Source organism: Mixophyes fleayi, chromosome 3, assembly GCF_038048845.1.
Source record: "Mixophyes fleayi isolate aMixFle1 chromosome 3, aMixFle1.hap1, whole genome shotgun sequence".
Lineage (NCBI taxonomy): Eukaryota > Metazoa > Chordata > Amphibia > Anura > Limnodynastidae > Mixophyes > Mixophyes fleayi.
Window position 1 is genome coordinate 238,612,379 of NC_134404.1, and position 72,089 is coordinate 238,684,467.

The following is a 72,089-nucleotide window of genomic DNA, read 5'->3' on the forward strand; positions in this document are numbered from 1 at the left end:
ACACTAAAATTTCAAACACCAACACTTTACTCTTACATATTATTCCAAACACTATAGATACTTCCATTGGTCCACTGCATCCCCCATGGGCACATCCTCCCAAACGTAGTGACATCTGGTGTTACATATTAAACTATAACATTTGTACACAAATTAATTCTTGTCAGACCTCAATAGTGTGATATTGGAAGGGAGATTTTGCAACAGGTGCCTATAGTACAGAAGCAGTTAGATAGGTAGAAAGTGACCCAGAGGAGACCTGTGTCTAGATGGACAATGGATTGAAGGATGTGTAGGGTGTTATTCAGTGTCCAAAGCAGCAGAGAGTTACAGTTGAATGAGTATCTCAAAAACATTCTAAATAATATTTTTTGGAAACACAATTACAGTAAGCAAATGAAACAAATACAATATAACAACTCCTTTGTAAACTGAAAATTTCCAAAGACATGCATGTTGGTTTCCTCACATTGCTTAGAAGTGTTGCAAGGCAGCTCATGCAGAAACCCATAATGCCTGTCTTCTTTCTGTTTCAAATATCACTTAAAAAACAACCTTTGGCCAATTTAAAGTTACAAATTATTGGCCTGTGTTTTGTACACACCTGTACTTTCAAGCATTCAAATCTACAATATGTTATCTTAACTGTAACACAAGTCAACAAATGACATAAGAGGACCATAACTATATACTTACAAGCTGGAAATGGCTAAAGGTCCATCTGTGTTTCCTTCTGGATGCAATGGACATTTGCTATGCACCTTTATTAATGATTCATTTCAGCTTTGCCAGACATGTTGTCCCAGCTAAGGACTGTTAGTACATAAAGGAAAGCCTTTAGTTAGGGCAAAATCAAAGCAATTTCTACCAAACAATCCTCATCATTATTGTTCAAACTGCTATGCTATAAAAGCCTCATCTGATAAGCTCCACCGCTCAAGACACAGCCCTTCTAGCAACATTTCTAGTTAGCAGAAATCAAAGGTACACTTTTGAATCCCTCCCAAGTATCTGTTCCCAACATTTGTATTTGTTTATAAAAATGAAAAAAGGCTTTACATTCATCACAATACAATAGTTTCTGTGGACTGACAGATATTACCCCGAGTGTGACAAACCATATGAGAGGTTTATTTTTACCTTGCAAATCAATGTTGAATGTGAGGTGTCCATGCTCCACATTTTCCTGCGGGCTGGTGATCTGTTGAATAAACATGCACCATGGCAATTTCGCAAACCCACATATGAGTTTAAATAACAGTTATAATATTGTGAATCTTCACAACACCACACCAAAAAAAAAGTTACATTTAAATAGTCAAATAGCACACATAAAAATGCATATGATATCTGAAAAAAATATATGCACTATTATTGTGTAACCTAAAACATCTTACAAACATTTAAAGTGCCTATAATACATTAACTTTAAAATATAACTCAATACAAATAAAAGGCCACTAATGAAATCACCAGCAGCAAAACACACAAACTTTAGCATTCTAACCAGCTTCAAGCCTGCATGAGGGTGTATTTTATAGTGGATTGTAATGAGATAAGTATATGCAGGTGTATAGGCCAGGCAGTGCCGTAAATAGACATTTTAGTGCCCTTGGTGAGACAGGGCACCGGCGCCCCCCATCTAAGTGGGAGTGTCAATAGTCGAGTGGGTGTGGCTAGCACTTTACAAGTTCTAGACCGCACTGAAACCCCCTCCCTCCCCATTCTTCACGGTCTGGCTTTGTAAGGATCTTTATGTAATTCCTGTGACCTCCATACTATACAGAGAGCATTCCTATGACCGCCATACTATACAGAGAGCATTCCTATGACCGCCATACTATACAGAGAGCATTCCTATGACCGCCATACTATACAGAGAGCATTTCTATGACCGCCATACTATACAGAGAGCATTCCTATGACCGCCATACTATACAGAGAGCATTCCTATGACCGCCATACTATACAGAGAGCATTCTTGTGACCTTCATACTATACAGAAAGCATTCCTATGACCGCCATACTATAAAGAAAGCATTCCTATGACCGCCATACTATACAGAGAGCATTCCTATAACATCATATCCTGATGACAGCATAAAAAGTATACAGAAGAGATATTCATCCACCTGCTTGGGATTTGGTGGCTGTTAGACAGGGAAGAGGTTAGGGCTCCCCTTACTGCAGGTCAGTGTGTGAAATATTCTGTGTTTATGGTGGAGGGAAAGGGGGCAGGTATCAGCTACATGGAATAAGGGGGTGGTCTATATAAGATATAAGGAAGACAAGGAAGACGAGGGATACCTGCAGTAGTGTTGGAGAGGGTGCAGAGGTTACAGCTGTATTTCGAGTGTCCAGCCAGGAGTCAGAATTGACAGGTGTCAGGGATCAGGAGGAAGGGAAACATATCTGGATAGAAACAGAGGGAACTGATATACAGGGCAAGGAAAGGTCAATGATGAGGGTTCTGTACGGTACAGTGCACCGAGAGTTGGGAGGGGCACTGGAGTGATAGTTATCAGGAGCAGAGGTAACAGGTCAGCACTTGAGAGTGGGCTTTGGCTTGCCGACGTGTCCTTCAGTTTCTCAAGCAGCTGCTGCTCGTAAAACATTGAATTTTCAAAAAAGAAGCAGGGAAGACGCAGATGGCAGACCAGAACAGTTTAACATCTGGGCTGGTTTGAAGGATTTTTCAAACCTTGCCCATAACTCCATCCAATATGAGTATTAACATGCAAAGGATGGTGGAGGATTATTTTCAAGAGGTAATTGATATGGAAATGTCAGACAGTCCTTTTCCTTACTGGGAAGAAAAGCAAGCAATTTGCAAACCCATGTGCAAACTTGCTTTGCAATACTTAAGCTGCCCACCCTCCAGTGTGTACTCTGAACGAGTGTTCAGCACAGCAGGGAACTTAGTCAGTGATTGCCGTAGAAGGTTACTTCCCAAAAATGTTGAGAAAATGATGTTTATAAAAATGAACTACATCTTCCATGAGGAAGGCCTTCACCATCCAAGACATCCAAGCACTGACTGTTCTCTAATGGCGGATTCAAGCGGCGAAGAATTGATAGTCTGTGATGATGACGTACACACTTAAACTTTCTATTTAAGTGTAGAGTGCAATCTACCCCCAAAGAGGAAAGGGACTTGGGGCATTTCCATATCACGTACCATCTTGAAAGGGTGCTGTTTGGCCAATTTCTCCTTAAGGGTAGGGTGTCATAGACAGAGTGACCCCAAACTGGCTTTGTCCATTTCTCTTAATATTGTACAGTCTATAACGGCTGAATTTTTTGATGTTTTATACAAGTGGAGGGGGGCCTAGAGAGACAGAAACCAAACTGGCTTTCTCCATTTCTATTAATATTGTACAGTCTATAACGGCTGAATTTTTTGGTATTTTCTACAAGTGGAGGGGAGCCTATAGAGACAGAAACTAAACTGCCTTTGTCCATTTCTTTACATATTTAACTATAAGTGTAGGGTGTAATATACATCCAAAGACGATGGCTGCATTGCCAATATGCATAGATGGAGAGGAAGACAATCTGGTTTGTGTGTAGAATTAATGAAGGCCTACCAGGAATTAAACAGTTTTTTTGATAATTTATTAACTTTACAACTACATTACTTATCCAAAAAACAGGTGGGAGTACTAAATTTGGTTCTTTTATGACCAAAAACATTGATTTTTGAACAAAATAGCAAAACAAAACTAAGGATGAGCGCTCTCGGATTCCTGGAATCCGAGCCCCCCCGAACATTGCGGATCCGAGTCAGATCCGAGCACTGTCCGGGTATTCCCGCCGATTCCGAAATTTAAAACGAGGCTCTGAGTCATAATCCCGCTGTCGGATCTCGCGATACTCGGAACCTGTAAATTCCCCGCTTGCCGCCGCCATCTTCACTCGGGCATTGATCAGGGAAGAGGGAGGGTGTGTTAGGTGGTCCTCTGTCCTGCTATTTCTCGTGCTGTGCTGTGCTCTGTCCTGCTGAGTCCAGTGGTGCTTTTGGCAGTGCTCTGTCCTGCTGAGTCCAGTGGTGCATCAGTCCAGTGCTCTGTCCTTGCTGAGTCCAGTGGTGCATCAGTCCAGTGCTCTGTCCTTGCTGAGTCCAGTGGTGCATCAGTCCAGTGCTTTGTCCTTGCTGAGTCCAGCGGTGCGTTTTGTCCTGTGCTTTGTTCTGCAAAGTGCATATTTCTTTCAAAAGTATTAAAAATTCTTCCATAAAAAGAAAAAAAAAAGAAATTCTACAAAAATCCTTTTAAAATATAAAAAAAAATAAAAATAAAAAAAGTCCTTGCTGAGTCCAGTGGTGCATCAGTCCAGTGCTCTCTCCTTGCTGAGTCCAGTGGTGCATCAGTCCAGTGCTCTGTCGTTGCTGAGCCCAGTGGTGCATCAGTCCAGAAACTGAGGGAAATAATCTCTCAGTGGCTTAACCCACTTAGACTCTCCTGGGGATTTGTGGTGTCAGACAACGCCAGTAACATTGTGCGGGCATTACATATGTGCAATTTCCTTTGTGGCTCCATTATCCCAATTAAAAGGATTTTACCTGTTGGTGTAATGAGGTTATAAACACTACACTTGAAAGCTTGAACCTTTAAATGAAAAAGTCACTCTTCATTGCATGAAGATTTGCAACAGGGACAGTTTTTTTGTTCACAAAGTCAACAAATAACACTTCGACGCTGTCTGTCTTTGACATACTTGATGGGATCTCAATGATGAATGCTCTGTACCATGGTCGTCAAAAACAAGAGGTAGTGACGCGCTCGAACTACACCCTCTATATGCTGTAGAGGATGTAGGAGCAGCCATATGTGCAGTGGAATTCAGACCAGTTGAGGGGGATATATTGTGGGCCCCGTACCAAATTGGGTACTGGGGCCACTCCAGTACACAGTCCACATAGATGCGTATCAGATATTAAACTACATTCACTGTTGCTGCTGTACCCAAAAAATAGGTACTGCAATTCCAAACTACGTTCACTGTTGCTGCTGTACCAAAAAATAGGTACTGCTATTTCAAAATACGTTCACTGTTGCCGCTGTACAAAAAAAAATCAAATATTGAACCTAAAATCAATATTGTGAGGTGTGAGGTGTTCCGAATACACTGGAAATTAGTGGAAATGATTGTTATTGAATGTTATTGAGGTTAATAATAGCGTAGGAGTGAAAAATAAACAAAAAACTTGATTTTAACCCTTTTTATGCTTTTTTAAAAATAAATCAGAACCCGAAACCCTAAATCAGAACCAAAACCTTTCGTCAGGTGTTTTGGCAAAACAAATCAGAGCCCAAAACCTCAAGCTAATCAGAACCCAAAACCCAAAACACTAAAAGTGGCCGGTGCACACCCTTAAACAAAACCAAACAAAACCAAAACCAAAACACGCAATGGTAATCCAGATCCAAAACCAAAACCAAAACCAAAACATGGGGGTCAGTGAGCATCTCTAGTTTGAATGGCTTCTAAGTCTGCAAAATGACAGGAGGAGGGATGGATGAATTGTCTAGCACCATGTTTATATGGAAAAGCCAAACAAGTTTACATACCTTTAGATTAAATTGAGGCACTGCACTATTGATACTTGTATTGAGTTACGGTGCAGAGAGAGCTCAACAAATTGATGATTTTCAGTTTGATAGAGAAAAACAAGTTAGGCTGCAGTTATGAGGTTTAACTAAACCCCTTAAGAAATAGTTCCAAACCAAAAGTAATTAGCCAGTGCAAATCTTTGAGTTTCTAGTGATAGATTGCTTCACTTGAAGTATTAACAGACCTCTTCTGAGGTGGGTTATGCAAAGCGACCCACAAATGTTTAATGAACAGATTCAGAGCTATGCAGCAGATGACAACAAGATTGGGACCCCTGGGGGTTGTAGGTGGCACAAATTGCCCTATGGCTGAGAGAGGGCTACAGTCAGGAAAATAAGTGGTCCAGTTTACCCGTGCTACTGCACTATAAACCCTGGCAAGAGGAAACACAAGTGGCAGAGATGGTTGGAAATATAGTTGGGGAACTTAATGTTCTTATATGGTCAAATTTGTTTCCAGTTCAAAGGGATCAAGCGGAAAAGATGACACACAGGAATGGAGATATCTTCTCTTCTGTTCAGGGTGTAATAGACCAGAAGCCATACCAGCTATCAGAGGCGAGACTAGAGGCCATAAAAGAGGAGATTGATAAAATGAGTCAATTAGTAGGAGTGGTCTAGCCCTATTGTGATGGTTCCAAAACCAAATAGAAACATTCGCTTTTGTAATGACTTCAGAAACTTATATAAAGTGTCATGTTTTGCCATGTCTAGGATGGATGATCTAGAAAAACTAACCATTAGCAGGGATTGACCAATTTAGACTGGACAAAATTGGCAAATTGGCTATATTGGCAAATTCCTCTTGCAGGAGAAGCAAAGAAGAAGACAGCCTTTGTGTCACGGGCACTAGGAGTGTTGCCCAGGATTTCACCAGATGACTGGGCTTACCAGAGTAGTAAAGTTCACACAACGGTCCTCTGGTAGCGGGGTGACTAGCGGAACAAATATCACAGCAGATGGAGAGAGAATGCCAATAAATAATAGGAAAGTCAGTGACTTGCAGCAATCTTTGGTCAATGAATCAGCGACTAGCTGATATAGTGGAAAGACAGATTTGAACACGGAGATCAGGATGGACGTGAGTAGATGCAGGGAGGTAGCAGGGAAGTCAGTGGTCTGCGTACAGCAAGTTGTACCACTGCTTATGGTGAAGAGACTTGTTCAGGTGCAGGTAGGTAGCGGGGAAGTCAGTGGTCTGCATATAGCAAGTTGTACCACTGCTTATGGTGAGAAGACTTGTGCAGGTAGGTAGCGGGGAAGTCAGTGGTCTGCGTATAGCAAGTTGTACCACTGCTTATGGTGAGAAGACTTGTCCAGGTGCAGGTAGGTAACGGGGAAGTCAGTGGTCTGCGTATAGCAAGTTGTACCACTGCTTAATAGGTGAGGATGTATACAAGTGTTGATGAGTGGAAGCATACAAAGATAATAGGATTCAGACACTGAGAGCACAGAGGAACTTGATCCCAATAGGTATGCAGCGTATCCAACAAAGTCTATATAACGGTATGTGTGGCGCTGCTTGGTAGAGACTTGCTCAGCACAGATATGCAGGCCAATAATGGATAGTCAATCACAGTTATGCATATAACGACTGAGTAGTACAGTTAATTCCAAACAGGTATGCAGCGTAACAATAACAGTCTATAGCGGGTATGGATACCGCTGCTGAGCGTGGAAACTTGTCCTAGCGGATATGCAGAGTAAACGTAGAAAGTCCATAACAGATAGGCATACCGCTATTCAGTAGAACAGTCTGTCCACAGGGAGATGCAGGAACTGCAGAGACGCTGGACGGCAGAGACGAGTGTAGGAACCACAGGTGAGTAGATCCAGTAATCAGAGTCCAGCTGAGGACACAAGCAGGAAACAGGAGACTGTAGCAGGTATGGAAACCAGCGATGAGTAGCACAGGGAATCCACAGGAACTGAAGACACTAGTAGTACACAGGAGGTAGTAGCGGGTATGGAAACCAGCGATGAGTAGATCAGGAATCAGCAGGAAACTGAAGACACTAGTAGAACATAGGGAACACCTTCAGAGACTCACAGGGAATGAGACTCCAAGATCAGGCAATGAGGTAATGCACACAGGTGCCTTAAATACGGAGTTGCCTGATCAACCAATTTGGATTAAAAGCAACAGTCACAAGAGTTCTTGAGAGCTGCGCATGCGCAGACCATCAGGATGGCGGATGGCCGCGGTTCAGGATAGGTGCCGGAAGGAAGGCTAGTGAGCCACGCACCAGCGCAGAGGCACTCACGGTCCGGTGAGTGACCCTTTGCTACTCCCATAGTTCTGCACCAGTACATGGTACTCCTATTTGAGTTACTTGGAGCCACTGCCACCTTTCAAAGAGACATGAATAATTGTTTAAACCTCACACAACCAATGCTACTGCATATCTGGACCACATTGTAATATACTCCCATGATTAGGAGTAATATCTGTCTAAAGTGGAGCCCGTCTTGAAGTCCTTGAGAACTGCAGGCTTTATGGCAAATCTAGCCAAATGTGCAGTAGCTATGATACAGATCAAATATTGGGGCTATGTTTTTGGACAAGTCATTGTGAAGCCTCGTGTAAATAAGGTATAGACAGTGAAACAATGTACAAAAACAGAAAAAAAATATCCCAGTTTAATACTTTTTGGACCTAGTTTGCTACTGTACAAGCTTTACAAAACATTTTGCCACAAGGGCAGCACAAATAACAGAGATGTTAAAAAAATCTGCCCAGACAGATTAAGTTGGTCAGATGCTGCAGATGCAACATTTTCATTTCTTCAATCCGCTCTCTGCTCATGTCCAGTCCTACATGCCCCAGACATATATCTGGAGGAAAATCCCCAGATATATGCCTCTGGTTTAGGAGTGGGGACAGTGCTGTCGCAAGTTAGAGATGGAATAGAAAACCGAGTGTTGTACCTGTAAAAGGACCTGTGGTAACGCCTCACATGCACATGCTATCCTCTTATTCTTTTCTCAGATACACTCAAAGTCGGATTTAGACCTCATGGGGCCCTAGGCAAGATACTGGTTTGGGGCCCCCTCCCTGAAAAAATCCATAGCACTATAGTTTTTTAGCATAACATATACCCGGGCTGGCTGGCAGACTTTAGCCTGGGGGGCAAGCATATAGCACTGGCCCATAAGTAGCGGCCCATTTTTAAAGGGTGGTCTCACCGCCGGCTCTGGGAGGGCCCTAGGCAATTGCCTAGGTTGCTTAGTGGTAAATTTGGCCCTGGATACACTCACTATCAAACTAGCACTTTTATGCACTTTTCCTTACACAATGTTGCCTTACTGACGCTAAATATCACTTAAGCTTTGCAGAATTATTTATCCAATAACCACTGTATCTCAGCAGTACTTTACAGTATATATTCGTTATAAATAACCAAAACTCACAACATATGTATGTATGTATGTATGTATGTATGTACGTATTTAAATCAAAGCATTTTACTGTTAACACAGAAAAGCTTGTATTCACAGTTCACACATATATCATAACGTTGTTCAACATAACATAGTATATCAATATAAAATTAACCCTAGGTTCACCACCATTATCTCTTTCACTTTCCTAGCTTTACATATGTATCCTTGATAAGAATTAGTATTTATAATATTGATTTAGCTATTACAGATATCAAACAACACATGTATATAAATACTTAAATCAACATTATAACCACATAGCTTTATATATATATATATATATATATATATATATATATATATATATATTATCAATGATACTTATCAAATCCTTGTATCCTGGATCCAATTCTTTATCTGAAATGTAGGGAACGTTCCTGTAGTATAGAATCCTTTTCTGTAGCGTAGTGTAGGTTTTCTGTAGTATAGTGCAGTAGTTCCCAAACTTTTTCAGTTCGCGGCACCCTTGGAGTCTCCATAATTTTTTCAAGGCACCCCTCCAAAATAATTACCGAGCAGTCCCGTTTTATAAGTAGTTGGGTCAAAAAAACGTAATAAGTATTTAGGTCAGGACAGAAATACTTATTAAGTTGTATGCAAAAATAATACACATAAATCCAAGGGAAAAGAAAAATTTTATATATTTTTTTCAATTTTCCAAGAATAATTTACAGCTAACTCACACTGTGCCCTCCTTCATCTACACACACACTCTGTGCCCTCCTTCATCTCCATACACTATGTGCCCTCCTTCATCTCCACACACTCTGTGCCCTCCTTCATCTCCACACACTCTGTGCCCTCCTTCATCATTCTCTCACTCTGCCCCCTCTGCATCCTCCTCTCATCCTGCCCCCTCTGAATCCTCCTTTCACTCTGCCCCCTCTGCATCCTCCTCTCACTCTGCCCCCTCTGCATCCTCCTCTCACCCTGCCCCCTTTGCATCCCTGGGGCCAGGTAGAGAAAAAAACAAAAAAAAAAAACTTACCAATCCGGCGGCGCCCAGGACCCAGCATCCTCCTCTCTCCTGCCGCTTGTCACTGAATGTTGGGTGTGATGACGTCGCGTCCGAAATTCAGTGAGAAACGAGGAGAAAAGATGCTGGGTACCGGCTCCACCGGATTGGTAAGTTTTTGTTTTCTTCTCTATTTGCCCGCTGCACCCCTTTGACAGTGCCGCGACACCCCTGGGAGCCATGGCGCACACTTTGGGAACCGCTGGTATAGTGTATTCCTATCCTTTGCTGTAGTGTAGTGTAGTGTAATATATATTTTCTGTAGTGTAGTGTATCCCTATAGAAAAGTATATTGCCTTTCCTATAGTGTAATATATATATTCTCTCTAGTGTAGTGTGTCCCTAGTAACCCTTTCCTGTATTGTAGTGTATGTTTTATGTAGTGTAGTGCTTGTTGTCCAGAGGCAGGCAGGCAGGTAGAGAGAGAAGGGGAGTCCCGGGTCTGGCTTTTATAGTCCAGACCCGGAAACTCCCAGCCTTCCCAGCGGCAATGTGTGTGTGGTGATTCACCATACACACGTGGACGTTGGGTGTGGGTCAGGAGTGATGATTTCATCACCCTGGTGTCTGCTCCCACTGTGTACGTGCCAACTTGAGTCAGCACACACAGTGGGGTTTCTTGGTGTGATTGCGCATGCGCCATCGACACATGCGCAGTAGTGGCACCCCCTTCACAGTACCTAAGCCACAAACTTCCTGTAGAAAAGAAATATGATACTGTGAGTAAATCGGGTTTTTAGAACCAATGTTCACTAGGTTACCCTTCCCTCTTAGATTCAGGAAACACACAGGCAAGGAAGAGAATGACACAATACTATCTTTATTTTTTCTACAGTAACACAATGGAGCATAAGACTGCACACTTTAAACAATAGGACAGTGGATCACCAGTGTCAACAAGAATCCCAGCAAAGTTCCCCACCCACCTTAGTCATGCAAAAGCAAAAGAGTCTGTCAACAGGAGATTCAGAGAGGGCTAGTATATTCAGGACCGTTGCTAGGTTTGTCGGCACCTTATGCAAAATTTCAAACTAACCAATCCATCCCCCCCGCCATGACACACCAAAAATCCCCTTCCCAGACCTCACACACTTAACTTTTGTTAAAAAAAAAACAAACAAAAAAAACGTTACCTTCTCCAGCGGTCTGGCTGCAGTGATGTTTCATATAGAACGCTGTCCAGACTCCACTGTTGTCCAGGGGCAAACACAGGATTTCTAGAGGGGAAGTGTCCAAGTGTTAGGTATGGGATCAAAAAACTTTTGAGAATGACTCATCACACTGCTCCCCCTGCAGCACACTGTGCCCCCCCGCTTGATCATGTCCCCCCACATCACTTCGCCCCCCACTTGACAATGTACCCCCGAAGCACATCACACCCCCTGCTTGACAAAGTCCTACCCAGCTTGACAATGCCCCCCGGCAACACGCTGCCCCCCCTGCTTGACCATGTCCCTCCGGCAGCACACTGCTCCCCCTTGCTGACCATGTCCCCCCCAGCAGCAAAATGCTCCCCCCCTGCAGCACGCTGCCCCCCTTGCTTGACCATGTCCCCCGGAAGCACATTGCCCCCTCCTGCTTGACCATGTTGCCCCCTGCAGCACACTGCCCCCCTGCTTGACCATGTCCCCCCTGCTTGAGCATGTCCTCCACCCCTGCAGTACCATGTCCATCCCCTCGCAGCACACCGACTCCCCCCTGCAGTACCATTTCCTCCTCCCTGCAGCACACCACCTCCCCCCTGCTTAACCATGTCCTCTCCTCGTAGCACACTGCCTCCCCCTTGTTGAACATGTGCCCCCCACCAGCACAACACACACACACCTGTACTTACCAGTTTTCTCCATGCTGCTGCTCTGCTCCTCACTGGCGGTCAACCTCACTGACTGTCGAGACGTGATGATGACATCACTCACGACAGTCAGTGAGGGAACAGAGGGGTGGGAGGTAGTGCTTCCCAGCGTTAGGGAGAGCGGCGGTGATCAATCACCCCACCCCCGTCATGGATCGGATGAAATCGTGCACATCTATACAGCTGTGCGGCGGCCGTACAGTTTTATAGATGTGCACGATTTCAGTGGCACCCCCCAGAGCCCAGCACCATAGGCAGCTGCCTAACGCTGCCTAATGGTAGCGCTGGGCCTGAGTGTATTGCTGTTAAGGGCGACTCATTTAATTCTCCACCAGCATGATGGGGATCTGGGTATCAGTGTCCCCACTCCTGTGGGCGCATCAATTTACCCAGAACCTGCCGAGTATCTCCGGGTGTGGTGATGACAGGCCCCCAGATGGAGCAACAGCCTTCTTCTCAAGACAGCGATGGTCACCGGGGCTGCTGGTAGTGCAGAGAAACTCAACACCAGTCTGCCCTGCACCTTCCAGGAAATCAGTCCTCAGAAAATCCACATAAAGAGTGGCTCCTTATAGCCATGGTCAAATTCCCACAGTGTTTTTTGTCCTCCTCCGGACAAACACCTCTCTTTCTTAAACATTTGTGGATGCTGCAGTGGGAGTGGATATGAGCTAGCCTTCCACTTTGGCTCCCTTGCTTTGTCCCTACCACAATGTTTGGGCCAATGCTGTGGAAGACAATGGGTATTCCTTGGCTTACCCTAACTCAAGATCTTAAATAGCACCCAGTCCCTCCTGAAATTAATCTTCCACACTTTTGGTATGTGTCAGGACTTTTAACTTTCTCTCACTTCCTGTCACTTCCTTCTTACTCCTCCATGTGTCCGCAATAAGCCCTCTTCCTATCTACCAGGCGAAATTTAAGAGCTGGGTCCTGGGGTGACAGTCCATGTATCCCTGTGAATTAATAGGACGGTGGGAGATGTTATCTTGGCAGTGTGGCCCGGTCCTGTCACAGCTACGAAAGAAAGAACAGTAGAAGAAAAGTGTTTAGCAATAAAATAGGCCACTGACCATGTGCTGGATACAGAGCAATCACAAGGTCAACACCAAGGTTTTTGACTCTACAGTCGTTCCGCTTTACAGTCGAACATAGACCTGGGGCAGGGCCGGACTGGCCATCGGGCACTTCTGGCAAATGCTAGAAGGGCCGATGGCTAGTTGGGCCGATCCGATGGGGGCACCATGTCCGCCCGAGCAGCGCAGCTCACTGTGTGCTGCTCGGCAGAGGGAGTTCAATGTGAAATGCGGTCATGTGATATTAATCACATGGGACGGCACCTGTCACATGGTGCACGTCCCATGTGATCACTGGCAACAGCCGCACATCACATTGAGCTCCCTCTGCCGAGCAACAAGGTAAGTGTATATTACTGAGGGGGGCTGTGTATTACTGAGGGGGGCTGTGTATATTACTGAGGGGGGCTGTGTATTACTGAGGGGGGCTGTGTATATTACTGAGGGGGGCTGTGTATATTACTGAGGGGGGCTGTGTATATTACTGAGGGGGGGCTGTGTGTCTCACTGACTGGGGCTGTGTGTCTCACTGACTGGGCCTGTGTGTATCTCACTGAGGGGGGCCTTTGTTTCACTGAGGGGGGCCTTTGTTTCACTGAGGGGGGCTGTGATAAATGTAATGTTTTATTATAATGTATGTATCAATGCCCCATGTTGGCCACACCCATAAAACAATGTAGTCACGCCCTTTTCGGCGCCGCCGCTGCACGACGGCACAAAGCTTCTTTCATGCTTGAACTGAGATGGGCCTCTGTATTTTAAATGCCAGGGCTGATTTTTAGTCCCAGTCCGGCCCTGACCTGGGGGTAAATGTATCAAGGTCCGATTTTTTCAGCGTGTTAAAATTGCGACAAATCGCGGGTGATCAAATGTATCAAGCTGCTATTTTTACCCTGATCTTCAAAATCGCTGGTCATCTCTGGCGATTTGCTGTGTTGTAAAACACTCCCGTGTTAGCTAACTCTCCTGTGTTGTAGCAGTGTGTTGTATAAACACATCACTGTTACACTGCCCTGTCATACTGCCGGAGCTCCGGCAGCTGTTAAAACTGTAAAGAATAGATGAAAGTTTTAAAAAAAAAAAAAAGTGTGGGGTCCCGCCTCTATTCAGTATTAGAGAAGTGTGTCCATTAGACTAAACGCAGTTAAAATCATGCGGGTGAGTGACTTGCCAAAGAACCTATGACCTGTGGATTCCTGGAGTTTCAGCCAATGGGAGCAGGAAGGGGTTGGGACTTATACACAGTTATAAGTCAGTGCTCAGAGGTCACAGTTCTTCCTGCTTCCGGATTCCTCCCGCCCTCCCTGCAATTTCTTGGGTTACTTTTTGTTGTATCTGGTTAGAGTAGGAGAGCAGTGCAGTCGGTAACTGTGCATATGGTGCTCGGGTGATCTTGTCATAGGCAGGGCCGGTGCTAGGGTTCTCAGCACCCTAGGCAAAATTTCAAAATACCGCCCCCCCCACCCACCAAATACCCACTTCCCAGACACTCACACACTTCACTTTCGGTAAAAAAAAATAAAAAAATAAGCCTTACCTCCTACAGCGGTCTGGCTGCCGTGATGTTTCATAGAGAACGTTGTCCAGACTCCACTGCTGTCCAGGGGTAATCACAGGATTTCTAGAGGGGAAGTATCCAAGTATTAGATATGGAAACAAAAACTTGTGAGAATGACCCATCACACTCTGCTCCCCCTGCAGCATACTGCCCCACCCCACTGCTTGACCATGTGCTCTCTCCCCCCCCAGCAGCACCATGTCCTCTGTCCCCGCCCCTGCAGCACCATGTCCTCTGTCCCCCCCCCAGCAGCACCATGTGCTCTGTCCCCCCCCTGCAGCACCGTGTCCTCTGTCCCCCCCCCTGCAGCACCATGTCCTCTGTCCCCCCCCTGCAGCACCATGATTTTATTTGCACGTCATGCTCTATATTTGACTTGCAGCAAGTCAATAATAGAGCATGAGGTGCCAATAAAATAATTATTTTATCCACCATAGTGTTTATATCAAAGATAGAGCATGAAGTGCAAAATAGTCATTTTTCCAACGCATATTTTGCAGATCAAATATAGAGTATGACGTGGAAAATAGTAATTTTTATACCATTGAAAAAATACTATTTTTCACCTCATGATCTATATTTAATTTTCAAGCTATGTGGGAGAAAAATTAATATTATTTGCAACTTCATGCTCTATCTTTGATTTAAAAACTATGGTGGATAAAATAATTATTTTATTGGCACGTCATGCTCTATTATTGACTTTAAGCAAGTCAAATATAGAGCATGAGGTGCAATAAAATAATTATTTTATCCACCATAGTTTTTAAATTAAATATAGACCATAATGTGTGACATAATAATAAAAAATCCCACCCCCAACATTTTTTGGGGCTCCACACTTCCCCTTTGGGTACCCCATTTTTTATAAAATGAAATTAATAATACAAAAAAAAATAAAAGATAAAGATACTTACTGTTTTTGATGCTGAAGGCTGTTCAGATGCAGAGAGGCTCTTCTGTAATGGCTGCCCACCGCTCCCTAGCTTCTTTACACCAAAGGAAAGGGGTGGAGCAGCCGTGGCATGCTGGGAAGAGAGGGGGGCGCTGGGTAGCAAACTTTATTCACTCTGTCTGTCACTGACAGTGTGATATACTACACAGGCGCCGCGGAAGAGTGACCCAGTGTCACCTGATCACTGATGTCAGTGATCAGGTGTGTGACAGAGAGTGGGAGTGACGCGCCGGGCAGCCTGAGCGGACATTGAAGAAACAGCGGCAGCGGCGCCCTGCAGGTCCCGGCGCCCTAGGCAACTGCCTAAGGTTGCCTAATGGGAGCGCCGGGCCTGGTCATAGGTCACTACCCCTCTGTGGTTATGGTGTCATAACATGGTTGGTCCGTATGTTAGGAGGACCATTGGGCCAGTTTTGTATGGTTTATACTGGCGGAGTTAATAGGGGGCGTAGTCTTGCCGTTGGACTTGATCTTAGCACCGGCCAATAGATAAGGTATGATCCTGGGTTGGTGATACTATGGTCTGACCTTTCCACCTTTATTGGTTTTGCGTTCCTGACTGCCCTACTCTCGTCCGCCTTACAGTCCTATTTAGTTTAAATATTAATAAATACCGTCATTCATTCCAACTTTAATTTGGTGTCCGTGTCTTTATTTTATGTGAAAAGGTTATATCACAGGTGTGTTATTTGGGGAAAACTTCCCCGCTATGCAAATTTTTGCGTGGGGTCCCCCCGATTTTCAGGGAACCAGCACTAGGCAAACCAGCCGGGGTTGGTGGCACTATAGCAGGGGGACACACGGCAGTGGGCTGGATTCTCTAGGAAGTGGGGTCAACCGAAAAAAATAAGCGGGGCCCCCCCTCTAGGGACACCCAGCCCAGTGCTGATAGCACTAGGGCTCTTCCTACACCCCTGGACAGTGGGTGTAGAGTAATGGCGATTAATGTATAAAAAAAAACCACAAACGCCATTTTGTTTTGTGGAACTACAAGTCTCAGTCAGCCCGGGTGCCATAAATAGCGTGGGCATGCTGATACTTGTATAACTACAAGCACTAGCATACCCCTGGCAGCCAGGGCATGTTGGCACTTGGAGAACCACAAGTGCCAACATGCCCTGACACCCACGGCTGGCTGGGACCTGTAGTTTCACAAAAAAAAAGAGTTAAATAAACCACTACACCCTGGTTAAAACCACTAACATTTAATAAAAATAATAATCGCCGTTATTACCCTACACCCACTGCCCAGGGGTGTAGGAAGAGCCCTAGTGCTATCAGCACTGGGCTGGGTGTCCCTAGAGGGGGGGCACGCTCATTTTTTTCAGCGGACCCCACTCCCTAGGGAATTCAGTCCAGTGCTGAACAGCCCGGGGTTGGTTATCAATATGGCAGGGGGACCCCTGCCAGGGTTCCCCCTGCTATAGTGCCACCAACCCCGGCTGGTTTGCCTAGTGCTGGTTCCGTGAAAATCGGGGGGACCCCACGCAAAATTTGTCCCCAATTTTCACTGAACCAGCAGTAGTCTGACAGCACTAGGGTTAATACTGAATAGAGGGGTGACCCCATGCTTTTTTTTTTTAAACTTTCATCTATTCTTTACATTTTTGACAGCTGCTGGAGCTCTGGCACCCTACTAGCAAGCAGCATGTTGTATCTAGCGTGTTTTAAAGCAAACTCTCCTGAGTTTGCTTAATTGCAGCTTCATACATTTAAGACTTGTATAACTGGAGTGGCAAACAGTCGGGAGTTTGATCTCTATCGATTTTGGCAGAAGCACAACTCAGGCAATTTTACATTAAATCTCAACTTCATATATCTGCGAGTTTCAACTCTCCCGAGAAAATCGCTGGATTTGCAAGATCGGACCTTGATACATTTACCCCCTGGTGTATTACATATAAACACAGGTTTATGTTTAGGTTGCGAGTAGGGCCTTCTCACCTCTTTGTCTGTTTTACCCAGTTTGTTTATTAGTTTATTATGTCTGTCCCCAATTGTAAAGCGCTATGGAATATGTTGGCGCTATATAAATAAATGATGATGATGATGTTAGTAAGGTTTTCATGTTTGTGTGAATATTCTTACCAGCAAATCTTATATTGCCTTTTATGTATTACTATGCCTTCTATATATTAATATGTATTACTTATTCTGTACACTGCTGTGGAAGATGTTTGCACTTTATAAATAAATAATAAAAAACATTTTCTTGGGTATGCATGCCATTACCATGTAATTTACTCACCAATTACGTTGTAAGCATCATATTTCATTAAAGCAGGTTGGCAGGTATCAGGGGATTGCTTTGGTATTTAGACAAAAAATGGGCAAGACAATAGTATGTCAGTGTGTGTAGTTACATGCCCATATGTCTCACAAGTAGAGATGCTCACTGACCCCCGTGAATTGGTTTCGGTTTTGGATCTGGATTAGCTCATACTTGCCAACTCTCCCGGAATGTCCGGGAGACCTACCTGAATTTTGGGAGTCTTCCGGACATTCCGGGAGAGTTGGCAAGTATGAGCTAATCCAGATCCAAAACCAAAACCAATTCACGGGGATCAGTGAACTCCTGGGAGAGCAGGCAAATATCCCGCAAACGACAACTTGCTGTAGCCCCCACAACAAAAACGGCATTTTGTTGTGTGGGGGGGGTTAAAATGCCGCGGTTCACAGCTCCCCGTCCCTCCCGCCCTACAACCATGCCACCCTGCCCAGGATCTCCTGGAATTAAGTTTTAAAAGGTTGGTAAGTATGCAGGGCTGGACTGGCCATCTGGAACAAGGGTGGTAGGGGCTGCTGGGAGAGGGGGTGAGAGAGCCAGGGTGGTAGGGGCTGCTGGGAGAGGGATTGAGAGAGCCAGGGTGGTAGGGGCTGCTGGGAGAGGGGGTGAGAGAGCCAGGGGGTAGGGGCTGCTGGGAGATGGGGTGAGAGAGCCAGGGTGGTAGGGGCTGCTGGAATAGGGGGTAAGAGACCTAGGGGGGTAGGGGCTGCTAGGAGAGGGGGTGAGAGACCCAGGGGGGTAGGGGCTGCTAGGAGAGGGGTGAGAGAGCCAAAGGGGAAGGGGCTGCTGGGAGAGGGGGTGAGAGAGCCAGGGGGTAGGGGCAGCTGGGAGAGGGGGTGAGAGAGCCAGGGGGTAGGGGGTGCTGGGAGAGGGGTGAGAGAGCCATGGGAGAAGGTCGTGCAGGGGGTTAAGTGAGAGGGACAAAGGAGAAGATGGTGCAGGGGCATAGGTAAAAGAAAGTGTAAAGGGAGAGACATCTTAAGAATGGGAATGTCAGGGATGCAGCCATCATAAAACACAAGTAGTAGTGAAGAATGGGAATGCACAGAGGGGACAAGTGTTAAAAAAAAAATCAAAAAAAAAATCAAGCCTTCATACTCCATTCATTTATATTTTCCATACCCCCACTTCTAAATTTCCGCTTCGACACTGCCCTCTGTTCCTGCTCCCGACTGCCTGTGTGAGCTGACAGCTGCGGCTCCCTCCTCGCCCAGCGCGCCCAGTAGGAGAAAAGAACTCAGAATGCCATAATCAGGTAAGTTCATATATTTTCTCATGGAAATGTGTTTTTAAGCATCCTTTCATGAACTGGGGGCAGTACTGTGTATCCAATGACATTTAAAACACTATGTATTGTTCATTATTGCGCTGTAATATTTCTTGCAAATCTATCTGTACAGAGATTTTTAATTAGGAGGAAAAAACTTTGCTTGTCATAAATTTTATCTGTGATTGTGTGAATATATCTATTTTTGTTTGCATTGTTAGCTGCTGCTGGGACTCACACTCTCAGTATCTGAAATGCTGTACCAATTTTTATTTGTGAATGAGTTTTTGTCTGGGCACTACTAATGATTTGGGGGCACTACTATGGCATAATGTTATTTGGGGACACTATTGTGGCATAATATGGCCTTGGGGCACTACGATGTGGCATATGAACTGGGCGCACTTTGGTGTGGCATAATATGAACTTCTGCCAAAGGCAAGTCTTTCATTGTTGAATATGATGGGAGCCCAAAGAAGTTGCTGTATCGTGGCCCAAAATTCCTCTTGTCGGCCCTGCCTGTGAGTCAAGGGGGTAGACGTCTCCAGGTAAATAATCTAAATGTTTCCTATCTGTTTTCCATCAAACTGATGAATCACAACCAATTTTCTCTCACCCACCTCCAATATCCCCCTTAATTTATATACTGTGTTATTTAAAATTAATAGAAAAGACGCATATACAGTTACTAAAAAAGGTTAGTAAAAAAAATATTTTATTTTGTCTGACATTTTGCTGTAGATGGAAATACTGGTGGTATTGCTGTAGTATGGGGTGGCGTGGTGGCGACAATGTTGTAGTGTGTTTGGGGCTTAGGATTGTTAATAAGTAGGAGAGGGTATTGCTGTAATGTGGGGTTCATGCCGGTTGTTGTAATGTGGGGGGTGATGCCGGTTGCTGTAATGAAATGAGGGGGGTGATGCCGGTTGCTGTAATGTGGGGGGTGATGCCGGTTGCTGTAATGTGGGCGGTGATGCCGGTTGCTGTAATGTGGGCGGTGATGCCGGTTGCTGTAATGTGGGCGGTGATGCCGGTTGCTGTAATGTGGGCGGTGATGCCGGTTGCTGTAATGTGGGCGGTGATGCCGGTTACTGTAATGTGGGCGGGGATGCCGGTTGCTGTAATGTGGGGGGTGATGCCGGTTGCTGTAATGTGGGGGGTGATGCTGAACGCTGTAATGTGGGGGGTGATGCTGAACGCTGTAATGTGGGGGGTGATGCCGGTTGCTGTAATGTGGGGGGTGATGCTGGTTGCTGTAATGTGGGGGGTAATGCCGGTTGCTGTAATGTGGGGTGGTCAGGCTGGTTGCTGTAATGTGGGGGGTGATGCTGGTTGCTGTAATGTGGGGGTGATGCCGGTTGCTGTAATGTGGGGGGTGATGCTGCTTGCTGTAATGTGGGGGGTGATGCCGGTTGCTCTAATGTGGGGGGTGATGCTGGTTGCTGTAATGTGGGGGTGATGCCGGTTGCTGTAATGTGGGGGGTGATGCTGGTTGCTGTAATGTGGGGGGTAATGCCGGTTGCTGTAATGTGGGGGGGTCAGGCTGGTTGCTGTAATGTGGGGGGTGATGCTGGTTGCTGTAATGTGGGGGTGATGCCGGTTGCTGTAATGTGGGGGTGATTGATGTAGCATGAGTGTGTGTGGGGGGTTATTTATTGCTGTAATTTGGGCACTAATAATGTATTGTCATGGTATTTATTGATGTAATTGGGGTGCTAACAATGTAATGTTGAGGGTCATTAGGAGAAATAATTCTCCCCCACACACACACACACTCATACTACATCATATTGTATAGCACCAGCAACGCGCACTGCGCCAGCATTAGTGTGCAACAATATAGTGCATAGAGCCCACAACACGTGGGCCTGTGTGCTTTAAATGCCAGGGCTGATTTTTAGTCCCAGTCTGGCCCTGTAAGTATGGATTAGCTTTGTGTTTTGGTTTTGGATCTGTATTTTGTTTGAAAAGTTGCTAAAATATGCTAAAATCACATAATTTTGCTCTTTTTTTGATCCTACATTATTATTAACCTCAATAACACTAATTTCAGGTCATTTGCAGTCAATTTTGAGCACCTCATAGGTCACAATATTATTTTCATACACTTTTGGACAAGTACTGCAGCGATCTGGCTGGATGGTAAGCGACAGCGCAATGACTCAAACACACGACAGTTCCTACCACATCTAGGACACATTGGCACACAGCAGTGGCAGAAAAGAAAAGTGGGGCAAGATGAAAATGTTCTTGGATCATGAAACCAGTTATGGTTCATTTGATCGATCCATCTGTTTCTTGGATAAGTGAGGTAATTCTACAGCTAAGACATGACAACAAGCGCTGACCCCCCAGCATGTGTGCTTTTATCAGACAACACCAATCCAGGGTGCCAGACAATGCACTAAAAAAGTGCCATTGTAATTCCCAGCAAAAAGCCAGTTCATCAGTGAGCTTCGAATCAGCCCCAATTCCCACAAAATTATAATATAGTTAGGTACCTTTGATGTAAAGTGCAGATTGCAAACACTTGATGAAACAGCAGCAAAGTGGAAGGTAATACATATACACGTCTATTTAGACATCCATGCTTACATTACTACTGCAATCAATGCTGTTCTTTGTTAAGAAAAAATATTGTCTTTACACCGTTCAAAAAAATTTAAAATAATCCTCCATCATTCTTTGGATGTTGATAGTTACAGGTCTTTTTTTCTTGACCAAGGTAAAAGGTGTTTTTTAACATTTTTGTTTCCCTAACTTAAAACTGTCACGGGCACTAGGAGTCTTTACCCAGGTATCACCAGATGATGGACTTACCAGAGCAGTATAGGTGGTAATATGGTACTCTGGTAGCGGGGTGATCACGGAACAGGAGACAGCAGATGGTAAGAGAATGCTCGTGGAAAGTCTATGACTAGCAGCACTGGTAATATATAGATAACTGTACACGAGGAACTGGATGGACAAGGAAACGTGAGGGTAGTCAGTGGTCTGCGGGTAGCAAGTTGTACCACTGCTATAGTGAGGAGGAATGTCCAGAAATAACGAGGAGGTGATGAGAGTCAGCGGTCTGCGTATAGCAAGTTGTACCGCTGTCTAGGTGAGGGAACGGAATCCAGGTGAAGGTATCCGGGAAGTCAGTGGTCTGCGTTAGCAAGTTGTACCACTGCTATGTGAAAGGATACTGGAAACTGGTGACTCAGGAAACGGGGAACAATGGTCTGCCTCTAGCAAGTTGTACCACTGAAATATATATGTGAGGAGGAGCACGGGGAGATAAATGCAATGCAGAGTATACACGGGCACACTGAACTTGATCCCACGATGATATGCACAAAATAGTAATAACTGAACAGCACTGCACAAATATACAGAGTCACAAGAACTATCCAGGCTAAAAGGTAACACAGTCAAATGATGGCAATAGTCTCAGTGGATAGGAAACTCCAGAGGAGAACAACTCAGTCCAGCTAGATATGCAATACACCAGCACAGTCAATGAGAAGTATGCATACCGTGGTTCAGGAGAGCAGGCTGTCAGACAGAAGTGCAGGGATACCTGAACGGCTGGAGGCCGGCAGGATACGAAGTCCCAGGAGGGTGGAAGCGGTAACCAAGTAGGTGCAGCGCACAGTAGGTAGACCAGCAAGGATATAAACAATACTCAGGAAGCAGTAGTATATAGAACTGGACACCCGGAGAACACAGGAGAGTAGAGGCGGTCTAGCCGAGATGAAAGCAGCGGAGCGTTGATCCGATGCAGACAGGCGAGTTGACACAAGCAGGAACACTGTAGAAGCACGGGGACAGCGGATCGGCTGGCTGCAGACACGAGGAGTACTGGAGGGTTGCGATGAGCAGGACACTGCAGATACACGGAGGCAGCGGATAGGAATCAGCTGGTGCAGTCACGATGAAACACGGGAGAGTTGAAGTGAACTGGAAACTGTAGTAGCACAGAGACAGCGGATAGGAATCAGCTGGTGCAGTCACGATGAAACACGGGAGAGTTGAGGTGAGCAGGATACTGTAGATACACGGAGGCAGCGGATAGGAATCTGCTGGTGCAGTCACGATGAAACACGGGAGAGTTGAGATAAGCAGGATACTGTAGATACACGGAGGCAGCGGACAGGAATCAGCTGGTGCAGTCACAATGAAACACAGGAGAGTTGAAGTGGTCTGGAAACCACAAACGAACAACAGGAATCAGCAGGAGCTGAATACACGAGGAAACACAGGAACACCTTCAGAGGTTCATGGGGAATGAGACTCCAAGATCAGGCAACGAGGTATTGACCACAGGTGCTTTAAATAGGGAGTGTTGCCTGATCAGCCAATTAACTAAAAGGAACATGTACTGAAGGTTTGAAAGGGCTGCACATGCGCAGACCCTCAGGATGGTGGACGGCCACGGTTCCTAAACACACGAGAAGTAGCACTCACAGTCCGGTGAGTGACAAAAACACTATGCACTTTAACATAGGCTTTAGAAGATAACGTAGAGGGATTACTTTCATCATGACTGCTGGCAGCAGCTGCTTGGTGCTCCTGCTCTTCTGTGTACTGCTGCGAATCCATTTTCAAAACACCGCATACTTTGACTGCAAATTCAGAAGAAAAGCCTGCAAGGACTATTATTTGTATTTCAGCAATGACAATTAGCAATGGAGCAATGGACAAGTTGTCTTTGGGTGTATATAACACCGTACACCTTTTGGTACAAATTCAGAAGAAAAGCCGGCAAGGACTAGTATTTGTATTTCAGCAATGACAATTAGCAACGCAGCTCTCCTTTTTGTGTGTTACCTATATAACACAGTAGAATTGGACTGCAGAATTACATCAACCCTATAAGCACTATTATTTGCATTTCTCTTTCATCCATCTGGGGGACACTGCTAACCATGGGGTAGAGTAGGGTAGGGAGGAGTCTGGCACCCAAATAGTTAATCTTTTGCTGCTGACAGGCATATCCCCCCGCCCCTTCCCCACAGAACGCCGTTTGAAGTAGGTGCCCTAGGAGTATGGGCTGAAGTTTGGAGAGCCGCACAGTGAACTGGGTTTAGACTTTTTCTGTTTTTATCTGTTGACATGTCAGTCTGCACAGGTGAAACAGAGAGAGCCAGGGAGGTAAAAGTTAGAAAACCTCCCCCCTCCCCCGCTGAGTGAGCAGGTGGAAGATTCCTTTTGGCGCCAAATTATAAAGGAAGGAAGGACACAGCAGCCATTTGGAGGAGGCACAGCTGCTGGCAAACATCTCCCTGCTAAGTATCATTTATTTTCTCTATATTGCATGGATAGAGAAGTATAATTGTTATGGGCATATATATTAAGTAGAGCCTGTATAAAACAACAAAATTTGGCTCTCCTGTGTTGATTCAGAGATGCTGTAATGTGTTAAGACATAATTAGTTAGTATTTCTGATAACTATTGAGTGTTTGTGCTTGTCTGGTTGTTTGTGGCTTTGTTTTTTCTCCCAATAATGGCTGATAAAAGTAAAGCAACACGTGCCAAACATATGATCTGTTCAAAGTGTAATGTTAAATTAACCAGTGAACGTCTGGATCAGGGGCTTTGTGCTGGTGGTGCTATGACATCTGTAATATTGAAGCCTAAAGACAGCCCTATTCAGGGGACAGAGCCTCCAGAGTGGATGGCAACCTTTTCACAGGGGGTTAATACCCTTGTGAACCTGTTATCTAAACGAGCAGAGATCCCAGTGGTGGCTATGAGACTTCCATCTACCTCTGAGATACAACCCCCAGTGAAGTTAGGAGGGGAAATGAGTAGTTCATTACCTCCAGAGGTTGTACAATTTCCTTCCCCGGCACTGCAAGGATCACCCCACAGTGGGGAGGCGGGATGGTCGGCAGTGGCTAGAGGTCTTGACCGACTAAACCAATTGCTGGAAAATCCTAGACATATTCATAGTTATAAAAGACATAGATCAGCTAATACGCTGTTGTCTCTGTCTGATTCAGAGGGATCCTCGATGGAGGAAGGTGAATTGTTAGAGGATTCTGATGTTTCATTAATAGAATCAGAAGGAAGCTCTAGGCACCAGGGTATGGACGATCTGGTAAAAGCAGTACGTCAGACCTTGGGGTTTATTGAAATAGAGGAGACGAGGTCCTTGGACCGGTCTCTCTTTAAGAAGGCTTCTAAACAGGTGGTCAGGTTCCCTCCCTCAGCAGAGCTGAGAGAGATTGCAGAGGCCTCTTGGAAGCATCCGGACAAGAGGTTCACTGTGCCTAGAAAATTTGGTTCATTATATCCTTTACAAGAGGAGGACATGACCAGATGGGAACAGGTGGCGACAGTAGATGCGCCTGTGGCGAGACTGGTTCGCCAGACCACGCTACCCTTACCAGGAACGGCAGCCCTACAGGATTTGACCGATCATAAGTTGGAAACTTTTTTGAAATCAGTCTTTACGGCTGCTGATACAAGCTTCAGACCGGCATTATCTTCGGCCTGCGTAGCAAGGGCTATGGAAGCCTGGGCTGGGCAGTTAGAGTCCGCATTACAGGATTCGGAACTGCTCCCCCAGGCCATGCACCTTAAGGAGGTGGCAGAATATATATATGAGGCGGCTCCGAATTCAGCCTCCATATCATCTTCTATTTCTGCTACAGCAGTAGCAGCAAGAAGAACATTTTGGTTAAGAGGGGGGGGGGTAGGAGTACATCCTTGCCTGCTCTCTTCTGTCGATTTGCTTCTTTTAAAGAAGGTTATTGTACAGGTTCTGGAGTACCAAAGAAGGGAGGGGTTTTACTCAAACCTATTCTTGGTACAGAAACCGGATGGTTCATTCAGACCAGTGCTGAACCTCAAGCAGCTAAATCTGCATCTGAGAGTAGATTCTTTCAGGATGGAATCCCTAAGATCTGTCAAAGATGGCCTGGAGGCAGGCCAGTTCATGGCATCAATAAACATCAGGGATGCCTATCTTCATGTGCTGATCTGGGAGGGGCTCTTCCATTCAGGCTTGCCACAGCCCCAAGAGTATTAACAAAGATTATGGTGATTATGGCAGCACTCCTTCACTCCAAAGGGGTGCAGATTGTACCTTATTTGGACGATCTTCTAATCAAGGCGTCAACGGTTCAGTTGTTGGAACAACATCTTTGCCTTACGGTGAGGGTGCTAGAACAGCACGGTTGGCTCCTGAATGTAACAAATTCACAAATGATCCCTTGTCAGAGAATGACATTTTTGGGACTAATAATGGACACTGCAGATAGCAGAGTTTTTCTTCCAGAGGACAAGATAAGGTCCTTGATGGAGTGGACAGACAGGGTTCTGTCACACAGGAGGCTGTCAGTACTCATGTGTATGAAGCTGCTAGGAAAGATGGTGGCATCTTTCGAGACGCAGCCATATGGAAGGATCCACTCCAGGGGTTAAATGTATGAATCTCCGGATTCTTCACCTCCGGCGTGTTCAGCCTCTTCAGCGCTTAAATTCAAAGCGGCGCTGCATTGTAAAGGGAAACTTCCCTTTACAATGCAGCGCCGCTTTAAATTTAAGCGCTGAAGAGGCTGAACACGCCGGAGGTGAAGAATCCGGAGATTCATACATTTACCCCCAGATGTCTTCAATGGGACATTCTGAGGAAGTGGTCGGGGTCCTTCCTCTGTTTGGATCGCCAATGTATGAGGTTATCTCTAGAGACGAGAAAATCCCTCAGGTGGTGGTTGTTAAAGGACACCCCAATAAAGGGCAGATCCTTTGCCCCGTGGGCCTGGATCTTAGTATCCACAGACGCCAGTCTGAGTGGTTGGGGGGCAGTGGTCCTTCACCTAAGGATGCAGGGTCTGTGGTCAGAGAGACAGTCGGTTCTTCCCATAAATGTACTGGAACTTATGGCCATCCTGAAAGCACTGCAGAGGGCTCAGGGTGTGTTACAGGTAAGGCCGGTTCGCATCCAGTCCGACAATGCCACGGCAGTGTCATAAATAAACAGACAAGCGGGTACCAGGAGTGCAAGAGCGATGAGGGTCACGTTTCAGATTTTTGCCTGGGCAGAAAGAAACATGCCTGCACTGTCAGCGGTGTTTATCCCAGGGAAACAGAACGTACAAGCAGACTATCTAAGTCGGCACGAAATTCTACCAGGGGAGTGGGCTCTGCATCCGGAAGTATTCCAGTTGCTGGTGGACAAATGGGGACTTCCGGATCGAGACCTGATGGCGTCAAGAGTCAACAGGAAAGTCCCAGAGTTTTGCGCAAGAACAAGGGTCCCACTGGCTGTGGCAGTGGATGTCCTAACAATGCCTTGGGACTTCAGGTTAGGATACCTGTTCCCCCCCATATCAATGAGTCCCAGGGTCCTCCGAAGGGTCAGGCAGGGAAATCGACCAGTCATTCTGGTAGCTCCAGCCTGGCCACGAAGGGTATGGTTCCCAGAGATTCTTCTGGTAGCAGTAGGTCAAGGGGTTCAGTTGCCACTTCGAAGAGATCTGCTGATCCAGGGACCGTTCTTACATCAGGGTCTAGACCGGCTGAATTTAATGGCATGGCTTTTGAATCCAGTCTGTGGAGAGCCAGAGGGTTCTCTGAGTGTAGTAGACAATCTCCTAAGAGCCAGGAAGCCAGTTTCGGCTAGGATTTATCACCGCATCTGGCATGTGTATATAACGCAGTGTAAAAAGAAATCTTACAATTCAAAATCCTTTTGTCTGGCTAGATTTCTAGCTTTTTTGCAGGGTGGCTTGGATGCGGGTCTCCGGTTGGGAACCTTAAAGGTTCAGGTGTCAGCATTGTCAGTGTATTTTCACAGACGGCTGGCGGAGATTCCGGATGTTAGAACTTGCTTGCAGGGAGTTCTTCACATCCATCCACCCTACGTGCATCCTTGGGATCCTTAGGATCTTAATTTGGTCCTGGACATGTTGCAGGAGTCTCCATTCGAACCACTTCGCTCAGCGGAATTGCGGTTCTTGACTTGGAAGGCAGTTTTCCTGCTGGCTATTGCCTCAGCTAGGAGGGTCTCCGAGCTGGGGGCCTTATCTTATAAAGAACCTTATTTGGTCTTTCATGAGGATAGGGCAGTTTTAAGGACTATTTCATCCTTCCTCCCTAAGGGGGTGTTGGGTTTCCATATTAATCAGGAAATAGTAGTTCCGGTATTCAGAGAGGATCCTCAGGTTTCTGGAACAAAAGGAAGTAAATGTTTAGATGTCGTTAGGGCGTTGCGGATATATGTATATTGAGAACTGCAAAGATACGTAAGACAGATTCTCTATTTGTGTTATTTGATTTCGCTAGGCGAGGATGGCCTGCGTCTAAGCAATCAATTGCTAGGTGGCTTACCCTAACAATTAGGGAGGCTTATGTCCGTATTAAGCGTCCTGTGCGGAAGCGTATTGTTGCCCATTCTACCCGTTCGGTTGGGGCGTCTTGGGCAGCGCGAAATGGGACCTTAGCGGACCAGCTATGCAGGGCAGCTACCTGGTCCTCGGTCCATACTTTCACAAAATTCGACCAATTGAATGTTTTTGCGTCTGAGGACGCCTCATTTGGCCGTAGTGCTCTACGTGCGGGGCGATCAGAGCGGTCCCACCCATCAGAGGGACTGCTTTAGTAAGTCCCCATGGTTAGCAGCGTCCCCTAAGATGGATGAAAAAGAAAAGAGGATTTATACTTACGATAAATCGGTTTCTCTGATTCCATCTGGGGGACACTGCGTTCCTCCCCCCTCTTTTCTTTGTTTTGTGTGTGTTTGGTTGATTGGCCTATCTTCCTAGGGCTTTGTTAATCAAACTGAGTTCTGTGGGGAAGGGGCGGGGGAATATGCCTGTCAGCAGCAAAAGATTAACTATTTGGGTGCCAGACTCCTCCCTACCCTACTCTACCCAGGGCCGGATTAACCCTAGGACTAACTGGGCTATAGCCCAGGGGCCTCGGGCATCCAGGGGGCCCTTCAAAGTCCTCAGCAGCATTATTGATCGGTCCGGGGGCAGGGGGTGCTCCCATCCCGATCAATGCTGCTGAGCACTGTCAGTGCAGTCCTCCGTCCCCGATGCCGCTCAGTAATCTGCTTACTGAGCAGATCTCGCGAGCTCTCCTCAGTAAGGAGCTTACAGCGCGCCGCGGAAGGAGGACTGCGCTGACAGGTAAGTGCTTGGGGGGGGCCTCACTGGGGGGCGGCAGGCGGCTCACATTGGGGGCCTCACGGGGGAATGGAGGCCCACTTACCCCAGGGGCCTCCATTCCCTTAATCCGGCCCTGACTCTACCCCATGGTTAGCAGTGTCCCCCAGATGGAATCAGAGAAACCGATTTATCGTAAGTGTAAATCCTCTTCTTTTCTGCAATGAGATTTAATACTGGAGCTCTCCTTTCTGTGTGTTACCTATATAACACAGTAGAATTGGACTGCAGAATAACACCAACCCTGCCAGCACTAGTATTTGTATTTTTCTGCAATGTGATTTAAACACTGGAGCTATGGAGCTCCCCTGAATGTCACTGATTACTTTCTTTAACACTGCTACCACCCTCCTCTTTCAATTCTTTAACTTTGCCTGCCCAACTGCTCTACACTTTATGCTACCCCTTCTGTGTCCCTCTCTCAAATGGCGCTAGATCACCGTGGAGGGCGGTATTTATAGATTCCAAAACTCAAGAGATCCGATGATGTCACAATGATGTTTTGCCTCTCTTTGGAATCCGAACACACCCTAAGCTTGGGTGTGTTCGGTTTCCGAGGAACCGAGCCTGAGCATCTCTACTCACAAGTGTATACCACGCAAATGAAATCCAGACAACTGAAGTTCCTGTGGTAAAAAACAGACTAATGAAGAAAGGAGCTGACACAGGATGACATAAGTTTTGATGAACACTTCTGTTATATAGTTTGTCAACTAGTATATGAATGTGTAGTGTTCATCATATCTTGTCACAGATGGTTATGGCAGTTAACAACCCAATTGAGTGGTATTCCCAAGAGAGAAAAACAGGAAGGTGTGGTTGCAGTGGCCTAAGGAACTCAAACACTGAAAAAACATTGCCTGGTGAGATGAGCTCTGTTTTCTGCAATATCACACTGATGGAAGTACCAGTCTATAGAAAAACCCCTATAATTCTATCCAGGTGTCAGCAATGCAGGTTTCTGCTGGTGTAATGCTATGCGTATGATTTCATGCCACACATTAAGTTTGTAGCATGTTGTGCATAAATGCAATGATCTTTGTATGTTAGTTAAAATAGGTAGCCAAATATATGAGCGTGTATGTAACTAAGCAGCAGTCAGTAATTTATAACACTTATCTAAAACCCCGTAAACATGCTGGGACTCATTTACAAAGAGCAAAAAGGCTGTGATACAGAGCAAAATCCTCTTTGGTGGTGCTCTGCGAGATATTTTTTGATCAAATGTATAGTGATATAGAGAAAATTGAGGAAAGGCCTAGTATGTGAAATCCTAAATTTAATACATAAAAAAGTATGCATAAGGGAAACCAAAATCCTTACGCACAATACAGAATGAATGCTGGTGTAATGCCAACAACAATAGAGGAAATGGACCTTGGAGTTATAGTTTTAGATGATATGAACGTAAGCAAACAGTGTAACCAAGCAGCGGGAAAAGCCAATGGAATATGTGGTTGTACAGGAAGAGGTATTAGTAGCAGATAAATGAATACTGCCATTTTATAGGTCACTGGTAAAACCTCACCTCAGTGATTGTGTACAGAAAATTCCTGTTTCCAGAAAACAACTGTTAGCAGTAGGGGTTGTCTGATGCAGCATTGGGTGCTGAAAATTACAGTTCCCAGCATGATCAATGTTCCTGGACCCAGGCTGTGATGTCAGAGCCTGACAAAAGAGGGGACTTTCATTTCAGAACAGAAGAAGAAGGATGAGAAACGTGAGAGTATGGAAGATGAGGAGCCACTTATGTGCTGAAGGTATAGTTAAAGGTAACATATATATATATACAGAGTTCATTCACCTCGATTGGCGCTCCACAGTAGTACCATATAACAAACCAAAACTGTAAATATTAAGTCCAGTATCAGTGTTGATCCAGTAATTCTTCTGTATGGTTGTATTCAATCAAAGTCTCCTAGACATGAAAAAACAAAAATATAGTGTAGTATATAAATACAATTTTTTAAAGTGAAAAAAATACACAAAATGGAGTAATATTTCGTGAAGCTAATGACACACCACACACTCATGTTAAGAATAGCCAGTAAACGTAATATCCAACCACTTATAGGTGTGAGGTGGACCATATATATTATCATTTAAAAAATGTAAGAATATATTAACCCTGTGAGAGGTTACCTCGTTGCATCTGGATTATAAATGGAGGGCAGAAAACACTAGTAACATATCGCCTTGAGAAAGAACTGTGGGTTGTAACGCATCGGCGGCTATTTGTTTCTCCCAGAAGAGATTCTGGACATTTTCCTTTCACATTTCATCTCCAGCATCCTTGGGATCCTGTAGGATTTTGGTGAGCGTTTACATCTGATGTTTCTGGTAGGCAGATAGACTCTATTGTCTCTATCTGGGAGTTTGTGCATGTTTTTACTCTTTTTTTTTTTTGGAAGAAGAAATTTGTTTAGAAATAAAAAGTGAAATAATGCACTATATTCTCAGTTTAAGATACGTTATATTCCCTATGTGATTAATATTGATGTGCCTGTCTTTGCTTTACATCAGGTAAGCATATTCGCATAGGGGGAGATTTTGGGAGAAAATCTGATTTCTATTTTGGTGCCATTGGTTCAACTCACACCCTTAGGTGGTTAGCTATTACTTTTACTGGCTATTCTTAACACAAGTATGTGTCAATTGCTTCATGAAATACTTCACCATTTTGTATATTTTTTTACTTGAAAAAATGTATTTATATACTACACTATTTTTTTTTTGTCTGGAAGACTTTGATTGAATTAAAACATATGGAAGAATTACTGGATCAACACTGATACTGGACTTAAAATTTTACCGTTTTTGCTTGTTATATGGTGGTACTGTGTAGCGCCCAACAACATTATCTCTGTACATTTGATATTTATTTGCTGGAGCGCTCACTTTTATAATTTATTATTATAGTTACAGGTAAACTATTGAGTTTGCCAATTGTTAGAGGTAAACTAGCGTACTTGGCTTTATGTGTTTGCACTGCGAACACGAGTTCCTCCACATAGTAAATCTAGAAGTGAAGGTGAAGGCAGAAATGGATATGTGCAAGACTGAGCGGAGGAGATGGGGATTGAGTAGGCAGAACTTTGGGGATAAACTGAAACAGATAACAGCGGGAACTAAAGAGATAGGGCGAACTAATAATTCATGGAAGTATGCAATCTTTTATGTGGTATTAGCAGGGGCGAGCTTGACCGGGGGGCAGGGGGGCAGCGGGCAACCGGGCCGCTCAGTCTAACAGCTGTTCGGGCCGGCCGCCGATTCCCGACCCCCGCTGTGGATGCAATAATTTGTTAATATTACCGGCGGCCGCATCGCGTATCACGCGTGTCATGTGATGCGCCCGTCTGTGTGCCCCCTGGGCTGATACCTCCCAGCCCGCGCCTGGGTATTAGTGATAAAAGAGAAGGGTGCATATAGCAGAGATGAAAAAGTTATGCATTGGTACAAACACATAAAATAAACTACAGCAAATAAAATAGTGTTCATGGAATAGAATAGGTCAGGTGTTGAAAAAAAAACAGTAAACTAGGGGATATAAGATCTGTATTAAAAAAAATAGAGAACTTAGGATCCAATCTGTCCTATCCTATTAATATAATTATCATATCACCCTTGCAACTAATCCCTATAGTAACTGAGCACCCTACACATCCTATATGCCTTACTTTACTATCACCATGCTATCTCATCTACAATCCATGGCCAAAGTCGCCATTTTACGAATCTCGGCTCTCAAACAGCACTAACACAAAAACCACCAACAAGCAGTATTTCATGGTTACAGAATGATTAGCAGATGTGCAGAAACCAGTCCTAGTAAAGCTGATGAGCCTGCCAAAAACACACACAGGGCTTGATTCATCAATGTACGTATCTGACAATTTTGAGCGTATCATACACAAAATCACTCTGCGCTTGCCCAGAACTGGACCATGCACCAGTAAATGCAGCCTTATCCACTGTGACTCCTTCGCCTTCAGGCAATGAAGGACATGACACAGATTACAATTAGAGATGCTCAGGCTCGGTTCCTCAAAACCGAACACACCCAAACTTAGGGGATCTTTCGCGCTTTTTCGGATTCCAAAATGAGGCAAAATGTCATTGTGACGTCTTCGGATCTCGCAAATTTTGGAATCTATAAATGCCACCCTCCATGGTGATCTAGCGCCATTTGAGAGACGGATACAGAAGTGGTAGCATAGAGTCTAGAGCAGTGGGGCAGGCAAAGTTAGAGAATTGAAAGAGGAGGGTGGTAGCAGTCTTAAAAAAAAAAGTAATCAGTGACATTCAGGAGAGCTCTATTGCTCCAGTGTTTATATCTCATTGCAGGAAAATTCAAATACTAGTGCTGACAGGGTTGGTGTAATTCTGCAGTCACATTCTACAGTGTTATATAGGTAACACAAAAAGGAGAGCTGCATTGATAATTGTCATTGTTGAAATACAAATACCAGTCCTTGCAGGCTTTTCTTCTGAATTTGCCTGCAAATTCAGACGTGTTATATAGGTAACAGATAAAGAGGAGTGCTCCATTGCTAAGAGTCATTGCTGAAATACAAATAGGAGAGCTAGCAGGCTTGTTTTCTGAATTTGCAGGCAAATTCTACTGCGTTATATAGGTAACAAAAAAAGAGGTGTGCTCCATTGCTAAGAGTCATTACTGAAATAGAAATTACAGGGCTGGCTGGCTTGGTCTAAATCTGCAGTTACATTTTACTGTACCATAGCTCACTCCGAAACAGGAGATGTGGAAGGGTTCAGTGCTGAAACAGAAATTGCAATAATAGGGCTGTCAGTGTTCATCAAAGTCTCCAGTGACATTGTATTGTGCCATAGCTCATACAGAAACAGGAAGGGTGACATTGTTGTTGTCACTCTCCAGTCTCAGTCATGATGATACTAATTCCTCTACCTTATGTGCTAAAGCCTATGTTCAAGTGCATAGTGGTTTAAGTCAGGGAAACAAAAATGTAAATAAAAAGCTTGTACCAGTGGGCTGTCACAGTCATATAATCTTTAGTTTGCCCAGTTCCGCTTGTCCCCATATCTGTGGTTAAGTGTACAGTGGGTAGAAATGCATTTTGTAGACCAATAATTACATTTTTACGAACTTTCTGGTAGAGGTCAGGAATAGCTTTTTTAGTACAATGGTGTCGTGATGGTATTTGGTAGAGATGGTCACTGACCCCCGTGTTTTGGTTTTGGATTCGGTTTAGGGTCTGGATTACCGTCGTGTTTTGATTTTGGTTTTGCAAAACCGCCATTGCGTGTTTTGGTTTTGGTTTTGATTTTGTTTGGTTTTGTTTTGCTATTTTGTTGTAAAATCAATGTTTTTGGGCCTAAAATAACCCAATTTAGTGCTCCAACTGTTTCATAGATAAGTAATCTAATTGTAGAGGTAATAAATCATCCAAAAAACAGTTTAATTCCTGGTAGGTAGGCCTTCATTTATTCTACACACAAAACAGATTATCTTCCTCTCCATCTATGCATAATGGCAATGCAGCCATCATCTTTGGATGTATATTACACCCTACACTTATAGTTAAATATGTAAAGAAATGGAAAAAGGCAGTTTGCTTTCTGTCTCTATAGGCCCCCCTCCACTTGTCGAAAATAAAAAAAAATTCAGCCGTTATAAACTGTACAATATTAATTGAAATGGACAAAGCCAGTTTGGTTTCTGGCTCTCTAGGCCCCCCTCCCTGCTGTGCTGAACACTCGTTCAGAGTACACACTGGAGGGTGGGCAGCTTAAGTATTGCAAAGCAAGTTTGTACATGGGTTTCCAAATTGCCTGCTTTTCTTCCCAGTAAGGAAAGGGACTGTCTGACATTTCCATATCAATAACCTCTTGAAAGTAATCCTCCACCATCCTTTGCATGTTTATACTCGTATTGGATGGAGTTATGGGCAAAGTGACACATTTTTTCGAAAAATCCTTCAAACCAGCCCAGATGTTAAATTGTTCTGTAATTGCAGCAGCAGCTTGAGAAAGTGAAGGAGGACAACATCGTCAAGCCGAGGCCCAGTTCAGCGGCCAACTTGCTGAGCAATAGCTCCTTGCAAAAGTTCACATCTCGCTCATTTACAAGTAAAGACTCAATGTAGGTCTTAAACCTTGGATCAAGCACAGTGGCCAAAATGTACTGATCCAAGTTCAAGATCTTAATAACTCGAGGATCATTGTGAAGCGAATGAAGTACTTGATCGACAAGGCCAACATACTTTGCTGAATTGCTTGCTTTCATCTCCTCCTTCATTTAATCAAGCTGCTTTTCAAATAGTCTAAAGGAATGACTTGGCTCAAACTAGCAGAGTCTGCACTTACCTCACACGTCACAACTTCAAATGGTTTCAGCACCTTGCACAGCACTGAAAGGATTCCCCACTGTGCAAGACTGAAATACATCCCCCCTCCTTTCCCAATGTCATGGCTTGTGCAATATGCTTGGATGGCTTTGCGCTGTTCCTCCATCCTCTGAAGCATGTACAGGGTGGAATTCCATCTAGTTACCACCTCTTGCTTAAGTTGGTGGCATGGCAAGTTAAACTGCTCTTGGAGCTGCTGCAATCTCCTACATGCTGTGGCTGAATGCCTGAAATGGCCTGAAATTTTACGGGCCACCGAAAGCATCTCCTGCACCTCACGGTTATTTCGTAGGAAGCTCTGCACCACCAAGTTGATGGTGTGAGCAAAACAGGGAATGTGTTGGAAATCACCCAGCTGTAATTCTCGCACTATATTGTTGGCGTTATCAGAAATGACATACCCTGGGGAGAGTCCAAGTGGTATAAGCCATGTATCAATCACATCTCTCAGTTTGCATAACAAATTGTCAGCTGTATGCCTGTTAGTGAAGCCGGTGATACAAAGAGTGGCCTGCCTGTGACAAATGTTACGTAGTGGTGTACATGCTGCTGCTGTTCCTGCTGGTGAAGGTGAATGACCAACCCAGTGGGCTGTCACAGTCATATAGTCTTTGGTTTGCCCACTTCCATTTGTCCACATATCTGTGGTTACGTGGACAGTGGGCAGAATGACATTTTTCAGCGCAATCTCTACATTTTTACACACTTTTTGGTATAGTTGTGGAATAGCTTTACGGGAGAAATGGTGTCGTGATGGAATTCTGTAACGCGGACACAAAACCTCAATTAACTGTGAAAAACCAGCTGCGTTTATCGTGGAGATTGGATGCAGATCTAACACTAACATTGCAGCCATGGCGTCTGTGATTCGCTTGGCGACTGGGTGACTGCTGTCATATTTGCTTCCCCTAGCAAATGATTGTTTCACAGTTAATTGCTGAAATGTACGACTGCTCATTTTCTTGACCTGCCTCTGGGCTGACGATTCACCCCCAGCAGCAGCAACAGCAGCAGCAGCAGTGGGACTAACGCTTTCTTCAGAGGAATCAATAATAGTGCAGGAGTCATCCAATCTTAATAAGTGGGATGCCGGGCTAACTCCGAGCGCTACTGAGGATATTGATGAGGATGGTGTGGTGGGTGTATTTTGTAGCCATCGGGATGTCGGTGAGCGGAGGGTCTTAGCTGCTGATGGAGTGCTTGTAGTTTTTTGGGAAGAACTTTCAGCTTTTCCCAACACTTTGCCATGAACTCTCGTTAAATGGCGTAACATAGACGAGGTTCCAAGATGGTTAAGGTCCCTCCCTCGACTGACTGTGGCTTGACATACACTACAAATGGCTATACAATTGTTGTCTGGATTTGGGTAGAAATAATTCCACACATAAGAAGTGGATTTTTTTGTTTTATGCCCAGGCATGACAATGGCCTTTTTCTTGTCACGTGCCAGAACTGCTGCCACTGGTGCAGGACTTACACAAACAACCTCATCCTCGTCAACATCCTCATTAGCGCCCTCATCGCCTACACAAATCTCCCCCTCATCCTCTTCTAATTCCAAAGTGGCATCCTCAATATGTGTATCACCGGCTACACTTGGGCTATTAAGGCACACATCAGCAGAATGCTCACGATTAGACATCCCACTGTTGGATGGACTCTCCACAGGGATTGGTGTCATTTCTGAATCAGAGCAAACATTATCCTCTAATGCCTTACTGTTATCTTGCAGCTTGGCTTTGACGTGGAACAGTAGTTGTGCACCAATTGTAGGCTCGGTAACTTTTTGGGATCTGCCACTAATAGCCAAAGGTGAAGGCCTCATTCTCTCTTTGCCACTGCGTGTGTAGAATGGCATGTTGGCAATTTTATTTTTATCGGCACTTAACTTTTGCTCAGTAACACTTCTTTTTCGCTTCAACACAGTAAAAAAAAAAATTGTTTTTGTTTTTTGGACTGATTTCGAAACACTGTGTAGTCTGACATCGCCTTGCCCAGATGACGTATTGGGAACACTAACATCAGGACTGGTGACAGAACCTGGTTGCTCATTCTGATCATACGTGGACTGCTTTGAATCCATTCTGAGTCCAAAGCACTGGGGAGTGCTAAAAATTAGTTGGTAGATACTGCTGACAGATAGTAATTTTGACAGCCAGAAATATTTATGCACAATTATGGGGGATACCCCAAAAGCACTGGGGAGTGCTAAAAATTATTTGGTAGATACTGCTGACAGATAGTAATTTTGACAGCCAGAAATATTTATGCACAATTATGGGGGACACCCCAAAAGCACTGGGGAGTGCTAAAAATTAGTTGGTAGATACTGCTGACAGATAGTAATTTTGACAGCCAGAAATATTTATGCACAATTATGGGGGACACCCCAAAAGCACTGGGGAGTGCTAAAAATTAGTTGGTAGATACTGCTGACAGTAATTTTGACAGCCAGAAATATTTATGCACAATTATGGGGGACACCCCAAAAGCACTGGGGAGTGCCAAATATTGAAAAGAAAAAAAACCTCTATCCTCCTTTCTTCTCTAGCGATTTTTGTTACAACAATTGGAATCAGAATATTGGATTCTCTGTCCCTGCTCTAATCAGCCTATGACCATACCCTGCTCTCTCCCTCTGTCAAATGGCAATGGATTGCTGTGGAGGCATGTATTAATAATCTTGAAGTATCGCGAGAACCGAGCCCCGAGATCCGACAACATCACGATGACGTTCGGCCTCGATTTGGATTCGGAGCGGACGGTAGAGTACCGAGCTACTCAGCTCGGTACTCGGATACCCAAAGTTCGGGTGGGTTCGGTTCTCGGGGAACCAGACCCGCCCATCTCTACTATTTGGTAATAGGGACAGAAGACCTCACATAACTGTCTAAAACCAGTTGCGTTAATAGTGGATTTTGGAAGCAGATCTAATACTAGCATAGTCCTCTTTGCGACTGGGTGACAGCTTTCTTACTTTCTTCCTCTAGCAAAGGATTGTTTAACAGGCAATTGTTGTAAACTACTAGTAGTATTCTTCTGGGTTGAAAATCGACCCCCAGCAGCAGCAGCAGCTGCAGGAGCAGCGGGACTAACGCTCAATAATTCTTCAGAGGATTAATGGTTAGTGGAGGAGTCATCTAGCCTTAGCAATTCTGATGCAGGACTAACTCCATCACTTGTGAGGATATTGATGATGAAGGTGTTGGGGGTGTGGATCGCAGGTGCTGGGATCTAGATGAGAGAAGGGAGGTAGATGATGCTGGACTGCTTGTTGTTATTTTTTTAACATAAGTTTCTGATTTTCCCAACAGCTTTCCAAGAACTCGCTTCAAATGGCGTAACATGGATCCTAGATGGTTAAGGTCCCTACCTCTACTGAGTGTTGCTTTACAAACGCTACAAATGGCTAGACAACTGTTGTCAGGATTTGTGTAGAAATGATTCCACACATAAGTGGTGGATTTTTGGTCTTATGCCCAGGCATGACAATCGCCTTTTTCTTATCACTGGCAAGAACTGCTGCAATCTTTGTTTGAAAGTGTATGAAAATAATATTGTGACCTGTGAGGTGGTCAAAATTGACTGCAAATGTTTTTAGTTTAGTGTTAGTGAGGTTAATAATAATGTAGGATCAAAAAAAGAGCAAATGTATGTAATGTTAGCACATTTTAGCAATTTGTCTAAAAAAAATACAGATCCAAAACCAAAACCAAAACACACGAGGGTGGTTTTGCCAAAACCAGAACCAAAATATGAAGCTAATCCAGATCCAAAGCCAAAACCAAAACCACTTCACGGGGGTCAGTGAGCATCCCTAATTACAAGTGAGGCAAGAGGGTGAATGGCCAAATGGTGACCTGTGGCTATTAGGTACTTATTTATATTTATTCATTATTTATCAATAACCTTTTGTTGTCATTAGGATCTTGCTATACACTGTATTCAGAAATGGTAGGTTGCTCGCCTTTGCAAAATATGAACTCTGCAATATGGTACAATGCAAATTATGTTTTTTTGTTTTTTTTAAAGTAGGATAAATAATCTCTATTTTTCATGTAGCACAACTGAAAGGTCAAGTTGATCTTAGATATGCCCTACCCCAAATAGAAATATGGAAACACATTTTAAAGTTACCTCCCTCTCAAATGCCACATGGTTTTGCAAATATGCAAATTGACATTTTTTTGATACTTTGCTTTCCTACAATAACAGTATCATATTAGCAGATCGTCATATCTGTTTTGTAAATCATGACTAATTTTCATTTTCTTTCTTGTCACCATTTATAGGAGACAATGTGTACCCATTCTGCACTTGGTTCCTCACTCCAATTTTGAACCCACATAAAGCAGTAAATTGTGTACAACTCAGAGCATATGGCCACCAGATCATTTATGGAGAGGTCATTTGGCCTATTAAAGGCAAGGTTTAGGTGCCTCGACTGGTCTGGCTTTTATGCATGCGCCAAGGACAGTATGTAGCATCATTGCTCTGTGTATGGTGTTCCATAACATCGCCTTTAGTAGTGGGGCTCCAGATGCCGACCCCAGCCCTTCTGGGGCTGGGGTCAGCATATATGCTATTCACCTACTTTTCATGTAAGTAATTGTTAAAATCTTGTATGAATGAAAATTTTAAAATAAAATAGATAAAAAACAGAGACTGGAACTGCTGACATCTCAAAAATGTGTATTAATCAAACAAACAAAACCACACATGATCAAAATAAAACCTAGCAAGGAATATAAATAGTTTTCAGCTCCTCTTGGCTCTCGGTCATGTGTACCTGGCTTCTAGTTACCAGTGATACCCTTGGGATAAAGAGGTTGCTTGGGGGTGGGTAGAGGGGACCTAGGAGGAAGAGGTGGTTTAGGGATGGGCAGAGAGGGCTTTGGAGAAAGAGTTGGCTTGGGTGTAGGCAGAGGGGCCTTGGGAGAAAGAGGTGGCTTGGGCTGGAATTGAGATATTAGGAAACAAGGTCAGTGAGACCTTATGCCCAATGAGGGTAGTGCTCATCTTCTGAGTAGTGTTTTCAAGTTGTGTATTTGATTTGTGAAGGTTGTAATAGAATTCTAGGAGTGCAGCTATAGACCCATATCATTGCTAAACATGGACTTAAAATTATATGCCAAAATTAAAGCTTATAGGCTGAAACTATTATTGCCCCAGATAATTCACTCAGATCAGGTAGGGTTTGTACCGGGCCGAGAAGTGTGTGATAACACTACAAAAATAATAGATCTAATTTAGTGTGCAACAGTCACTAACACCCCGATGGTATTGGAATTCAAAGAGTTTGGAGAATTATCTAACTTTAAGGTCAATTATTAAATTATTATAAAGACGCCATTGGCTGTAGCTGAAGGCCTGAAGCCCGCCTTACCTTTTGTCTGGCATTCTACACAACACAAATATTTAGGGGTGATTATAAACAAAGATGTCTCAAAGATTTATGCAGATAATTTTTTACCCATCACTGCCACCATTCGAAACAACTTGAGAAACTGGCTCCCAAAGGCCTTTACTTTGATAGATAGAGTAAATATAGTTAAAATGAACCTATTGCCTTGAGTCCTTTACCTACTACATACACTCCTGGTCCACATTCCCGTCTCATAGTTTAATGAATTACACAGAGCTATAAGACATTTTGTTTGGAGAGGTAGGAGGCCCTGCTTCAAACATGACATCCTCTACAGATGCAAACATGCTGCAGGTTTACAACAGCTGCATTTTTCTACTTATTATGAAGCTGTCATGTTAAATAGGGTACTCGCCTGGACGAGAAGAGTATCAGATAAGCAATGGGTCTGGATTGAGGAATATACAATACGAGCACAGATTAGCTTTACTTGGCAACATCATTCCCCATCACTAAACATCCAACAATCGCTCCTGCCTTGACAAAATGGTCCAAGTTACGGAACATCCCTTACATTTCAACAAAATACTCACCCCTGACCCACTATTTGACAATCCAGACTTTCCTCCTGGCCTCACAAAACAGACCTTTAATCGATGGATACAGGCAGGGGTTACTCGTGTCGGCCAGCTGGTGGGTGATTCAGGGGCCATACCTTTTTGCTGATTTGCAGTCAAAATGGGAACTTCCCAATACAGATATTTGGAGGTATTTACAGTTGAAACATTTCATAGGCTCCCCAGGGATTCGTGAGATGGTAGGGCGGACACTCCCACAATTTGAGAAGTTATGTTCAACTCCTGAACAAGAATGGATCGACATATTCCAACGCACCCAAACCAGCTCTGTAAGTGTGCAAGTGGTCAAAACACAATATAAGGTGTTATCTAGGTGGTACCGGTGTCCCAGCCTCCTAGCCAAAGAGTTCCCGGGGATCCCAGATCTCTGCTGGAGATGCAAAATGGAGCCAGGTGCTCGACTACATATTTGGTGGTCATGTTCATCCTTAAGACCCTTCTGGCATACAGTTATACACCTTTCCAATGCCATAGTGTGTTCTGCTTTATCAAATTGTCCAGCCTATTGGTTACTAAACGATACCAAAATGCCCATCTCCCAAAACAAAAAAATCTATTGTGAAATATCTTAGCAACACAGCAAAGGCTGTGATACCGGTTCACCGGAGATCACCTACAGCCCCATCCATAAAAGAATGGTTTGACCGTTTAGACTTTTACATGTCTATGGATGACCTGATCTACTCCTCAGGTGATAAATATAGGATATTCTAACTTCTATGGTTTGAATGGATGGAGTTCAAAGAAACCTCATTATATACTCAATGGAATAACTAAAGTCCAAGCTCTAATCCCCAAATAATCCCCACCCTACCCTTCTTGTTTCTCTCTCTCTCTACTCCCCATCCAAATATGGTCAAACAAATGTACACTTTTTTTGATAAGTTTATTTACATGGATTGCAGTTTTGTTCGCAAAGATTATTGTGAAACATTTAATTGTATCTTAACTACTCAACCGTATGCATAAAACTGTTCACATATCTACAAGCTGTACCATTTTCAATAAAAATAGAATTTATAAAAAAAAGAATTCAAGTAGTGTCTTCTGTCGAATGACCCCTGCTACTTCTTCCATCTGAGGCTCTTTCACATCACCAGTTTCTCCAGAATGTCCTCTGGATCTGCCTCCTCACCTTTAAAAAGTGTAAAAAACAAAATTAAGTTTAATCCCTAACATAGAGCTAGCTGCGTTATCTTAATCAATCTCACTAAAATGATAGATAATTCTTTGCAACCCAAATTGCTGTGTATCTGTGGTAAAATAATACCTCCTTTTTTTTCAACAAAGCTAAACATCACTGAAACAACAAGCATATATGTTGGGTGGACTGTTAAATATGTATCATTTGTAACTTGAAATATGATTTTGTCAGGAAATAATCCTTTATCTTGAACACCAATTTGAGACTATGAAGTGCACAGACTGGGATGCAGTTTTTGAAGGAAAAACTACAAAAGAAAAGTGGGCTATCTTTAAAATGTTGTTGGAATAATACACGTATAAGTTCATTCCAATGGGCAGGGTGGCGATGATCAAAGGCATTAGTGGTCAGTGGACAGCAACAGGCAGCCAATCGTGAGTCTGCCTATAGCTGTATGGGCTTCCACAACACTGTGCGACAGACAGAAAGTCTCACTTCCCTTCCTGTCTTCCTGATCTGAGGAGCGAGTAGCGATGCTGGCCAGCAAATCTAAAGGTAAGTGAGGGTGTTGCCATGCAAACCTATAGGGAGGAGGGAAGGCTGTCATACAAAACTATAGGGAAGGAGGGGGCAGTCATACAAAACTACAGGGAAGGAGCGGGGCTGTCATACAAAACTATAGGGAAGGGGGGCTATCATACAAAACTATAGGGAGGGAGGGGGCTGTCATACAAAACTATAGGGAGGGAGAGGGGGCTGCCATAGAAAACTATTGGGAAGGAGAGGGGGTTGCTATACAAAAGTATAGGAGGGAGAGGGGGCTGCTGTACAAAAGTATAGGGAGGGGGGCCTGCTATAATGTGTGAGGAAAGATGGGTATATGTTGCTATAATGTGTGAGGTAGTGGGGAGGTCTTTATACATTGTGTTATGAGGGACAGAACAAGGGCTGTCTTAATAGCACTTTGGTGGGAGGTAGGCTATTAATATAATGGTGGAGTTTAGGTGGAGACTAATTATTTAATGAATGCTATTTTATTTGTGGGGTGATGGTGGAGCAATTTAATTTATTGGTGGGCTATTAAATTTATTGCTGGGGTTGTTTGAAGCTATTAATTGAATGTGGGACTGAGTTTGTGGAGGTGGGCTATTTATTAAATCTGAATATTAATTATTCAATGCTGGGAATGGTTGTGGAAATGGTTATATTAAATGTAAATGCTATAAATTTATTGCTGTGGCTGTTTGGAGGGAGGGAAATAGGCTTATTTATTAAATACTATTACTTTAATATCAGGGCTGGTTGGAGTGAAATAGATCTATTCATCAAACATTTGGGGCACTATGTGGCATAACATTGAGGGCACAATGTGGCATAACATTTGGGGCAATATGTGGCATAACATTTGGGGCACTATGTGGCATAACATTTGGGGCACTATGTGGCATAACATTGGGGCACTATGTGGCATAACATTGGGGGCACTATGTGGCATAACATTTGGGGCACTATGTGGCATAACATTGTTTTCGGGGCGCTACTGTGTAGCATAACATTGTTTTGGGGGCACTACTATGTGGCATAGGGGGGCTGCCTATCTATACTAAACTTTAGGGGGGCTGTCTATGCTAAACTATAGTGAGGGGGGGCTGCACAGAGAACACTGTAGGGAGGGGGTGATGGGACCTTTAATGCTAAGTTGGTTTGGGTCTATATTTGAATGTGGGTGCTGTTTATTTAATGGCAGGGATGGTTGACGTTTCTAAATGTAACCATTATTTTTTCCAAATAGGGCCGGCCCTCAACATTCCAGGATCCAGACAAGCCGCAACTAAAGAAATCAGCAGCCACAGGTGTTAAAAGTGACAACAGGTAGGACAATCTGTCAAATGTTCTGAGTCTAGTGCAGGCTTGGCTAACCTGTGGTACTCCAGGTGTTGTGAAACTATAAGTCCCAGCATACCATTCCAGCAATAAGCTTCTATATATTGGCAAAGTATGCTGGGGTTTGTAGTTTCACAACACCTGGAGTGCCACAGGTTAGCAAAGCCTGGTCTAGTGAGACAATCCTGATTTTTGGTGACTGTTCTGCCCAATATAAGGGGCAGGTCAACACTGTGTACTCTTTATACACACACTGCATTCTTTACATACTACACTATGGTGCTAGCTGTACTTCGTGGACTGACCACTCCCCCTCTAGTGTCTGGTCCCGCCTCTATGATGGCTGACCACACCCCCTTTGGTGGGCCCCTAGTGTTGCATTCCCCGGTGGGCCCTTCATGCCCCAGTCCAACACTGAATGCGTGTACTATTATTTTAATGTTGGGACTGAAGGGAGGCCCTATTATTAAATGTTTGTGCTATTGATTTAATGTCGGGGCTGGTTTGAGTTTTCTAAATTTCATGTACCCATTTTTTTTTCCAAATAAGGCAACCAACATTCCAGGATCCAGAGAAGCAGCAACTCATTTAAAGAAACCAGCAGCCACAGGTGGTGAAAGTAACAAGAACAGGTAGGAGAGAGCAGAACAGTCTGCCAACTGTCCTGAATCTGGTTGGCCAGTCCCAAACTTGGCTGACTGTCCTCTTTAGTCAGAATTTGGTCCTACTGCAAAGACAGTTTGAAGGTATGTCCCACTTCACACTGTACTGATCGTACAGGCAGAGCTACGTGCAACTAACAGTAGTGCACACAGTATTGCCTGTGTATTTGTCTAAAATGTATCTAAGATGATAACTCCCCTGTCTTAAGGCCCCCCAGAGCCTTATTTCAGCTCTGGTGATACTTTAGGGGTTCTTGCATTGATTCCGTTGCCTGCCTGGTCCCATTCTCAGATTACTTTGTTGGACATATGGCCAGCCTCCATTGCACTGACAATATGTTTAATCCTTCCTCCTTTGCACTTACTATATCACCAGCAAACCCTTGGAATAGCTCTCCCCTTCACTTATGCCATTGTCTGTCAACCCTTCCTGCACTGTTATTGATTGAACCAGCCCCAATCACAGGGTACATTTAGGGCTCATATTCTTTTGTTACAAAAGAAATGTTCTCTTGCAGATGCTTGCAAAATTTCACCATTGTGGTGATCGCACTGGTTATGCAAAGTTCATCCAAAAGGATTCATGTATTTTTATAGCACAGGGCAGGCAGCTTTTCCCCGCATTGCCTTAGAGATGGCTCACTGTGTCTTAAGTTATCACATCCAGGTTTTCTTTTACGAGCCAAGGCAGCTCAGGCATCGCCACTACTCTCTCCGGTCCCACAGACGCGTCCCGGCCATCGTCATGACGACCGGGGCGTCACTTCCAAGTTTTCGCCCCGGCCATCACCATGACAACAGTCTGGGCACTCCTCCATTACCGCCGCGACCCAGCCAGCTGGCTAGCCGGGCGCGTGAGCACCCCTCTCACAGCATTCCCAGTTGGGGAATATTATTATGACTAACCTTGTTGTGATTGGTCCTCCTGAGTATATTAGGCAGGGAGGACTTGACCTCCCTACCGGTTATAGTTCCTGCTTCCTGCCTACTTACCTGCTCCTTCCTCCGCTCTGTCTACTTGGATTGATTCTGCTGTGTATGACCCTTGGCTCGCTTACTGGACTCTGCTGTATTGCTTGTGACCTCGATCTCTGCCTGTTACCTGGATTCGCTGTTTGCCGCCAGCCCTTACCTACCACTGATTGCTGTTTCTACCACCTGGCCCTCGACTGCGCCACAGTAATGTTATAAACTTGTACTACTCTGAGCTTAAGACCTGGGGGCATCTGAGTACCTGTGAGCACATTCAGCTCCACGGGAAAGGCGGCTGCTATAGGTAAAGACTTCTGTGACCTGTTCTACAAGTTTATAATACTTGCCGTCAGCCCTAACATTTTCATAAATGTCGCTACAACCAAATTTCAGTAGTTCTAAATCCCGCCTACTTTTGAGTTGGCCACACCTACAGTAGACTTCGTCCCACTCAAATGAGGCAACTTCAAGATTTTTTTCCAGGGTAAATTTAAGCTCCCAATTTGCCCCTGCCTATGGGAAACAAACATAATAGCATTAAGTCTAAACCAATGTAGCTAAATAAAAAGGTAAGGGAAGAAATGGAAAGGAAGAAGTGTGCATTTAAATTGTTTAAGTCAGAAGGGACTGATCCACCCATATCTACAAGGAATGTAAAAAATCATGCAAAAAGTAAATTAGATTGGCTAAACTAGAAAATGAAAAATAAGTTGCAAAAGAAAGTAAGAGAGACCCTAAAATGCTTTTAAGTATATAACTGTCAAATGGATTAAAAAAGGCAATATAGGACCCCTAAGAAGTGAGATGGGTAGATTGATGAATGATAATAAGGAAAAAATAGAGGTATTAAACACTTTCTTTTCTTCAGTGTTTGCTAGAGAGGAACAAATTGTAGAAATACATAGAAATAAAAATGAAACTAGGGACTGGCCACTTTTGGTGTCTCGTGTTTTGTGTTTTGGATTCGGATTTGTTTCGCAAAACACCTGACGAAAGGTTTTGGTTCGGATTTAAGGTTTTGGATTCGGATTTATTTTGAAAAAAACATAAAAAGTGTTAAAAACAATTTTTTTGGGTTTATTTTCACTCCTACGCTATTATTCACCTCAATAACATTCAATAACAATCATTTCCACTAATTCCCAGTCTATTCTGAACACCTCACGCCTCACAATATTGTTTTTAGTCCAAAACGTTTCACCGAGGAAGCTTTCTGGACTGCATAGTGCAGTGGTCCCGGTACACAATTTAGTACCGGGGCCACAATACCTCCGCCTTCAAATGGTCTGAATTCCACTGCACAGCTGCCTGCTCCTACATCCTCTGCAGCATATACAGGGTGTAGTTCAAGCATGTCAATACCTCTTGTTTTTGATGATGACAGGTCATTTTCATTAATTTATGATTTGGCAGCAACAGTCAACGTTGTTTAATATCTGATACGCCTCTATCTGGACTGCATAGTGGAGTGGCCCCGGTACCCAATTTGGTACCGGAGCCACAATACCTTCTCCACTTTTCAAGTGTAGTGTTTATAATTTTTAAAAACTACAGTAGTTCAAGCGTGTCAATACCTCTTGTTTTAGACGACCATGGTACAGAGCATTCATCATTGAGATCCCATCAAGTATGTGAAAGACAGACAGGGTCGAAGTGTTATTTGTTGACTTTGTTAACCAAAAAACTGTCCCTGTTGCAAATATTCGTGCAATGAAAAGTGACTTTTTCTATTAAAGGCTCAAGCTTTCAAGTGTAGTGTTTATAACTTATAAACACTACAGTAGTTCTAGCACATCAATACCTCTTGTTTTTGATTATGACAGGGCATTTTACTTTTGGTTTAATTTGTTGAATTTGTTTTAATTTTGTTTTACTTTGTGCTCATGGCAAACGACTGTTGAATAGTCACATAATGGCAAAAAAAGAGTTGCAAGATGGAATTGTCCTTGGGCCCTCCCACCCACCCTTATGTTGTTGAAATAGGACATGCACACTTTAACAAACCAATCATTTCAGCGAAAGGGCCTACCAAACTGTGCCTGAAATGATTGGTTTGTTTGGGCCCCCACACCAAAAAAGCTATTCATCTCTCCCTGTACAAACTAAACAGGCTCTACTAAGGCAAGATGTCGTCCTCATCCTCAACCTCTGATTCCTTGCCCCCTACAGTGTGTACTTCCTCCTCCTCACACATTATCAATTCGTCCCCGCTGGACTCCACAACCACAGGTCCCTCTGTACTATCTGGAGGGCAGTGCTGTACTTGATTGAGCAATTGATAATTCATTTTTATGAACATCATTTTTTCAACGTTCTGAGGAAGCAACCTCACTGACCAGGTTCCCCGCTGCACTAAAAACTCTTTCCGAGTACACACTGGAGGGAGGACAACTCAGGTAAAATAGAGCCAGTTTGTACAGGGGCTTCCAAACTGCCTTTTTTTCCTGCCAGTAACAATATGGACTGTCTGACATGTCTATTTGGAGGGTGTCAGCAAAATAATCCTCCACCATTTTTTCTATTGTGACAGCATCCAATGCAGCAACAGTAGACATGTTTGCAATGGTTGGCAGGTCCTTCAGTCCGGACCAGATGTTATCAGCATCCCCGCCAGCGGCTCTTTTAGGAAAACTGAGCTTTTTCCTCGCAGCCACAGATGTGAAAGAAAATGAGGGTGGAGCTGTTGGCATGTCACAGTCCTCTTCAGAGGACAATCTCCTGACCAGCAGGTCTTTGCACCGCTGCAGACTTGTGTCCGCCGGAAACAGAGACAAAACATACGCTTTAAACCGAGGATCGAGAACGGTGGCCAGAATGTATTCCTCTGACTTTAAAAGACTGACCACCCTCGGATCCTGGCAAAGCGTACGAAGGGTTTCATCCACAAGAGCTACATGCTTGGTGGAACCGCAATGGTTTACCAGCTCCTCCCTCACTTTCTCCAGCTGCTTCTGCAACAGCCTGATCAGGGGAATCACCTGACTCAAGCTGGCAGTGTCAGAACTGACTTCTCGTGTGGCAAGTTCAAACGGCTGGAGAACCTTGCACAACACGGAAATCAGTCTCCACTGAGCTTGACTGAGGCGCATCCCCACTCCTTTGCCTATGTCGTAGGTGGCGGTGTAGGCCTGAATGGCCTTTTGCTGCTCCTCCATCCTCTGCAGCATATAGAGGGTGGAGTTCCAGCGCGTCACAACCTCTTGTTTGAGGTGATGGCAGGGCAGGTTCAGGCTTTTTTGATGTGCCTCGAGCCTGCGTTAGGCACTGGCTGAATGCCGAAAGTGTCCAGCAATTTTGCGGGCCACCGCAAGCATCTCCTGCACACCCCTGTCACTCTTGAGGTAATGCTGCACCACCAAATTAATGGTGTGGGCAAAACATGGGACGTGCTGGAAATTGCCCATATGCAATGCCCGCACAATGTTAATGGCGTTGTCTGACACCACAAATCCCCAGGACAGTCTAAGTGGGGTAAGCCACTGCGAAATAATTTCCCTCATTTTCTCTAATAGGTTGTCAGTGTTGTGCCTCTTATTAAAGCCTGTAATACACAATGTTGCCTGCCTTGGCACGAGCAGACGTTGTGTAGATGCTGCTACTGATGCAGCTGCTGCTGTTGCTGCGGAAGGGGATGCATCTACCCAGTGGGCTGTGACAGTCATATAGTCCTTTGTTTGCCCAGAACCACTTGTCCACATGTCCGTGGTTAAGTGGACAGTGGGTACAACCACATTTTTAATAGCACTGAGGACACTTGCTCGTACTTCTCTGTACATCTTTGGTATCGCCTGCCAAGTGAAGTGGAATCTCGACAAGATTTGGTACCAGGGACACAATACCTCCATCAACCCTCTAAATCCCACTCCACTGATGGCGGACACCGGGTGAACGTCTTACACCAACATAGCAGTTACAGCTGCAGTTATACGCTTTGCAATAGGGTGACTACTATCGTATTTTGTGGTCATGGCAAACGACTGTTGGACGGTCAATTGTTTTTTGAAAGACGTAGCGGTATAACGACTTCCCCTCTGGGAGGATGACCGACTAACAGCAGCAGTGGCAGTAGTAGGCGTACCGCTGTAGGATTCCTCGGATGAATCCCGTATAGAAGAGGACTCATTCTGGCTGGTGACATGGCCTGCAGTACTAAATCTGATGGAGATCGTGGAGGAAGTTGATGAGGAGGGTGTTGGTGGTGTGTATCCAACAGGACCAAGGGATTTAGGTGTCCCTGTAATGATGACGGTCCTAGGCCCAGTTCCTAAACTAACCATTGAACTATGAAGGTTATTCAGGTGACGTATAAGGGAGGATGTCCCTAGGTGGGCAAGATCCTTACCCCTGCTTATTTGAGCTTTACATAAGCTACATATGGCCATATATTGATTGTCCGGATTTGGATAAAAATAACTCTAGACCGAAGAGGTGCATTTTTTGGTCTTCTGACCAGGCATGACGATGGGCTTTTTCATCCCATGGACATCAGCTGTTTCCCCCCTGGTGCCTCATTTACAATAACCACATCACCATTCTCATCATCAAGTTCCTCCACAGTGCCAGCTACATCAATAACCTCCTCCCGGTGTACAACATTGACACCTTGATTATCCAAATCTGGATCTACACTGTGGGTGATCCTTCCAACATATGCAGAGGGTGTGCTGCAAATGCTGGATGGAGTCACCTCTTCCCGTACAGTGATGGGAAGGTCAGGCTTCATAACCACCAACACCCTTGGACTCGCCTTGGGGATTTGTGGTGTCATCTGTTTAGAAGGCAGAGTTCTTTGCTGTTTTGTTGTTGTTGCTGACAGCATAACTCTCTTCAATTTTTTGTAGGGGGGGAGGAGGAGGGCTTAGATCCTTGGGTGAAGCTGGACCACTAGTTATGAACACGGGCCAGGGCCTAAGCCGTTCCTTGCCACTACGTGTCGTAAATGGCATATTGCCAACTTTACGTTTCTCCTCAGATGATTTTAAGTTTCTTTTTTTGCTACTTTTTGAGAACTTGGGCTTTTTGGATTTTACATGCCCTGTACTAGGAGATTGGGCATCAGGCTTGCCAGACGACGTTGATGGCATTTTATCGTCTATGTCGTCACTAGTGGCAGCAGCTTCAGCATTAGGAGGAAGTGGGTCTTGATCTTTCCCTATTTTATCCTCCAAATTTTTGTTTTCCATTATATGGAGCACAAGAGAGCCTACCCCTAAGCCACACACACTCGGCAAAGCCTTTAAAAATTATATGCGGCACAGGAGAGTACCACTGGACTTATACTGCTGAATCAGTGAACTTTGTAATATAGCAGTACCAATGGACTTATACTGCAGAATCAGTGAACTTTGTAATAGAGCAGTACCAATGGACTTATACTGCAGAATCAGTGAACTTTGTAATATTGCAGTACCACTGGACTTATACTGCTGAATCAGTGAACTTTGTAATATAGCAGTACCACTGGACTTATACTGCTGAATCAGTGAACTTTGTAATATAGCAGTACCAATGGACTTATACTGCAGAATCAGTGAACTTTGTAATATTGCAGTACCACTGGACTTATACTGCTGAATCAGTGAACTTTGTAATATAGCAGTACCACTGGACTTATACTGCTGAATCAGTGAACTTTGTAATATAGCAGTACCACTGGACTTATACTGCTGAATCAGTGAACTTTGTAATATAGCAGTACCACTGGAATTATACTGCTGAATCAGTGAACTTTGTAATATAGCAGTACCACTGGACTTATACTGCTGAATCAGTGAACTTTGTAATATAGCAGTACCACTGGAATTATACTGCTGAATCAGTGAACTTTGTAATATAGCAGTACCACTGGACTTATACTGCTGAATCAGTGAACTTTTTAATATAGCAGTACCACTGGACTTATACTGCTGAATCAGTGAACTTTGTAATATAGCAGTACCACTGGACTTATACTGCTGAATCAGTGAACTTTGTAATATTGCAGTACCACTGGACTTATACTGCTGAATCAGTGAACTTTGTAATATTGCAGTACCACTGGACTTATACTGCAGAATCAGTGAACTTTGTAATATTGCAGTACCAATGGACTTATACTGCAGGATTGTTTTTGGATATTTTTTTTTTTAATTTATTTTTTTTATAATTATTATTTTTATTTTTTTTATAACTTTTTTAAAATTTTTTTATAACTTGGGAATAATGGGGAAATAACAATGCCCTTAGAAGGACAGAGCACAGGACACAGCACCACTGGACTGAGCAGAACACAGCACAGCACAGCACGAGATATAGCAGGACAGAGGACCACCTAACACAACCTCCCTCTACCCTGATCAATGCCCAAGTGAAGATGGCGGCGGCTAGCGGGGAATTTATAGAATACGAGTATCGCGTGATCCGACAGCGGGATTATGACTCAGAGCCTCGGTTTCAGTTTTGCAATTGGTGGGAATACCCGGATCTGTCTCTGATCCGGCTCGGATCGGCAACGTTCGGGTGGGCTCGGATTTCAGATATCCGAGCCCGCTCATCTCTAAATGAAACCGTACCATTAAATAATAGTAGTTGAAGGCCTGAAGCCCGCCTTACCTTTTGTCTGGCATTCTACCCAACACAAATATTAGGGGTGATTACAAACAAAGATGTCTCTAAGATTTATGCAGATAATTTTTTACCCATCACCGCCACCATTCGAAACAACTTGAGAAACTGGCTCCCGAAGGACTTTACTTTGATAGATAGAGTAAATATAGTTAAAATGAACCTATTGCCTTGAGTCCTTTACCTACTACATACACTCCTGGTCCACATTCCCATCTCATAGTTTAATGAATTACACAGGGCTATAAGACATTTTGTTTGGAGTGGTAGGAGGCCCTGCTTCAAACATGACATCCTCTACAGATGCAAACATGCTGCAGGTTTACAACAGCTGCATTTTTCTACTTATTATGAAGCTGTCATGTTAAATAGGGTTCTCGCCTGGACGAGAAGAGTATCAGATTAGCAATGGGTCTGGATTGAGGAATATACAATACGAGCACAGATTAGCTTTACTTGGCATCATCATTCCCCATCACTAAACATCCAACAATCGCTCCTGCCTTGACAAAATGGTCCAAGTTACGGAACATCTCTTACATTTCAACAAAATACTCACCCCTGACCCCACTATTTGACAATCCAGACTTTCCTCCTGGCCTCACAAAACAAACCTTTAATCGATGGATACAGGCAGGGGTTACTCGTGTCGGCCAGCTGGTGGGTGATTCAGGGGCCATACCTTTTTGCTGATTTGCAGTCAAAATGGGATCTTCCCAATACAGATATTTGGAGGTATTTACAGTTGAAACATTTCATAGGCTCCCCAGGGATTCGTGAGATGGTAGGGCGGACACTTCCACAATTTGAGAAGTTATGTTCAACTCCTCAGCACCCAAAACACAAAATCTATTGTGAAATATCCTAGAAACCTCATTATATACTCAATGGAATAACTAAAGTCTAAGCTCTAATCCCCAAATAATCCCCACCCTACCCTTCTTGTTTCTCTCTCTCTCTACTCCCCATCCAAATATGGTCAAACAAATGTACACTTTTTTTGATAAGTTTATTTACATGGATTGCAGTTTTGTTCGCAAAGATTATTTTGAAACATTTAATTGTATCTTAACTACTCAACCGTATGCATAAAACTGTTCACATATCTACAAGCTGTACCATTTTCAATAATAATAGAATTTATAAAAAAAAAGAATTCAAGGAGTGTCTTCTGTCGAATGACCCCTGCTACTTCTTCCATTTGAGGCTCTTTCACATCACCAATTTCTCCAGAATGTCCTCTGGATCTGCCTCCTCACCTTTAAAAAGTGTAAAAAACAAAATTAAGTTTAATCCCTAACATAGAGCTAGCTGCGTTATCTTAATCAATCTCACTAAAAAGATAGATAATTCTTTGCAACCCAAATTGCTGTGTATCTGTGGTAAAATAATACCTCCTTTTTTTTCAACAAAGCTAAACATCACTGAAACAACAAGCATATATGTTGGGTGGACTGTTAAATATGTATCATTTGTAACTTGAAATATGATTTTGTCAGGAAATAATCCTTTATCTTGAACACCAACTTGAGACTATGAAGTGCACAGACTGGGATGCAGTTTTTGAAGGAAAAACTACAAAAGAAAAGTGGGCTGTCTTTAAAATGTTGTTGAAATAATACACGTATAAGTTCATTCCAATGGGCAGGGTGGCGATGATCAAAGGCATTCGTGGTCAGTGGACAGCAACAGGCAGCCAATCGTGAGTCTGCCTATAGCTGTATGGGCTTCCACAACACTGTGCGACAGCCAGAAAGTCTCACTTCCCTTCCTGTCTTCCTGATCTGAGGAGCGAGTAGCGATGTTGGCCAGCAAATCTAAAGGTGAGTGAGGGTGTTGTCATGCAAACCTATAGGGAGGAGGGAAGGCTGTCATACAAAACTATAGGGAGGGAAGGGTTGCTGTCATACAAAACTATAGGGAGGGAAAGGGGGCTGCCATACAAAAGTATAGGAAGGGAGAGGGGGCTGCTGTACAAAAGTATATAGAGGGGGGCCTGCTATAATGTGTGAGGAAAGAGGGATATATGTTGCTATAATGTGTGAGGTAGTGGGGAGGTCTTTATACATTGTGTTATGAGGGACGGAACAAGGGCTGTCTTAATAGCACTTTGGTGGGAGGTAGGCTATTAATATAATGGTGGAGTTTAGGTGGGGACTAATTATTTAATGAATGCTATTTTATTTGTGGGGTGATGGTGGAGCAATTTAATTTATTGGTGGGCTATTAAATTTAATGCTGGGGTTGTTTGGGGCTATTAATTGAATGTGGGACTGAGTTTGTGGAGGTGGGCTATTTATTAAATCTGAATATTAATTATTTAATGCTGGGAATGGTTGTGGAAATGGTTATATTAAATGTAAATGCTATTAATTTATTGCTGGGGCTGTTTGGAGGGAGTGAAATAAATCTATTCATCAAACATTTAGGGCACTATGTGGCATAACATTGAGGGCACTATGTGGCATAACATTTGGGGCACAATGTGGCATAACATTGAGGGCACTATGTGGCATAACATTTGGGGCACTGTGGCATAACATTTGGGGCACTATGTGCCCATAACATTTGGGGCACTATGTGGCATAACATTGAGGGCACTATGTGGCATAACATTTGGGGCACGGTGGCATAACATTTGGGGCACTATGGCATAACATTGGGGGCACTATGTGGCATAACATTGTTTTGGGGGCACTACTATGTGGCATAGGGGGGCTGCCTATCTATCCTAAACTTTAGGGGGGCTGTCTATGCTAAACTATAGTGAGGGGGGCTGCACAGAGAACACTATAGGGAGGGGGTGATGGGACCTTTAATGCTGAGTTGGTTTGGGTCTGTAATTGAATGTGGGTGCTGTTTATTTAATGGCAGGGATGGTTGACGTTTCTAAATGTACCCATTATTTTTTCCAAATAGGGCCGGCCCTCAACATTCCAGGATCCAGACAAGCCGCAACTAAAGAAATCAGCAGCCACAGGTGTTAAAAGTGACAGAACATTTGACAGACTGTCTTACCTGTTGTTGAGTCTAGTGCAGGCTTGGCTAAGCTGTGGTACTCCAGGTGTTGTGAAACTATAAATCCCAGCATACCCTTCCAGCAATAAGCTTCTATATATTGGCAAATTATGCTGGGGTTTGTAGTTTCACAACACCTGGAGTGCCACAGGTTAGCAAAGCCTGGTCTAGTGGGACAATCCTGATTTTTGGTGACTGTTCTGCCCAATATAAGGGGCAGATCAACACTGTGTACTCTTTATACACACACTGCATTCTTTACATACTACACTATGGTGCTAGCTGTACTTCGTGGACTGACCACTCCCCCTCTAGTGTCTGGTCCCACCTCTATGATGGCTGACCACACCCCCTTTGGTGGGCCCCTAGTGTTGCATTCCCCGGTGGGCCCTTCATGCCCCAGTCCGACACTGAATGTGTGTACTATTATTTTAATGTTGGAACTGAAGGGAGGCCTAATAAATGTTTGTGCTATTTATTTAATGTCGGGGCTGTTTTGAGTATTCTAAATTTCATGTACCCATTTTTTTTTCCAAATAAGGCAACCAACATTCCAGGATCCAGAGAAGCAGCAACTCATTTAAAGAAATCAGCAGCCACAGGTGGTGAAAGTAACAAGAACAGGTAGGAGAGAGCAGAACAGTCTGCCAACTGTCCTGAATCAGGTTGGCCAGTCCCAAACTTGGCTGACTGTCCTCTTTAGTCAGAATTTGGTTCTACTGCAAGGACAGTTTGGAGGTATGTCCCACTTCACACTGTACTGCTCGTAAAAGCAGAGCTACGTGCAACTAACAGTAGTACACACAGTATTGCCTGTGTATTTGTCTAAAATGTATCTAAAATGATAACTCCCCTGTCTTAAGGCCCCCCAGAGCCAAATTTCAGCTCTGGTGACACTTTAGTGGTTCTTGCATTGATTCCGTTGCCTGCCTGGTCCCATTCTCAGATTACTTTGTTGAACATATGGCCAGCCTCCATTGCACTGACAATATGTTTAATCCTTCCTCCTTTGCACATACTATATCACCAGCAAACCCTTGGAATAGCTCTCCCCTTCACTTATGCCATTGTCTGCCAACCCTCCCTGCACTGTTATTGATTGAACCAGCCCCAATCACAGGGTACATTTAGGGCTCATATTCATTTGTTACAAAAGAAATGTTTTCTTGCAGATGCTTGCAAAATTTCACCATTGTGGTGATCGCACTGGTTATGCAAAGTTCATCCAAAAGGATTCATGTATTTTTATAGCACAGGGCAGGCAGCTTTTCCCTGCATTGCCTTAGAGATGGCCCACTGTGTCTTAAGTTATCACATCCAGGTTTTCTATTATGAGCCAAGGCAGCTCAGGCACCGCCGCGACTCTCTCCGGTCCCACAGACGCGTCCTGGCCATCGTCATGACGACCGGGGCGTCACTTCCAAGTTTTCGCCCCGGTCATCACCATGATGATGGTCAGGACGCACCTCCATTACCGCCGCGACCCAGCCAGCTGGCTAGCCGGGCGCGTGAGCACCCCTCTCGCAGCATTCCCAGCTGGTGAATATTATTATGACTTAAAAAAAGTACAATTAGGGCGCTAGGGTAGACCTGCAAAGTGGATAACATCTGCCCCCAAAGACTATGATGCAAGCCTAGGCAAAGACAAAACACCATAAAGATACACAAGGGGGCGCTAGTCTTCTTACTTCCCATCAAATTTATTAAAATACATAAATTTTATATATAAATGCAGATATCTTGTAAATATATTCATAGACAGTATAAAAAATGCTCTGCATATGACATAGAGATTCGACAGTACATTCTATAGTCCCCGAATTTATATTGGACTTATTGTATTATAGTCATGTGATATTGACAGTCCACTCCCGGTGAGGCAAAAACAATAGGTAAGCATATAAATATATGCAATGTACGGAGATATCGGAAATAGTTAATATGACTTCTTGCGTTTGTTTTGTGATATATTGCTCTTTGCAGTGTGGTCTCCCATTGTCATAACAGCCTCACTGAATTCTGCTTAGCTTTGAAATCTTACTTATACTTTACTCCGTATCCACGGAGTTGTATAACAATGACAGAATCTTTAAGTAGTCTTGTTCAGGTGAAAAGGCACCAATAGTTTTCTATATTTAATCATAAATTGAAACGCAAATATTTAGCTCTATACAATCATTGAGCATAAAATAGAGTAATAATAGGAGTAAAGATAAAAATAGAAATCAAATACGTCAGATGGCTCTATATCTCGTACCCATACCCCGCAGGGGTCTCCCATCCGAACATCAACCTTACTAGATTCTGCTTAGCTTTAAAAATCTCACTTATATCTTGCTTCGTAGTCACGAGGTAATATAACAGTAACAAAGTCTTTTAATACTATTGTTCAAGTGTGAAAACAACAATAATATTCTGTGTTTCCTTTCATCATAGATTGTTTAGCTCTATACAATCATTAAGGCCATTTGGCGACAGAGTCTTTAATTTAAAAATCCAGAAGGCCTCCCGTCTGCAGAGGAGGTTAAATCTATCGCCTCCTCTGTCTGTGACATTCACCTGCTCTATGGCTTTAACCAATAGGCCTGATAGCTTTGTGCCTTGACACATATTGATATGGGCTGATAAGGAATGGAATCTTGTATTTCTCAGTATATTCCGGTAGTGTTCTCGGAATCGTACTCCCAAAGTTCTAATCGTGCATCCTATATATTGTTTGCCGCACTTGCAGCTTATGACATAGATTATAAAGGTCGATTGACAATCCAAAGTCTTTGTAATGGGGAATTTTTCCCCTGATGTGAAAGAGATGAAATCGATGGCTTTATGATCTGCGTATACGCATGACATGCATTTTGGTTTTCCACATTTAAAAAAAGCCTTTTCCTCTACTAAGCCATCTCTCTGCATGTGGAATTTTATTCTCCCCTTTATAAAAACTAGGAGCCAGTCTTTCTTTTAGATTTCTCTATCTTCTAAAGACTATCATATTGTTTTTCTCAATCATATGTCCAATATGATCATCTAGTTCTAAGAGAGACGCATTCTTATTGATAATCTGTTTTATTTATTTGGCATAACAATTATATTGGGTTATAAAAACTAAAGGCCTATCCTTCGGTGTAACTCTAACTCGGTCCTTAAAAAGTTTGCATCTATCGAGTTTCATGGCCTCATCATACGCCTTATCCAGGATGTGGCTTGGATAACCTAATTCTATGAAAGATTTGTATAGTTTTGCCGAATGGGTCTCATACTCTTCCTGCTTCGAACAATTCCTCCGAATTCTTAAGAACTGACCTTTCGGAATATTGATCTTCCAGGGTCTATGATGACCACTGGAGAAATGCAGGTAGTTGCACGTGTCAACATCTTTCATATAATTTTCAGTCACAATCAGATCTTGATGGATACTTAAATCTATATCTTAATAGTGTATCCTCGACTTACGATGTTCATTGGTGAACTTTAAGCCAAATGTATTAGAGTTTAAATGAGAGACAAATTGGGAAATGGACTGCTAGTCACCATCCCAGATGAAAAACATATCATCTATATAACGTCCATAGAGGACCAGGTTCACCCGAAAGCTGAATCCCACACATAGGACTCCTCGAAAAGGCCCATGTAGAGATTTGCATAACTGGGGGCGAATCTGGTCCCCATGGCCGTCCCAAGTGTCTGAAGATAGTACGTTGCGTCGAACACAAAATAATTGTGGTGTAGAATGAATTTGATAGCAGACTGTAAGAAATTATTCATTCGAATATCTAGATGTTCTTGTTTATCCAGAAACACTTTAATAGCATTCAGCCCCAGGTCATGTGGAATATTCGAGTATAGGGATACCACGTCGCAAGTGAGGAAGTAATAAGTAGGCTTCCACACTATATTTATATGCTTACCTATTGTTTTTGCCTCACCAGGAGTGGACTGTCAATATCACATGACTATAATACTATAAGTCTAATATAAATTCTAGGACTATAGAATGTACTGTCGAATTTCTATGTCATATGCAGAGCTTTTTTTTATACTGTCTATGAATATATTTACAAGATATCTGCATTTATATATAAAATTAATGTATTTTAATAAATTTGATGGGAAGTGAGAAGACTAGTGCCCCCTTGTGTATCTTTATGGTATTATTATGACTAACCGTGTTGTGATTGGTCCTCCTGAGTATATTAGGCAGGGAGGGCTTGACCTCCCTACCGGTTATAGTTCCTGCTTCTTGCCTACTTACCTGCTCCTTCCTCCGCTCTGTCTACTTGGATTGATTCTGCTGTGTATGACCCTTGACTCGCTTACTGGACTCTGCTGTATTGCTTGTGACCTCGATCTCTGCCTGTTACCTGGATTCGCTGTTTGCCGCCAGCCCTTACCTACCACTGACTGCTGTTTCTAGCACCTGGCCCTCGACTGCCCACAGTAATGTTATAAACTTGTACTACTCTGAGCTTAAGACCTGGGGGCATCCGAGTACCTGTGAGCACATTCAGCTCTATGGGAAAGGCGGCTGCTATAGGTGAAGACCTCTGTGACCTGTTCTACCAGTTTATGATACTTGCTGTCAGCCCTAACATTTTCATAAATGTCACTACAACCAAATTCCAGTAGTTCTAAATCCCGCCTACTTTTGAGTTGGCCACACCTACAGTAGACTTGGTCCCACTCAAATGAGGCAACTTCAAGATTTTTTTCCAGGGTAAATTTTAGCTCCCAATTTGCCCCTGCCTATGGGAAACAAACGTAATAGCATTAAGTCTAAACCAATGTAGATAAATAAAAAGGTAAGGGAAGAAATGGGAAGGAAGAAGTGTGCATTTAAATTGTTTAAGTCTGAAGGGACTCATCCTCACATATCTACAAGGAATGTAATAAATCATGCAAAAAGGAAATTAGATTGGCTAAATTAGAAAATGAAAAATAAGTTGCAAAAGAAAGTAAGAGAGACTCTAAAATGTTTTTAATTATTTAACTGTCAAATGGATTAAAAAAAGGCAATATAGGACCCCTAAGAAGTGAGATGGGTGGATTGATGAATGATAATAAGGAAAAAACTGAGGTATTAAACACTTTCTTTTCTTCAGTATTTGCTAGAGAGGAACAAATTGTAGAAATAATACATAGAAATAAAAATGGAACTGTACCATTAATTAATACTTGGCTGACAAAGGAAGAAGTCCAAAGGCGACTGAATAAAATTAAGATAAATAAAGCTCTAGGTCTAGATGGCATACACCCAAGGATTCTTATGGAACTAAACTCATAAACAACTAGATTGCTGGTCGAAATTTTCATAGATCAATTTCATCTGGCTCAGTACCAAGGGATTGGCAAATAGATGTGGTGCTGTTTTTTTTAGAAAGGGAATGAGATTACAACTAGGGTATTATAGACCTGTAAACGTGATATCAATAGTGAGCAAACTACTGGAAGGTATATTAAAGGATAGTATTTAGGATTACTTGGAGTGCAATATTATTATTAGGTACATTTTGAACATAAATGAATATCTACATATACATTTGTCCCTTTAGACTGGATATTAACTACAACACATTTTTAAACATAATGAAGTGTGTTATGAGGGTAGCAGGGACAAAAACAATATGACATTATATCTTATTACATTAATGAATGAGGTACAGTTTGTGTGAGTGATAATCGTTTCCTTTCCACACACAGTATTATGCCCTCAACGCCATTATGCCATTATCATCATATGGGATACAGCCACAATATTGCCATAAATCTATATTTAATTTATGAAGACAATATAGTAAAACAAGAAAAAAAATAGAAAAGTAAACACACCTAGTGCTGCCAGCCTAGGCAAGGGAGGCACGGGGCAGTGAGGGTTCACCCTGATTTTACTATTGCCAGCACTAGGCTTTGCCTGCGTGGGCTGATGGCACTATTGCAGGGAGTCCTGCAGCATGGAGCCCCCTGCCATAATGATAACGAACCCCAGCATGGTCAGCACCGGCTAGCTACAACCTCTAAGCAGCTGTTCAGAGGGCAACAACCTGTGAATCACCTTGCTGAGAAGCCCAAACCTCCAGGTGGTGTTCCCTGGTAAATATTGGATTCCACTAGCCTCTGTGCCTCTGTTCTGCCAGAGCTAACCTTAGTTGGCAATAAAGAATATGCTATCTCCAAATCATTTTCCATGACAGAATTCTCTGCTCTTTATTTCCACTGGTCCTCTATCCTCCAGGGTCTCTCTTGCCACTTTGATACACCTAAACATACATTAGGCAGATAGGCTCCCTCCATTGGACCAGCAGAGGCTCCCACTGGTGTGCCTACATCTTCTCAGCTCCACATCCCCAGGCCTCCAAAGTATAATGGGATCCCAAAGCTTGCAGGTGTTTCTTGAACTATCCATTTTGAGCTGGGTTCATAATTCTACTCTCCTGCCAGTCTCAACAAGAACATCACCGTATGAGTTACTCTCCACACCCCTGGAGGAACCGTTCGGTTGCCTGCCTTCCTAGATTCTGGGGCAGCTGAGAACTTCATCACCTCTTCCATGGTTTCCTTACTTGTTATTCCTACCCAGAGTATACTTCAACCAATTTCTCTCATAGTTACCAATGGTAGCAAAATTACTGAGGGTGATATTCTCCTGAATTCCTATTATTCTGCAAATAGCAGCTTTACACAATGGATCCATTTTTTTCTTTGTTATTTTCAAGGCTTTTAATCGTGTTATTTTAGGTCTTCCTTTGCTATGTTATCACTCATCAATTGAGTCTCATAGAAGACATGTGAACAAATTCCTCATTCATTTCAGAAGATTTCCCCTAATATGGAACCTGGAGAAATGTCTCTTTGAAGTTCGATTGCCTCTCTTTGGTTATATTAGAATTGGTTTCCGAATGGATCCTGACAAAGTCAAAGCTATCAGGGATTAGCCTCAACCAACCAGACTCAAAGCAACTCAGTGCTTTTTGGGGTTCTCTTACTATAACTGCCAGTTTATTAAGGGCTGTTCCTCATTGGTTGCTTCCATCATGGGTTAAACTTGGAAGTCATCAAACCAGAAATGTTGGCCTCCTGAAGCTGCTCAGGCTCTCCCAGCCTGACTGGTTCCTGTTTTTGACCATGACTTGGCTTAGGACTCTCCCATGGTTCCAATTCTGCTTCATGTTCCTGACAGTTTTCCTGTCAGAAATATAGAGATATAGGAAGTGAACAAGAAGAGGACAGTGTCAGAAAGGCCAAAGGAGCAAAGGGTGTCAAGCAGGAGAGGGTGATCGAAAATAGTGAAGGCTGCAGAAAGGTCCAAGAGGATGAGAAGGGAGTAGAGCCTTTAGATTTGGCAGATAAAAGGTCATTAGAGACTTTAGCTAGGGCGGTTTCTGTGAGGGGGAGGGGCCTGAATCTAGATTGGAGAGGATCGAGGAGGGAGTTGTCGGAAAGGTGGTTAATGAGATGGCTGTAGACTAGCCGTTCAAGTAGTTTAGAGGTGAAGGGGAGGAGAGAGATAGGTTGGTAATTGGACAAGGTGATGGGATCAAGATTAAATTTTTTGAGAATAGGGGAGACTATAGTGTCCTTGAAGGATGGGGGAAAATTGTAGATGACAGAGATAAATTGAATAGGTGTGCTAGGTGGGAACAGGCAGCGGGCAAAAGGGATCTGAGGAGGTGGGAGGGGATGGGATCAAGTGGACAGGTAAATGGGGGAAAGAATAGAAGTAAAGAGTGGACTTCCTCACTCAAAGTGGGGCAGAAGGAGGGCAATGGATGAAGGTTGGACTGAGGTGGTCAGGCAGGGGGGAATGAGAATTGTGGTAAGATTTTTCGGTTTTGGCATTAGTTTTGGAGGAGAAGAATGTGGCCTAATCAGAGGCAGAATGGAGGCTGGGAGGAGAGGGGAAAGTAAGGAATTGAAAGTAGCAAAGAGGCGGCGGGGGTTGGATGACTGGGAAATAATGAGAGATTTAAAGTACGATTGTTTCACTAAGGAGATGGCAAGAGCTGTAAGAGGAGAGTATGAACTTAAAGTGGAGTAAATCAGCCAGGGAGCGAGTGTTTCTCCAGTGATGTTCAGCCGAACGTGAATATAGTTTGAGGAAGTGTGTGACTGTAGAGTGCCAAAGTTGGGGGTTGGATCGGCAGAGGAAGATGGCAGAGGTGGTGCAGGCAGTGTCAAGGGCAGAAGAGAGGGAGTGGTTGTAGAGGTAGGTCACCAGGTTGGGACAGGTCTGAATGTCTAAGGGGGAGAGAAGAGTTACAAGGGAGGAGGAAAAGACAGTGGGGTCAGGAGTATTAAGATTACGCAAAGTGAGAGTGTGTTTAGGAGAGGGGAGAGGTGAGGGAGACGAGGAGAGGGAGAAGGCGTGGAGATGATGGTCAGAGAGCTGGAATGGAGATATATCAAATTCGGACAGAGTGCAGAGGTGGGTAGAAACAAGGTCAAGAGTATGGCCAAGACGGTGGGTGGGTTAGGAGATCCATTGGGATAGTCCAAAGAAAGAGGAAAGAGCAAGAAGTTTAATGTAACCTGGGTCAGTGGGGTTATCAATAGGGAAGCTAAAGTCAACCAAGATGATGGAGAGAAGGTCAAACGAGAGGTAGTGAGGGAGCCAGGCTGCAAAGTAACAAATTGGGAAGTGGGGCCAGGGGGCAGTAATTGACTGAGACACGACGATGAAAAGGAAAGAAGAGGCAGATGGAGTGAACCTCAAAAGGAGGAGAATGTAAGGGAAGGCTCAGAAGGACGTTAGCCAGGCCTGACGGTGTGGGTGAAGGAAAGGCCCTTATATGAGAGAGCAGCAGGAAAATCGTATCAGAAGAGGAGAGCCAGGTTTCGGTGAGGGCAAGAAGGTTAAGAGAGATGAAAAGATCATGAACAGAGGGCAGTTTGTTACAAATGGATCTAGCATTCCAAAGGGCACAAGAGAAAGGGAGACGGAAGTGGGGAATTGTGAATTAGATTTCGGGGTTGCAGGTGTGCAGGGGAGTGCAAGGTTTGGCATACAGACTAGGGCAGGGGGAGAAAATGGGTTTAGGACGTTAACAAGGAGGCATGGTGAGAGGAGCTGGAGGAGGTCAGATGAAGAGGAGGGAATGAAGACGGAAAAAAGGAGGAGACGAGAGAGAGAGGTAAGGATGGTGGTGGTGCTGAGAAAGTGGTAACGCAAGAAGGAACCCCAGGGAGTGGGGACGAAGTATGCAGGAAGTAAGGGAAGGGAAAAGTGGCAAAAAGGGAGAGACTGAGGTGAGGATATAAATGAGAAGAAATAGAAATGAGAGGTTAGGTATACAGTGACAAAGAATCGTAGACTAGTATCAGACAGTGCAATATACAGTGCAGTAGACTAGTATCAAATATACACAATATACAGTGCAATAAAGGGTGGTAAATTAGATATGACAAACAATTAGTTAAAGTGCAATAATGAGTATAGAACAGACAGTAATATACAGTTCAACAATGGGCAATAAATGAAATATAGTTATTTATAGTGCATTAAAGAGTACTGAACCAAATGTAAAGAAAGCATATGTACACCGTGAGGAAAAGAAGGGGAGGGGGACCAACGCACAAAAATGGAGTGTACAAATGGAATGAGGGGGATAACCATGTGTCGAGATGAGAGTATAGGCAGGTATAAATTATAGTGTCCGTGAGTGAGTACCAGGAGATCAGTAGTAAGACATCTTGCAGGTCAGTCCAGGGGATGGCAAGCAGTACTGGAGGTAATGGGAAAGAGACCGAGCGTTTGATGAAGAGGAATGAGGTAGAGATCCAATGAGGTGGGGAGAGCAGGAGCATGGGGTCCAATGCATAGTCAGTTGGAGGTAGATTAGGACAAATGGACAATGAAGGAAGGCATCCAGGGTTGGGAGGTCAGAGAAGAGAGGCAGCCAGGGTTCATGCTCCTGAGGATAGAAGTGATGAACTGTGGCTGGAGAGAGGATGAGACAGGGAATAACAGGGAACTAGGCCAGGGCCACAGGGACCAGCAGAGGATTACTGGAGGATGGTCACACAGAGGATATCAGATGGATTACATGTGGAATCGCATCAGAGGAAGCATCAGGATTGAAGACAGATGCCCATGCTGCATGTTTAGAATAAAATTAACTTGCTTTCCTCTGATCTGTAAAAAGAACTACATTGCCATAATAGGGTTAAGAAAATGCAGGAGAAAGTTTCCTGGAATTATTGGTGGCCAACACATTATCAAGATGTAAAATACTTTGTTTAAGCCTGTTCCATTTGTCCCAGTATAAGATACCTCAACAAATTGTCACTGTTTTCACTGAATTGTGACTAGGGTCCTTGGGTCATCAGTATTCATTATTGTGATCTTCTGAGTGGTACTATCAGGTCAGTCTATATCTTGCTAGTGTCTTATAGTGCCAAGTTTTTACTGCCTGAGAATAAATCATGGGGACACCCAAGAACCTGCAAACACATCTAGTTCAATGGGAACAGGAGTTGCTAAACTCTCATTCAGACGGGTTAGGGATTAGGGGAGTAGAATAATACCATGTTCACACTGCCCTAAAAACTCTGGATATTGCCGGGGTGACAGTGTGAACGAAGTATTAGTAGGGATATTCATGACATTATAACCAGCCATAAACAACTCTTAGGTACTCTTATGGATATCAGTCTACTGTCTCTACACAAATTTTGGCTAATCAGCTGCAAACTCTATCACACATTATTCAGGATATTTCCACTAGACTGTCAGTTCAAGAACAGGAATCTTGGTTCGCTGGCCCAAGAAATTGAGGTACAAGAACTTAAAGTGAATTTCCAGATAGATTTTCTAGTAATAGAAGAGACTTTCCGAACTTCAGAGATAGTTGCAAACAATACTTTAAGTTATGGTCCTCTGGATCTGAGCAACAACAAGATGTTTCTCATCTCTTTATTACAAGAATATCTGCAGACGTGGGCTTTAGTTTGGATCCTGACAGTCCGATACAATTATCCGTGGATTCTTTCTTTCAAGCTTTGGCCCTATTTTATGACAACCCTGATAAAGTTGCTTGAGCAAAATCTCATTTGCAATCTTTGAAACAAGGATGTTTTACAGAATATTGTTTAGAATATCGACCTAGGACCTTAGATTGTGAATGGAATGACCCGGCTCTCCGTGGCCAATTCAAGTTGGGTCTTTTAGAATAAATAAAGGATTCTCTGATCCAGTATCCAATTCTTTATTCTCTGAATTCTTTAATGTGTTTCTCTATTCATATTGATAGACGATTCAAAGAAAGAATACAAGAGAAAGACTTGTGCCCCAGTATACTCCTCATCTGTCTAATCAAGCCAAGATGGAAATTTAGAAACCCATGCAGATTGTAGTCTCTCGCTGCTTCTGAAGAAAGGAAAAAGCATCTTACATGTGTCTTAACTGTGGCAAATAATGTATTTTGTACAACCATGTTCCAATATTTCGGAACTTGATGCTTAAAGATATGAGGGAAGATCATCTAGGCATGTATTTTCTGAAAGGTAAACATTTCCTCCAACTACCTGGTCAGATATCCTTTGATATTCTTCTCTTTGTGGACAGTGTGGCAACCAAGTTTCCTTGCTATTTCACTGGCTTGCAAGATGGCATAGATGTGCTATTCTATTGCTGCATTTTATATGTAAAATGCAGAAATCTCAGTTAAACACATTTGCAAATGTATGATAAGCCACCCGCCCTGTCAAGGCGCTTCTGCTAACGGGGTGGTCCTAACTCTAAACAATGATAATCTCTTTATTGAGTCATACATTCATGTGTTTTTAAATTGAGAGCTAATTTATCAAGAGGTACCACAGGAACCTATCATATGGCAATAGAAGACCAGCACTCCCCATCATCTACTGACATCAAACATGCTTCTCAAACAACAATATAGAAATGGTAGTTGTTCAATCAATTTATAGGTTCACAGCAGGTGCTTGAAAGGCAGTTCAAGGGTTTATCCAGAAAGGAACAAAACTGTATAGATGGCAAAACTGTAAAATTTCTCAATGTCATTAAAGTGGCCACAACTCTTTCAGGGGTCTGAAATCAACTTACAATTAAAAATAAATATTGTTTGTCATTGATGTCACAGTTGCTCATTCAACTGAAAGGTGCTATGGTATTTTCAAAGATTTTCAAAGATTAATTTACATATAGCATACAACTTGATACATATTTTTGAAGGTGATCAGCGGAAAACAGCTTTCAATACTTTTTTCAGGCAGAGCACTGCGTTATGTAATGTCCCAATCATTTTCCAGGATTTGATCAATTATGTTTTGCAGAATTAATTGGGTAACTTTGTTATTGTTTATCTTGATGACATCCTTATCTACTCTACCTCAATGTCCCAACATGTGATCATATATGTCTGATCTTGGAGAAACATATATATACCAAGATCAATAAATGTGGCATTTCTGGCATACAGCATTTGGGCCAAGGGCTTCTCCATGGATACTGCAAAAGTTCAGGCCATTACTGAATGGAATCTTCCCACCAATTTATAAGCAATCCAACATTTTTTAGGTTTTGCTAATTATTATAGAAAATTTATTCAAAACTTTAATAAAGATGGCTACGATTCTGGCATTAATCAAGAAGGGAGCTGATCCAGATGCTTGGTTAGCTGAGGCAGTAGAAGCATTTGAGTCCCTTTAGAAGATCTTTTTCTCTGCTTCAATCATTAAATACCAGGATTCTGAATAAAAAGTTATAATTGAAATGATGCCTCTGATGTAGGAGTTGGTCATATTCTCAGATATCATAGACTCAGGTGCTCACGCAGGGGGGGTTTCTGAGTCTCCAGAACCCCCCTTTCCTCCGCGGATCGGTCGGGCAAAAGCATGTTTTGAAACATGGCAAATATTTTTTTCTCTTACAGCACCGCTGCAACGCTTCTGTCACAGCACCGCGGCTGCTGTATAACTCCTGTTCGGCGAGAAGGAGCTGCTGCGCATGCGCGAGCGCAGCAGCTCCTCCCTTGAATACCCGGCATCACTGGCTGGATTCCCTGGGGCACGGTAGGGCTATTTCAAGTGTCCCTGCAAATATTAAATAATAATAGAGCTTTAGATACTGGCCACAATGAATCTGATGTCGTTTTTTTATTAAAAGACCAAAGAATCCATTTCTGGGTAGCCTGCAGGGTTTGCAGAGCTGTGTTATTGTATATAAATATTGTATTATATGATTAAAAAAGTAGAGCATTCCTCTACTTTTTTAATCCTATAATACAACATTTATATATAAACACACAGCTCTGCATACCCTGCAGGCTCCCCAGAAATGGAGTCTTTGGTCCATTAATAAAAAAACGACATCCGATTGATTGTGGCCAGTATCTCTGTAACCCAATAACAAATCTATATATATATATATATATATATATATATATATATACACACATATTTTGGCAAGAGCCCGCTACTGCAGAAGCACACGCGAACAACCACTTCCTTTTTATGCTTCTTTATTGTCAGGATGGGAAATGTTTGACACCGTATACTTGTACAGCAATCATGGAGACCCTAAACACTAGCTATACATAGTCCAGCTCTCTCTCATGACCAGCCAGCTCACCCAGCATTGGTCTCTCTGAACAAATGAAACAAACAAGCTTTTATACATGATGCTCCTCCCCCAGCCTTAGCTTGATGGACAGGTGACACACCCATCTTCTCTTTAAAAGAAAACACCCATCACTGCCTCTGTTTGCACAACCAGACACGCCCTGTCTGTTTGCTGAGATGAAGGATTTCAGATCATGTAAGTTTAACCAAATTTAAACTATTGCTTTTCATACATAAGTCTTCACTCTAGGTGAATTACTGCACAAATGTTTTACTCTACTTCCCTGCTTTATCTGTATATTGCCAGCTAAATGCCTCCTTTTGTTACATATCCCTCCCCCTAGCGTCTCCAAGTTGGGGGACGCGGACCTCGCGAGGAGCGCATATTTTCGTGACAATGCATCTGCATTCTTGTGCAGAATCCCAGGTCTATGTTCTACTGAGAACTTGAAAGGTTGTAGTGCCAAGAACCAGCGGGTTAGCTTGGCATTTACCTCCCGGTTGCTCTGCATTCATCTCAATGGTGCATGGTCTGTTATTAAGGTGAACTCTCTGCTTAGGAGATAATAGTGCAGAGCTTCTGTAGCCCTTTTTTTGGCGAGACATTCTTTCTCCACAGTGGCATATTTTTGTTCCCTTGGAAGCAACTTACGACTTAGGTACAGGACAGGATTTTCTACTCCATTCTTCTCCTGTGACAAGACTGCACCTAAACCAACACCAGAAGCATCAGTTTGGAGGAAGAACCTCCGGGTAAAATCCGGTGCTTGTAGAACTGGAGAGGAACAAAGAGCTAACCGAAGATCAGACCAGGCGGTTTCTGCAGAATCAGACCAGGTTAATCTATCTGGACAACTTTTTTTTTAACATGTCCGTAAGTGGAGCAGCTCTAGTGGCGAAGTGGCTTGCAAACAGTCTGTAGTAACCTACTAAGCCTAAAAAGGTTCTTAACTGCGACTTTTTTTTTGGTCTTGCCCAATTTTTGACTGCCTCCACTTTGTCTAGCTGGGGTTTTACATGCCCTCCACCAACAATGTACCCCAGATATTTGGCTTCTCTCATGGCTATGGCACATTTCTCTGGGTTAGCTGTTAACCCTGCTGACCTTAATGAAGCTAAGACCGCCTCAACTTTGGCTAAATGTGATCCCCAGTCTGGGGTATAAATCACTATATCGTCTAAGTAAGCGGCTGCATAAGCTGTGTGAGGTCGTAGCAATTTATTCATGGCCCTTTGGAAGGTGGCAGGTGCCCCATGCAACCCAAAGGGTAGGACTTTATATTGATAGAGACCATCAGGGGTGGAAAATGCAGTCTTTGGCTTGGCCATGGAAGTCAGGAAAACTTGCCAATAACCCTTTGTTAGATCAAGGGTTGTTAAATAATTGCTACCAGCAAGATTTTCTACTAGTTCATCCACACATGGCATTGGATAGGCATCAAACTGCGACATACTGTTTAGGCGCCTAAAGTCATTGCAGAACCTAATTGTCCCATTGGGTTTCGGGACAAGCACAATGGGACTATTCCATTCACTAGTGGATTCTTCAATCACATCTAACTGGAGCATCTTCTCAACCTCCTTTCTCACGTCCACCCGTCTGGCTTCTGGAATACGATAGGGCTTCTGCTTTACAATGACTCTTGGCGCAGTGACAATGTCGTGTTCGATTAAGGTAGTGCGCCCATGAATGGAAGAGAAGACATCTCTGTTCCGACGAATCATTTCTTCAGTCTGTTGTCTCTGCTGAATGGATAAAGCTGGCTCTATGGGCACTTCAGACTTTTCAATGGCAGTACTCACTACCTGAGGAGAGGTTTCCTCATCATGCCAAGGTTTAAGGAGGTTGACATGATATATTTGCTCCTCCCTTCTCCTACCTAATTGGCGGACTCTGTAATTGACATGACCGACAGCGTCTAGAACTTCATATGGACCCTGCAAATGGGCAAAAAGTTTGTCTTCCTGGGTGGGAACCAGGACTAGGACCTTGTCCCCAGGCTTGAAAGATCGAACAACTGCACTTTTTTCATAACTTTTTTGCTCTTTCGTTCCTGAGCCTCTTTTACATGTTGCTGCACAATGGGCCCTATCTTTCCTAGCCTCTCATACATTTGTGACACAAATTGTACCAGATTTGGCTCCCTGGGACCTTGCTGCTCCCACCCTTCTTTTAACATATCCAAGATACCCCTGGGCTGTCTCCCAAACAATAACTCAAAGGGACTAAACCCTGTTGAAGCTTGAGGTACCTCACGGATGGCAAACATCAAATAGGGAATAAGAGTGTCCCAATCTTTTTCTCTTGAGCCACTGCTTTCCTGAGCATGTGCTTTAATGTGCGGTTAAAGCGTTCCACCAAGCCATCTGTTTGTGGATGGTATACAGAGGTGTGAAGCGCCGTAACCCCTAGCAACTGGCACATGTCCTTCATCAGTTTAGACATGAAAGGAGTACCCTGATCTGTGAGAATTTCTTTGGGTATTCCCAAGCATGTAAACATCAATACAAGTTCCTTAGCTATGGTGCTGGACTTTATGTTTCGTAGGGGAATTGCCTCTGGATATCTGGTTGCATAGTCAAGCACCACTAGTATATATTGGTGCCCACGTGCGGATTTT